Source organism: Carassius auratus, chromosome 30, assembly GCF_003368295.1.
Source record: "Carassius auratus strain Wakin chromosome 30, ASM336829v1, whole genome shotgun sequence".
Classification (NCBI taxonomy): domain Eukaryota; kingdom Metazoa; phylum Chordata; class Actinopteri; order Cypriniformes; family Cyprinidae; genus Carassius; species Carassius auratus.
The window spans coordinates 5,792,465-5,864,553 of record NC_039272.1 but is presented as its reverse complement, the minus strand read 5'-3'; the positions used below and the strand labels follow the sequence as shown (position 1 = coordinate 5,864,553).

The following is a 72,089-nucleotide window of genomic DNA, read 5'->3' as shown; positions in this document are numbered from 1 at the left end:
GTCATAGAGGAAATGACGGTTGGTTTAGGCATCCCGAACTCAAAATAGGAACAAAATAAAATTGCATTGGTAGCGTGATTGTTTTTCATTTATCCAACCTTTAATCAGTGATCTGAAATTGATTTTCTGCCAGAAAGCTGTAAAGTAAACACAGCCATGTGCGGTTTCGTGGGGCATTTACAGGCGATTACTGGTCACAAATGATCTTTGATGTATGATTGTTCATGCATCTGTGTTACTCTATCTCTTTAAATGCTTTTGTTTATCTTGCAGGTGTTTTATAGGTCATGTTCAACTAGCACTACCACTGTTCTAGGTCAGTGAAATCATTGGTACCACTTTACAATAAAGTCTAGTTATCATGAACTAAAAATTTAACAGAATATATTTAACTAGATTAATGTTATTTTATGAATGTAATATAATTTATTAATTTGTATTTGTTAATTACATTTTTTTAACTTAAAATACTAAAAATGTATTGCTATTGTGGAAACTGCTACATCATTTCTAGAATAATTTGATGACAAAACAGCATTTTTTTACAATTGAAATCTTTTGTAACATCATAAAAGTCTTGTGAACTTTAAGGTCCTCGCTTAATGAAAACAATTTATTAAAAAAAAAAAAAAAAAACGTTTAAAAGGGCAGTGTATGTAGTATTTTTAAGTTTTATTTGTATTAATACATGCTGTAAAACTATTGTTTATTGTTATCTTATAGCTATTGCATTGACTAATATTAACATGTAGAACCGTATTGAAAATTAATCACTACCCGAAATGAAAACAAATGAGAAAACTTAACTACTTAGTATACTGTATGAATATTGTAGGATTGGTGTGAATAGCTGCAAAAATAGCTTGATATATTTTAATGTTGACTGTGTGTGAACATGAATTTCTTTCAGACATATGTTCATGCTCCTGACCTCATCACTTGACTCTTAAAAAATACTTTGACACCTGCTCTCCAACCGTCCTCTCATCTTCATGCCTCTCCAGTCTTTAGAGAAGAGTCACAACCTTTGGGCTCTCCCCAGCGACGGCTGTCACGACGCATGGAAGTAATGAGCCCGAGTTACAACTCCCACCTTGATCAGCTAGTGACAGTAATGAAGAGATTCTCTGTCTTTCTCATTTTCGTTCCTTCTCTCGTCTCCCTTTCTGACTTTTTCCTCTCTTCCCTCCATCTCTTTATCTTAGTGAGCACTTTATCATTTCAGCCTTGCTGTCAGGGTTATATTGCTACCCGTCTCTGTGGGTTCTCTCTCACTCCATCTCTCCCGATCCAGGATTTGTATCCTTCTGTTTTAATGGTGCCAGCGAGCCAACCGCAAACAATAATGAGGTAAATGCGAAATTTGTCTGGATCGGGTGCTTGGCTTTGGCCCTCGGGATTTTACACCAGCTAGGGAGAAGTACCCCAGATTAGACCGCAGGACATTTACCTTGAGCTTTGGGTAAATCCCATCTCAATCTAGGTGGTTTGCAAGGCTGAAGGCGACACATGGTGTGAGTCTGAAAGCTCTAGCAGGATCTCTTGTTATATATAAGCATTATTATGTTTCCATCATGCATTAAGTGGGAAGGTGTGGAGCACTGTCCATTACGATTTCATTTACACTACCACTAAATAATTATTTCATACCAGCAACTCTCATAAACTGCTCTGTTTCTTGAACGATTGAATACTGCATTACATTTTGATGCATACTGTCGCTGTATTAGTCAAATCTGTTCATTCAGCTATTCTGGGCTGCTCTGACCAATTACTCGACTTGATTTAAACGGCACCTATTTTGTCCCTTTTTACAAGATGTAATATTGGTCTTGGGTCTCCCCAGAATGTGAAGTTTTAGCCCAAAATACCCAACAGATCATTTATTATATAGACATATTTAGGGTGTGTCTAAAAAAGAGTTTTGGGGTGTGTGTATTTAAATGTAAATGAGCTTATATGAGTATTGACCCAGTCTCCAGAAGAGGGCGCTGCGTATACTTCTCTCTGCATTGTACGTATATAAATGTTGCCAAGTACGTGGTTTTCCATTGGAATTGGGCTACTTTATCACTGTTTCTGCAGGTTGTTTTTCATGTCCATGGATTTTAACCGACCAGAAGAATGTGATATTAAGCCCATAAAATGTTAATTTTAGCAGGGGAACATGCTTGCGAGACATTGTTGACCTTACAGCTGCTTGAGCTCGGAGAAAATGGAGGACAGCGTACAACCTCTGAGAGCGGAAACTATAGCAAAGCAGAGCTGTCAATCAACCCCGTGGCCCCGCCCTATACAATGTGACATCACACTGCGTGAGAATCAAAACGGCAGGCTTAGTGAGACTGACTTGGTTTAAAGGGGGATTAAAAAATGAGTGGGTGGATTTTTAGCATTGGAGGGTGGTTGTGTTCACACACTGCCAACACACATTTATGTCCAAACATAATTATGCAAAAGTGGATTTTGCATAAAAGGTGCCCTTTAATGTAATATTTAGGAGTAGGCAATAGATGTGCACCAAAAGTGATTTGATTGGATAGCTAGTTTACTTAAGATTCAATGTAATAAGCATACTGCTGCATCAAATTATATAGACCCACCTGTAGCATACGCTATAATAACAGTAATAAAATCAATCATTTTTCACATTTTTATGTACCAAAATTGCCTTTAAATACACCTTTTCTTTAGTGAAATTAAGAAAGTAAACAAGACGTAATACAATAGATGTAAAAAAAAAAAAAAAAAAAAAAGATTCAAATGCTGTTAAACAAGAGTAAATGTACATTTGGTTTACTTTACTTTTTTCTCCCCCTAATTTATCACTGTCACAATTAAGTGAACAATGTTGAAATGGCATGTAATTTAATGTAATGAAATGCAACTTGAGCAAATGTGAACCAGCTTCTTAAATGAACTTCTTAAACTAGCAGTTTGTCAATAACTGTGTTTCATGTGTTGCTGTTTCTTCACCCCTGGGAAATATTGTTTTAATTGGAAATCAGTTCATAGTTTTCTTCCTGTGTCTTCAACATATTTTTCTATTGTGTCTTTTATAATATCTCTACATAGTAGCAAAAGCCAGGTCCTTAATGACATCATCATCTAAGTACTGACGTCTCACCCGTTTCTATTTTTATAGAGTTCCTTTAATAGAAAATACAAGACGAGCATGTTTATTTTTAAGCTGTCATGGAGGTCAGAAGGAATGAATAGAATGACCCAGCATACAGAGTCACATGGCCTGTGATTATACAAGAGGAAGAATATAAACCTGAAAATAAGATCTCTTAATATATATATATATATCTTTATTTCTGATATGGCATTTTCAATATTCAGATTTGATTTCCTTTGTATTGTTTCCGAAATTCTTCTCTTCCCAGAAGCTGCTTGTTGTCTGTTTCGTTTTTCTCTATTGACCTATATCTCTGCTGCTAATTGGAAGGCAGGAGTGTGAAGTGATGATTCTTTGCATGAAGATGCACAGCAGTGAGTAATGCGCTTCTCTCTCCATCCAATGGAAATGCTCGCCTGTTTAGGTCAATACTCCAGAGAGACAGAGAGAGGAGAAAGAGAGAACAAGGGAGAACCGCAGAGAACCAAAGACCCCAAGTTCAAAAGTCTCATTCTTCATTCTCTCTGTGAGTGCTGTTCATTTTTTTTTTTTTTGTTTCTCTGACTTTCACACTGTTTCAGGTGTGTTTGTGGTGATTTAACATGACCTTTCTAGAACATGACACGGTGAATTCGGACAACTGCTCTTTAGTGAGGCATCAGTAGCTTCAATAGTGCAAAAATAAAAAAAAGATGACATTTTTTATATTTATATATATTTAATTTTTCAGCCTGAAAATATTACAAGACTTATTTAGGACTTAAACTAAATGTATTTAAAGGTTACATTTTATAGATTTTATTTTTCTTTTGTTGTGACAATCAGCAGATGCCTTCTTTTCAATTAGGTGTGCCCTTCATTTTTTCTTGAGATCCGAGTGTAAATGCACTTTGGTATATAGGTCACAGTTTGACACAAACTGAAGAAACTGACCCTCACAGCTAATATACAATATAGAAAAATTAGACATCATTCTGAAATGTAGAAGGTGATATTGAGTCCATTACATAGTAACTGTGTGGATAAAAAATACAAACTGGGAATAAAAGTGTGGTGAATGTCTGAATTGCACTGGTCTGGTCTTGATTGATACAAGTGCAGTTAACTGTTTCCTTGAGTTTTGAGAAAAAGACTCAATTGTATTCTGGAGATGCCGCACTTTTAGCGGCTGATGCAGAGCAAGGCCTGTCCATTTGTCTCTGCCGGAGAGAGAGTGGGACTTTGACAGTTTGAAGAGCGGCACAAGTCCCCAGGAGAGGAATTGTATGACTGTGCAACTGACTCGAGGATTTTGACTTGCAGTCTCTTGGGATTTCACTGCAGAGATGTCTGAGAGTGCTTATTTTCTTTCTGATCTGATACTAAATACTATCAAGGTCAATACAAATATAATTAAGAATAAGAATTTGAACATTTCATTGCCTAAACTGAAAATTCTTTACTATTTTCTTCATTTATCAATGGCAGTTACAGAATCTGATCAATAACATTTACAGCAATTTAAATAACCTTTGTTTAAACAAAAACAAAATTAAACCTTTTACAAAATAAAAAGCACATTTAGCATATTATTTAAGTTGTGATACTTGTGATACATTTGTTAAATAATAGAATACATTTTAAACATTTAGGATCGATATTTTTATGCATGGATTTTAAGTAACCTCTATCGACTAGTAAGGTGGAAAGCCAAACACTGCTTTATGCAATACAGACTGAATTTACCTAGAGAGGAGGAGGGAAATTATTATATTCTCAGTAAAAAGATCTTTTCTGAAAACATCCACTAGTTTGTGTGACTTAGGGTCATGGGAGCTGTGATCTGATGCTCATATTTAAAAGGCGTATTTTTTGTCAATGTACTACTAGGGTTGCCTTCAGCTACATTTGACATAATAAAACAGCTACAGCGACCCCACCAGTGCTGTCCATGCATTATGACTCACTGTCTATCACCTCCTGACTGCCTGCGTTTCATAATTCATGCTGTGTCTAATAGAAAACCTGCCTCTGGTCCTGTAAGACATCCAGAGAGATGGAAGCGAGGAGAGGGCATAGTCTTTAACAAATAACCCTGTGTAAAAGATAAAAGATGGGCCGCAAACTCTAACCAAGGCCACTCCATCTCCATAAAGGAGTGGGACAGAAGCAGATTTATTTGCTCATCTACCAGTGAGAAGGATGCCCAACCAATCACATGGGACAGGGAGTTGTCACATACAGGATACAGAGTAAGAAACGAATCCTGGGGACGAGTGTTGTTTAAGAGCACAGTTAAATGTGTTTTAAAGGGAAAGGATAACACATAAATCCACATACTGTAACTGAATGTTGAAACATCAGTAATGGTTAGGTTTCCAATACCAAATATCCCAGAATTTCTTTTTTTTCTTCCAGTTAATGTGGTCAAATGTTGTTTCATGACACAATGTTGGGTGAACTCTTTCAGATCACATGCCGTGGCAAAAACTTTTCTCTTTATCCTAGTAACCTTAATTAACAGACACTTTCACTCATGGATCAAGTCTTGCACATTTATGCAAATACATTGTTAGCTGCATGTTATTGAATAATGCTTATTCTACACCACTGGGCTTTAGTACAAACCCACAAACAAAAAAGTAACTGAGTACATTTTGGCCCTGTCCCAAATCGCACCGTAAACCTCACCATAAGGATCCTCTCCCTTCTGAATGCTAAAATGATGAATACGGTCTCATGGAATTAACGTACACATGCACTGGCGGCCATTGAAAGTCCGTAAGACCGCAAGTGCACATGTTTTCCATATATATATATATATATATATATATATATATATATATATATATATATGTATAGACGCTATATAAAAAGTTTGACACACACTTGGTGAGGTCTTCAGGCTAAATACAGGAAATGCATCATAAAAATTGTCAAGTGGTCAAGTGCAAAGGTTTTATGTGGGTATTTGGATAAAGCATTAGTCTCCTCTTTGCTTGATTGCTCTTTTTTTTTTTTTTTTTTTGGTACATTTAATTTTTTTGTATCGCAATAACACTAGCTGTAATTGATAACTGTGATGAATGAAAATCTTCATAGTATTTTTAAACCAAGTCTTGTGGTTGCCTTGACAGGATTCAGCAAAAAAAATACTTTTATGACTCATAACCTTCATAGAGATTTTTTTTTTTTACCATTTATTTAGTCACCTCTTTAATCAGCTCTTACTTGTTGAATAATTTGTTTCATTTGTCTGTCTTTTTAGTTTAAATCAGCTTGGATTATTGTAGATAAATGTTAATTATTCGGCTGAGATTATGTTTATCATTGTGGTATAAAAGAGTGAAAATTTTCAAAGCTCCGATATCTTCAGCAGAGCTGTAGACCTACTCTACGTAATTACTGTGAAATTTGATTGATGAGGAACCTAATTAGGTGACTAAATAGCAATTAGCTAATCATCAGACATAGTGAGAAAGATAATGTCACTGAGAATGAGCAGATTTTACCCAGCACAGGTTTTATCATCAATCTGTCAGTATTATGTAATCAATTATTTTAGAGTGTCTTCATCAGGGTGCGGTACATTTTTTTTTAATCCGTTTTTGTAAATCTGCACAAAAGTCTGTCTGTAAAGACATACATATTGAGCTGGTTATGTGATGCAGACATCAAGATGCATTATTTTACAGATACCTTGTGTTTGTGGTGTCTCAGTATAGCTCTTAGGTTGAGAAAATATTTAAAATAAATGTATTTGATTCACTTGTGAGTCTTATATTCACAATAATGAATTACTAAGATGTTCTTTTCTAATTAAATTTATATGCATGTTTGCTATTATTATTGAAGTATTACATTACTGTAAGCCTTGATTGATCCGTTATAACTTTCACAATAATTTTTTAATATTTTTTTTATGTTATGATGCTGAACTAATACTAAATGCACAGCAGCTAGTTTTGTGGTGATGAGCGTTTGCAGATGATTAACACTTTGTCTGATATCCTGTTCATCTGGAACACAGACTTCTGACAAGCTTTACAGATAATGCCGAGCTGAGATCATTAATTTAAATTCATATCATTAAAATGAAGTAACTGATTTAGGGTATTAACTGAACTCACCAACCTATTACAATATTAATGAGTTCTACAGAAGCAACCGGAGTGTAAAATGGAGAGATCTTTGAAAATAATGGACCATGTTCAAGCACACATTTCATAATTTTCTCCGAAAGGTAGCATCTCAAAGGAAGTGACACTAAATGAACTAGATGAGGTACTGTTTGCACTGTCAGCCATGATGGCATATATTTGACCAAAGTAGGCACTCATTTTAGTGGTATTTTCCATAGAATAGGAGCAAAGTTTGCTCTGGCCTGCTGCTAAGGACATAGGCTGTTCTAAGGGTGCTTGACTTTACAAATGATTCACAAATTTTCAATATTACCGACAAACAACAGACTACTCATTTGTTCTAGCATCGTGTGCTGTGGCTCAAAATAATGGCTCTTGGTTGTTGCCTACGGTTTTTGTTGCTTTGGTTAATAAGACATCTTTCCAAAGGCTTTATCTCGAGCTGATGGATTTCAGTTTTCGCTCTTCTCATGTCTTAAGTACATCACTTGCTGCACGGTGCAACACTTTTCCCACGCATTTCCATTTGATAAAGCATTTGTTTCAAGGTTACATTGTTGCCTTAGAGAACTTACTTACGAACGATACATTAAATATAGACAGCTAAAGCAGCATTCAGTTGACCTCATTTTAAAGGGCATGCATTCCTCAAGAAAGTCCCACAGGGATCAGAAGCAGTGCTGCTGGAGGATCATTGTTTATTCTTTGCATGAGTTTAATAGGCGTCTGCATATTCATAAACAAGCTTTGACAATGATGTTTTATTTTACCCCCCAAAAAAACAGGCACTGTCTCCTTGAACTTTTTAATTCTTTATTGACGGTCATTTGAAGCAACAGTAGACTTAATTGTGGGCACTTAAACCATGTTAAGATGCATGCATGTCATTTTAATGAAATATCAAATCAATTCACAGTGTTCTTTAAAAGCATGCTCAACTAGCAAAATATTTCATGAAAATAGGTCAGTAGTAGGATCATTTTATTTTAACATTAAGAGGGAACAAATTTTTTTAACACTTTCTGGTTGTAAAACATTAGTGGATCGTGTACATAGATAATGTAAGGAAGAACATTTGTGGCCATTCTTGTAAGACACCTGTGTAAACTTGAGGAGAACTGATTTCATACAGCCATTGAAAATTATTATCATAAAGTTTGGTTAGACACTATAAAAATAAATCAATCTTTCAAATCTTTTAGAAAATTTGTGTACAAATGCCACTTGGTTTTATATTTCATAACTAACGCTGTGAAAATCCTTCTGTAAGTCTGGCTTAACTGGCCATTTTTTTTTTTTTTTTTTTTTTTGGGTGCATTCAAATAACAGAATCTGCTTTCTCGTTAAAAGCTAGCCTTCAATTGGTGGCATCTGCAATGCATGGAGAACTCATTAAATGGCTGTCTGTAAGAAGGACGACTTGTCAGTAAAATCCATCAAATGTTGAAAGTCATGTCTATAGATACTATAATGTAAGACTGGCAACTCTTTGAGAGCTTAAGGACTTACAATCACGCTGGCTGTGCTAAACCATTAGCATAAGCGCACATGAAATGTCAGAGATTCCAAATCCTTCTTAGATTCAGCTGAGACAGCACATTAGAAAGAGAGAGCAGAGGAGTAAGTCCTTCAGACATGTCCGTACAGTACACTGCAGTCAGACTTTCCTCCTCCAAGTTAAAATTACTCACAAATATACATGTATTTTGTACTAAAGCCCTATTTGGTTTTTCAAGAATTTACAGGCAGTAGCTGGTGATTGTATTGTAGCCAAATTGTAAATGCGTGTTTTGCTCCAACCACCCAGAGAGAAGTTGAAAACAAACCTTTTTTATTTTCTTTCATTTTTCCCCTCTGGGATCCTTTTGTAATATAATCTTCATTCCATTCATTAATGGGTTTCCATTGGCCTAATTTTTTTTTTTTTGAAAATACTGTTTGACCACTGCTGAGTTTAACCATTTATTCAACTATTCTTCTCCCCGAGTTAACGTCTTCCACCTTTTCAGAGAGTCCCACGACGCAGACGCATGCTTTCCTCAAAACGTAATCAACAAAATCAACGTTGTTTACGGTTAGGAGAAAGTGTGCACATGCTGAATGTAAACAACGCTGATTATGTTGATTAAGTTCTGAGGAAAGCATGCACATACATCTTTTTTCTTTTTCTTATTAAAAATGGTCTTAATTATTCACTAATTGCTTTAGTGAAAGATCAGTGGAAAAAACATATCATTCTGAGATGGGAGGATCAATAGGAGATTCGAGAAAAATCATATTTCACTCACAAAATGAGAAACTTTGCATACACTTGTAGAACCATTTATCATCAGTTTTGCATTCACTTTGGAAAAGTTTTCAAATTGAATGCAAAGTTTCTCTGGGAAATGCAAAACTTTTGTGTGGGGATGCAAGGTTTCTTGGGGGAGTGCACAACTTTTGCAACTTACCACAAAACTGGTGATGGAAATAATATAAAGTGGGGAAAAAAAACAGATTTCAGTGCTTTTTCAAGTGAATGCAAAGCTTCTCTAGTAAATGCAAAAATAATTTTTGTTTCTTTTTTTGCGAACATCTTTTCCTACCGTCTATTTTTTTCTTATTAGTCTTTTAGGGCCTCCATAATAATCTCAAATCATCACATTTGCAGGAAACAAAAAAGTTTTTCAGGAAAAAGCTACTTTTATTGTGAGAATGTAAAATGTTTGCAAGGGAATGCAAAGTTTCTCTAGGAATTGAAGGGTTTTGCGAAAAACTTTCCCTCCATCTATTTTTTTTTTTCCATATCATGTCCTGTAATTTAGTCTCCATTCCTTGTAATAGCATGAATACAAGCTTCCGGCAAAGTCAAACTTTGGAGCATTTCGTGTTTTAGAAAAAAAATATTTACACAAAAGAATGGACATCATAAAGATTTTGAGAGCATTCTCATTTTTGGGCAAACCATTCCTTTAACACTACTGTAACCGGAAACATCACTCAAAAAATGAAAAACATGCTATGATGGGGAGGGGGTTTGAAAGTAATGAAATAGATAGAAAAAAAAATCCACCCTAGATACTCTGTAAGATCAAATGGCCCTGTGGCGTAGCCTCCTCTGACAGGTGAGTAAACAGAAGGAGCTCATTATAATGCGTACCTGCTCGGATCTCACACTGAGAGACGCAGGGGATGAGAGCGTGAGTTACATAAGCACGCGACACATTAGCAATGCAGGTTCACTGTGTTTTTTACGCCAAATCAGTCAGCACTGCCACTTAAAGAACGCAGGATTGTTAATCTCTGTTTAACGTCCGTGTTCAGCAGCGTGAGCCCTTCGACCCTCATTCCTCACACACACAAATGTGTTTCTAACCATCCATCTCGTGTTTGTCAATCTCACCTCGCTTTGATGTAGTTTATGAAAATTGACTTTACAAGGGTCGTGTTTTATGTTCTTCCTTTATTGGCTAGTCTAGCATCCGCCGGTGTGCCGTTGTGTGTGTGTGTGTGTGTGTCAGATAGACAAGTATGTGATTAATAGCTCTCTTGGTCTCTGGCTGGCTCATTTTTCAGCACTGTTGTTTAAGACCTGTGGCTCTTCTCTTTGGTGAGATGTAGATGCGTTTCCCCTTGCTGTTTATTGATATTCTGTTTCCCTAAATACAGACCTATTTGTCTCCGCTGTCTCCCCCCGCCCCAGCCGTACACCGGACCTGAGCGGATGGGCGGATCGGGAGGAGGCGGAGAGGGGCAGGAAGGGAAAACTATCCGTGATTGATAGGCAATCTCAATGCCTGTGGCGTCTGGAGAATCACCAAGGTGATGGTGAGTGGTTTTCCTTTGCTTCCTCTCTTTCCTGGTTGCACAGAGCGTGTTGTCGTTCTGGAGTGTGTGTGTGAGAATGTGTGCTTCTGACTGTTTGAGAGAAAGAGAGTTTATCTGTGATGCTCTGAATCTAATGTAGAAGCCAATGAAGAGCACAGAGCTTGTGGTGGCCCTATCTCCAGTGTAAAGTACATCTGAACTGCTAATTCTGTTCATTAAATCATTATAAGATTTCGGAGATGTCTTCCATTCTGTAACCCAAAAGAAAATCCCCAGATAAAGATTTCTCCATGAATTTGGATTTCTCTCATCTCATCTAGTATAATGCAGTTTCCATAACCTCTAGGCCTTGCAGCCAAATGTTACATGCAACCAAACTATTAATTTATTGTAATGATTTCATTTAATAAATGTATTTATAGTATCTTTTTACAAAGCAAATTTATATAGCATGTCTAGCGAAATCATGAGTTGGAAAGTGATGAGTGTGCCTCCTCCAAAATAACAAATTCCAGCTCTGCACGTACAGCACTACTTCCCCATTCTTTACTACCTTCCAAGATTAAAAAAGCCAAAGGACAGAAGAAATACACTGACTCAGAATCAGGCAATGAGCATCTGTGTTTTAGCTGTTATCTTTCAGTGTTACTAGAGGCAGTTCTAGACTATTTTAGCCTTTGGGGGCTCAACCCTTATCAAGCTATGTTGTGTTCTAGTCTAGAATAATGTTTTATGAACAACAGGTTGCAGTTGTTCCTTTGAGAATGAGAATTGCCTGAGCAAATAACCATTTACTCATCCTCATGCCATTCCAAACACAAATAACTTTATTTTTGTCAAGTTTTGAAAAAAAAAAATAATTACTGGTCTTTTCCAAGCAATTACACTGTACAAAATGACAATATGAGTTTTTACATTAACTCAACAAAATAAATTAAGCAATTTTCAACTTTTTTTTATGTTTTGAAAGGTCTGTTTTATAAAGATCAAATTTTGTAAGCCTGCTTAATGAAATTTAAATGGATACTGTACCCCAAATTTTGTCATTAATCATGTCGTTCCAAACTAGTAAAAGCTTTGTTCTTCTTCGGAACACAATTGAAGATATTTTGGCTTGGCTTGTGATTGTTTTGAAGACAAAACAAAGCTTTTGCGGGTTTAGAACGACATGGGGGTAAGTGATTAATGACAATATTTTTATTTTGGTGTGAAGAAACCCTTTAAGTTGAAATGCCTTAAACCGCTAAGTTGATTGTACTTAAAACTTTAAGGCAGCAGCTTATTTTTTACAGTTTACAATGAATGGCTTTCAAACTTCAAAAGGGAATCGATGGCATCATTTAAAAAAGCATCATAAAATTGCTCAATTTGACTTGAGCGTCAATGATGTGATGTTTGTCAGTTTTGTGATAACCTGATCAGTCCAATTCAGACCAATGTAAACTAAACTCGTTGATTCATTAGCATACACTATATGGACAAAAGCATTGGGACACCCCCTCTAATTAACACCTCTGGTATGCTTTTTAATGCCCTTGAGCCAAAAACTCATTACCAAACACCAATGACTTACATATGGGTATAGTTATTTTAGACACTTTGGACATGGACATAACATTTTTAAATATTAAATTAATATTAATAATGTTAATTATGTTCCCATCTTCGTTGACACAGATTTGGAAGTTCCTAAAGTGTTCTAAAGAAGGGGTTGTCCCAATAGTTTTGTCCATATAGTGTATGTACCAGTTATTGGTGTTTGGTGATGAGTTTTTGGCTCAAGGTCTGCACCAGAAGTCACACCAGAAGTGTTCAGCTGGGAATTGGACTTGGGTTTCTGCAGACAAGTTCTTCCACACTGACTCAGTCAATCATTTATTTTTAAACCTTGCCTCATTATATGCTTAAACATTAAGATTTACAATCATGGAAATTACTAAAGTAGTCAGACCTGTTCATTAGAAGGGGGTGTCCCAATAATTTTTTTCCATATGGTGTTCACTCTAAAAAATGCTGGGTTGTTTTAACCCAACTTTGAGTCAAATATGGACTAACCCAGCTGTTGGGGTAATTGTTTTTAATCAAATGTTTAACCCAAAATATTTAAGCCAAATATTCATATTTGACTCCAAAGTATGGTGAAACAACCCAGCATTTTTTGAAAGTGTATCTGAATTGAAATAAATATTTGTTCATGTTTTGGACAGTTATTTCTCTCATGAATGCCCCAAAGAGTGAATGAGAATTTAAAGTCTTCAAACACATGGCGTTGGAACAACATAAGGGTAAGTAAATGATTTATTTGGGTTTTACAGACTTGGACTCACAACACAATGTAACCATGTGATCAGAAGAGGTCCGATAGTAGTTTTTCGTGTTTATTTTGTTGGCTTTTTTATGAGCACTCAAAACGCCTGAACACAGAAAGTTAAGAAAAAGCCTCCAGCACAAACCACAAACTTTGTGATTGCTTAGCCGTAAGCAAGAAGAGATTCCAACCCAGCATCTCTGATCACACAAACAGACACTTCTCCTGTGAGCTTTTACACAAATCAGAGCAGTTTCTTCTGATGAAAGGTGCAAAAACAGTGATAGATATGCATTTTAGCCTTTCATGATGATGAATGATATCGTACTGCATTACTTTAGACTTCACAGCATGATGCTAATGATCTCTAACCCCTCTTAAAGCTCAGCGAAGCAGTGTAGTGCAGCTTAGCAGTGAACTAATAAAACCTTATCCCATGACAAACAAATGCATCCCTTGCCACAAAGAGATACTGTGGCAAGGGATGAAAAACAGGATGAACTTTGGTGGAACATGTTCTTACAGACTCTGCACAGGCCTGAGTCCTTGAAACTCAAAGATTGGTTTGGTACCTGAACATAGTCCAGAATTACAGACGAAAGAGATGGAGACCCACAGCATACCCAAGTGTCTTCATTACAGGTTTTCTCGAGCCGCCAGTGGTCGAATGGAACAGTATCTACAGTCACTTCTCAAACTGGTAAGCAGTATTTTACAAACAATGCTGCTTGTTCCAAATACTAGTACAATGGTGAATTTCATGATTGCTCCTCCTGGGAGCTCTCACAGACAGGATAAAGACAACTGAATGAATTTCAGACAATGAGCAACGGCAGAAGGTTCCAATCAATGAGTATTCAAAGAAAACGTATGCTCGCTGTTTACCAACTCGCTCAGTACGAAAGGATGTCCAGGGAAAATGCATTTAAAAGTAAAAGGCAGAGGAGAAACACTCTTGTTGTTCTTCGTATTTCACTGTATTGATTACATTCCAATTTACCGTTACCTGAACACAGAACAGGCTTTTAAATTACAGGGCAAAATTACATTTGTCATACATAGCCATTACAAAAGTGAATAGAAGAGTCGATCAGCCTTACTTAAAGTCCCTGAATAAACTTTCCAGTGTTACGTCAAGCGGCATTTCTATTTGTATTGATGCACAATAAATGCCTTATTTAAAAAATGTGTGTTGTAATGATGGATAAATTAAATGATATGCCATTTGTCGAAGTGGCGAGCTGTGGTCTTCTTCTGACATCAAAGAGAAAAATATAATAAACGTGGTATAGATAAACTTGGTTGGCATACACATATAAATTCTGACATATGCTTCTAGTTTCAGAGGAATTTGTTAAAGTTTCATAGACTCAATATGGTGTGACTTTTGGAGGGTTTGAGGATGTCTGACCCTAATTAGGACTTGAACTCCTGATGTGAAAACAAATGAAAAGAATGGTCTTTAAACATCCATATGTTTAAAAATCTTCCAATATACAAAAGTTACACAGACACTCACAAACAGAAGTTGTATAAACCTGATGTAACCAAATAATACACTTTTACATATTTCTTGTATTTGCTTATGTTTTAAGTCATTCATTCATTTATTTACACTCCTATTATTGCATGATTTATATTTCATCTATGCCATTTTTAAGCCTCCATAGATGCCTGGCTAATAAATCTAGTCAATACCAGACAATTTGGATGCTGTGAGATAAACCTTAAAAGTAAAAATATACTTTCACTGTAAGTATAATTCGTACACTATTCTCAAAGACAATGTTTATTTCTCTATGTGAGATGGCATTCGATTTTATTTAGTAGATGCTTTTATCCAAAGTGACTTACAAATGAGAAAGCACATGCACTTTCTCAAAAAGCAACATTACCGGTGATGCATTGCTGAATTTCAATATTAAACTGAGGAAACAAGACTCTGTTTTCTCTATATTATACTTGTGAGTTATATAGTGCCCTGTATAAAAAATTAAATCTGAGAATATTGAGTGTTTTTTTGTCGAGTGTCTAACATGGCAGACAACCAATCAGCATTCTTGGCTAGAACTCTGCAGCCAATCAGCAAACAAGGCCACAACACTGAAATGACAAGCGTTTCCCTCCACATCAAATGCAAAGCAAGTGAGTCAGAGTGTCAGAGCTCTGGGGGCCTTTCTCCAAATGACAAACTGTGACAGAACGAGAAAGACATGCTTATTAATGTAATCCATGTAAAAGGGGACAGCAACATCCACAGGGTTTAAAGAAGGAGTCATTCTAAATCAGTCTAAAATTAGATTAAGAAAATTAGATTACACTATCAAGAGACTCAACTGTTGTTTCCCCTCAGCAAATACAATAACTAAAAAAAAAAAGGAAATTATTTCATTGGTTTGTATCCAACCATTTGAATAACTGCAACAACAACAATTCCTAATTATTTGTCACATTAATAGAGTTCACCCCAGAAGAGGTTTTTATATTTTATTTACTTTGACAGATTCTGAAGCTATATAAAGTATCCACCACGTGGAAGAAAAGCAGGCCTATATCCACAGATACTGTAATATAGGATCAGTCAGTCAGAACAGGTCTCAGCACGGCTTCATAGACATTAATTTGGCTGGAATAGGATACACCTCACTTGGCTCTCAATAAAGGATGATCCAGAGCTCTTGACCGAGGCTTTGTAAATGTAAAGAAGATGAGACAAGACTTGTATACGAATGACTTTGTAAAGCTGACATGCTCGTCCATGTCCCTCAAAATGAAAAAAAAGAGAGACCCAGACATCTTTCTCCTCTCCTCTCACACAAAGTTACTCCTTATCTCAAGAGTCGTCCTTTGTGCGCTATTACGAATTTTATTATTGCTTTGTTGGCTGGTAATTCAATTAAACCGATGGCATCTTTGCAATTAAGCATTTCCATTATTTCGGTGCACTGAATGGTGATGAGTTGGTCTGAATATTCAGCTGAAATGGAGTTCTGACGTGAAAGAGATAAGACCCGTCGTCCAAAGTTACGCACTTGGTATTGTTCTGCGTCTGAAGAACAAGAAATGACTCTATGCATATACGAAGAGGGGGGGGAAAACCCACTTGAGGGTTTGCAGCTGCTTTTCAAAATCCAGCACTTTAACATGTTCATTTCCAAGCAGCTGAGAGAGATTTGAAGTCAACAGAAAGTTTCCCGAGTGTGTAAAGCACTTAGAGAAGCATGTGGAAACAGTCAGCTTTCAGCCTGATGGGAGATGTTTAGAAATATTATTCATTTATGAAGAAAACATGGCCGGACTTGGTTTGAGAGATCAGCATAATCATTCTGTTTTGAACATATTTCCTGATTCATTATATGCAGTGGTTTATATTCTAATATAAAATATATTTTTGACTTAACCCTATAAAGCCAAATGTACTGGCTTTTGAAGGCATTTGATCAATACTTTCCTGAAAAGCCCACGTGTGGATCATTTATATTTTTCAGGAAGTAAAAGGTATTTTTGCTAGGACACCTTTGCTGATTTGTATAAAGTCACGGCAAGAATAATTTATATATTGTTACTTTGTGAATTAATAAGATCTTGATATTTCATACATTATTTATAGGAAAACAGTTTTTAAACTGCGTTACAAATACCAGGCATACAGCATGCACATCAGTTTATTTTGATGATGACCGTTTTTTTTTTGTTTGTTTTTTTTTTTTACTTGGCTTTTTTTTTTTACTTTATATATATTTTACAGAATTTTCTTGATCCATTTGAAATCTTTTTCTAGATGGTCTTGGATGTCTTTCTCTCTAATGGCAATGCAACGTTTAATCTCTTTTCATGTTGTTGCAAAAATGAGCTTCCTTTTCAAGGAACACGAGACCTTTTAATTCAGGCTCATTGGCCCTGGAGATAATTCACCTAAACAGGCATTTGACTAGTCAAGCATTGAAAGTTTTTCCTCACCATTGAATGACACCAATATGTAAATGGAGCATTAAACCTTTGCCCAATTATTATCGTCCCATAATTATTGTGGAAGAGCTACATGGAGCAATGTAATTAAGTCATCCAGCTGGGCACATGGTTTCCAAGCACATTAACTATTAAATAAAAAACAATTAAGCATACGTCTGAATTCTAAAACGAGGACTGAAAGCTTGGCAGGTCGAGAGGAAAGTCACTTTACTTTCGGACATTAGATGGAGTCTGTTCTGGATTGGAATGTGGGAACTGAGATGAAGGGAAGAGGAATATATGCAGAGGTGCAATGCCTGGCTTAGATGCCAAGATAAAGAGTTTTTCCCTTTTTCTGATGATTTTTTTTTTTTTTTTTTTGGAAAGCAGCCACATGTCAGTAATGTCAATTAACAGCAAAGACCCGATTAATTAATCTTCCATTAAATTCTTGCTGAACCGGCACTTCACTACAAACGCAACTCTCAGTCTAACTCTTTGTCTCGCTACAAAAATGAATGTTTTAAACTCAAAGAATCCATCTCATTGGCTGTTGGAGTGTGTCCCAAAAAAATTCTTAAATTATAGTCTACACTACGGTGATTAACAACTGGTGAATTGTGACCTTAATATGAGTCACAGATTGGTTCACTGGTTCAACACACACACACACACAAACACACACACACACACACAATGTTTTGAATGTAAATAATAAAAGGAGGGAAAAACTGGCGTTCATTTCAATTAATGTGTTCAACAGGCCGTTTCTAATGATTAAAACAATTAACTAAGTCCCTGTGTGGCACTTTCATATATCAAGATATATTTACTGTATTTAATTACTGGAAACAAATTTCCACCACCTTCAAACTTCAGCTACTTTCTTAAATTCAGTATCATAAAATTTGTTACACAAATTAGTAAAATTATTTTGATGAGATAAAATAATGGAAAAACATGTTGCCAAAGTGTATTTACAGTTCATATATTAATAATATGTTTACTGTGTTTAGTTATATTCATGCATGTCATTGAAAATGTTTATACTTTTTGTTATTTAGTGCACATCTATGAACAAATGATGTTCATAATTTTGCATACTGTTGGGCCTTTGCAGTTCATGGTAATGGTATAATGGTCATGCTTTTGATCATTTAATAATTTATTATGGAATGATATTGCGGACATTATTCAAAAGTAATCACAAATTGTATTTGCAATTGCGTTTTCAATTTGTGGATGCATAAAATGTGACATAATCCAATCGCAAATGCAAATTGCGCATTACTGTTTGCATTTTCATTTAAGGGAACGCACAGTGTCTACCAAATTTAAAATGGAAATGCAAAGTCCATTTGCAATTGTGTTTCCCATATCTTACGAACTGTGAGCCTGTCATATTTAAATAGCAATATTAATTACCACATTTGCCTTCTCACTCTTTCATGTAAACTGCATGTAAACTGCCAAAACTCAAATGGAATCGCAATTCCTTTTGCATTTGAATTTCCAACCTCTACACGGAAACCTGTCAATCAAGTGACAGGGGTGGGGCCATTTTATTGGGCGTGTTTGCATTGGGAAGTGACGTCACTCGATTGACAGGATAAGATATGTAAGATATGGGAAACACAATTGCAAACGGACTTTGCATTTCCATTTAAAATTTGGCAGACACTGTGCGTTCCCTTAAACGATAATGCGCGATTTGCATTTGTGTTTGGATTATGTCACATTTTATGCGTCCACAAATTGAAAACGCAATTGCAAATACAATTTGAAATTCCTTTTTAATAAAGTCCGGACTATAATTCCATAATTTAGGTTCTGACTTGAGTTGCTACTTCATGACCAATGTGAAGTCCTGAAGCAAAATGAGTTGGTCTTCGTCAGCATCACATGTACCATGCTAATAAAGACAAATAAGCACACAGATTTTACACAGATCTTATTGAAATTAGACAGATTCAACACTCTCTCACCTTCCTATGAGAAAGTTAGTCAATCTGCTAACACAGCAAATGCATCGTTAAGAACAAAACAGCCAGTTTAATGAAGGAGCTGGAGTTCAGAGAAAAGTGTTATCATCACCTGACCAACACCTTCTGATTGTCTTAATATATCCAGACCGGAAGACCTCACACCTGATCACTCGTAAATCCACCTCATACATTTTTATGGCATGAACAGATTCCTCTCTCTCTCTCAGCAGCCCTAGTAATGGGCTACATCAATCCTTTCTTGCCCTCGAATAGAAATGTAAATTTCTGTCTGCCTATTAATTTCTGTTAACCCAGGAGGCGTTGAGCTCATTAATCGTGACCAGGGGCAGGGCTCCTCGATAGCTGCGAGTGATGAAACGTGCAGTGTGAGGGAAGATGGGGGGTCCAGATAACTGAGGACTACATATGTACAGATGACATGCCGCTTCAGCACAGAGGACCAGTGACAACGGCTGGAGCAGCAGGAAGCACTACACAGGTTTTAAAGGTTCAAGCACCACAGAGAACAAGGGTGATATGTTGTTTAAATTTAGTTATGAGGTTTACCTGCACAGCACCTACTCGCTGGCCTCCGTTACACTTAGACATAAATAACTATTATTTGTGGGTTTAGATATATATTTAAACATTTTCAGAAAACCTTTTGTAAAGGTTTAGATTTTTTTTTTAATTCTTTGTAAAATAAAAAATTTATGTTGATTTGAAGCGTCAGTTTTGAATTATCATTACTACAGTCAAACCTGAACACAGAGAAAGCATTTTGTTACACGAAACATTAAAATTCTATAAAATGTAACAAAAATGAACAGGAATGTGTTATCAGATTTTACATGGTTATAGCCTAAGTCATTAAAGTGTGTGTTTTCTGACTCGTTTTGGCCATATAGCCAAGTGCGTGTGTGTGTGTGTGTGTGTGTCTGTGTGTGTGTGTGAGAGAGAGAGAGAGAGAGAGAGAGAAAGAGAAAGAGAAAGAGAAAGAGAAAGGATGTGTCTGTTTTGCACTCGTGATGTTTTAAAGTGTAACCCTTTCCTTAATGTCCACTTTTTTACTGCATTGTAGTTGAATTATTGCTTTTATTTACATATTTACTGTGTTACCGTCACACCAGATCATAGGTGTGTGTGTGTGTTGGTTTTGCACTCTTGATGTTTAAAGTTTCACCAAGTCAATGCTGTGTACTTTTTTTCCTCGACTGTGGCAGATTTGTAGATAGTATGTGTTTTTGTCGATTTCCCATTCATTTGCTACGGTTGGTCATTTCTGACCGAAGACCACAAGTGTGACTTTTATTTCATTTTGTAGAACCACTTAACCTGCTTGAATCATGCCCTCAATTTTTTGTGTTCACATTCCAAATCCCATAAAAGTCACCAAGTTTCGTACCATTTCGATGAAGCTGTGATAAAAAAAAAAAAATTCAAAAGATAATTTTTTTTTCAGCCAGAAGAGCACCAGAGGGTTAAATATGACTTTTTAGGGTTCGTTTTAGTTTTAGTTGTAGTTTAATTATATTTTTTATTTATTTCAATTCCAGTTAGTAATTTTCTACTAAATCAAAATTCGAAATGTAATCATTAAATCATTTAATCATTGTATTTTAGCTAACAATTTTTTAAAAATAGTTTGTTAATGATAATAACCCTCATATTCTGAAAAGTCTTGGTCACTGTTTACACCTGTATTTAGTGTTGCCTCGTAATCGGTCTCGAGATTGTTAATGCCAGTTGTAAATGGCCCAAACACTCATTTTTATAACAAGCATTCATCAAGCACATTCTCGAATGCTCCTTAAACAAACGATTAGTATCAAGCACTCGGTTACAACATGTAATGGGAAACGTTTAGCCTTTTTCAAGCAGTGCAGCGACAACAGCAGGGGGCTAATAGATCCAAAGCCTTTATGACTGCATTTGGTATAATCTTGCTTGTGAAATCACATGATGAAAAGCAGAATTTTAATGTTGTGGATAAAGTAACAAACCACTGAAGAGCCTGTCTTTCCATTTTTAACTTGATGGTCCACCAGCAAATTCGTAAACCCAACAGCACAATTCAGAGACTAAATCAGAACCAGGCAGAAGCCCAATTCACTTCCAGAACATTTTCCCACACAATTACCGAAACCCAAGAAGTGATGACTGCTAAAGTAGCTCATATTTCCGAGAGCCTCTTTTTCTCCCTCTATGAGATCTGGCTGGGAGAGAGAATCTGAATTGAGTTTTGATATTTGTGCCAGAGAACTGATCCGCAGATGACACCCACAGAACACAAGAGTCTTTCCAGCTTAACAAAGACAGACCCACGGCTCTCCTCGTCTAGCTCTGTCCGACAGAAGACAGCATGCCATATACACCGCTACTCACCACACTCGGCCAGCGCAGATTCAAGCAGATGAGCAATATGATCTGCAGAGTTTGGGCTTCATTTGCAAGGTGATTTGTGAAGGCGTTTTTAACTTTAAACCATCACTTCTGGACAAAATATGAGTCCATAATAATGCATCATCCAGTTGGAAAAAAAAAAAGTCAATTCCCTGTTGTCCTCTAACGTCTATTTGTTGAGAACTGTACACTTATGTCTGATCTGTGCATATTCTTCTCTTGATTCAGACAAGATGACTTTTTCACCAGAGAAAACAACAGCATGGATTGATGAGCAAGTAATATTAAGTAATGCTACATTTCTCCAAATCTGTTCCGATAAAGAGCCAAACTCATCTACATATTGGATGGCCCTATGGATGAGTACCTTTTTTGCACATTTTCATTTTGGGTTGAACTATTCCATTAAAGAAATCTCAAAAAAGTCAGAATCTCAAAGTTATGCGATCATCTTGAATGCCTCGTCCTCTGTACACGAGCTCGAACATTGACGCTTGTGTATGTGGGCAATGCTATTCAGTTGAGTGTCAGTATACAGTGCTGTTAGGCTTTGGAACTTTTACATATGTATAGGATGTAAATAGATGCATTTAAATAGACACATTTGACCAATGGATACATTTAAATCAATTTATATATACATGAATTCTTCAAAAATTTTACAATTCAGAAATGCTGTTTGTTTAGAAATACATAGTTTAGAGGATGATTTATAAAAATAAAAATTATGATGCACAGTTCATTTTTTTTTGTTGTTGCCATGAATAGAGTTTATAGACAAGAAAAGTGTTTCTAGGAGGCAATAACATGGAGGAAAAAAATACAGAAAATAATGTTGATGGTAAAATGAAATCAGAAAAATCAAGCTCGGGAATCTGAATTATCACAGAGGACGTTTCTGATGTTTTATCAAGTCTAATCAGGTTGTGATCCCCTTATATGAGGTATTGTTTTTCAGCTGGAGCAGCCCAGTTGGGGGGGGGGGTCTCACTGTCAGCCTTTTGATTGATTGAATGGAGTTTGTTTTAGCAGAACATATAAAAGTGACAGAAATCACTTTTAAAAGCCTCTGACTGTGTAAACTTATTTATGTGCACAAACTTTCCTATATAAAGCCTTCCTGTGTACAGCCCTGAGTAAATTTATTTTAAATTTTTTCTGCTGTGCATTCTGTGGCTTTCTTGCTCCCTCTTGTGGCCCAGTTCAATCCAGACTTCTCAAAGAGAGTTAGATTTTTACAGCCACCTCGTTTTGTAGACACAATTGTGTTTCCGTTGTATTTTTTCCTGAAAGGCCATTCTCATTGGATTCTAATGTTTGGCTCCGGCTGATTTATTTATTTTTGCAGGCACCTAACATTTAATCACAGGATTATTGGAAAGAGCCATGTTCAAACAGTCATACACCAGTGGAAAGCAGCAAACACAGATGCACACCAGTGAAGCGTGTCCGATGTCACCCTAATCTCCTCCTCATCTTTGCTCATTCTCTTCTACGACCTTTCATGCCTGGCTTTATTATGACACACACACTTTTGATGCAAAACAAACACACATCTATCACCAAAACAGAACTAAATACTCATTGATTGGATCCTTTCACCGAATCATTCCTTTGGCACTAAAACAGATCATCTCTCACCTAATACCTTCTTGTTTCCACAATGCAGACAGCACAGAATGAGAATGAGGCAGCAGAGGAGGACCTTAATGTGTCCCCGCGGGTCACAGGTGACTGATTCTGTCAAGCAGGACACGCTCTTGGATTCACCTCAGGTAGTCCCTACCAATATTTCTTGCGGTTACGTTTGTGACTGAATGTAATAATGTCCCATGTTTTCATCTGTAAAATTAAATTATTTCCCTTCGTAAATAAAATTGACAGTTACCGGTGACATTTACTCACAGCTGCGCTTGATATAAGACTTGCTTGTAGTGCTTGTTGTCAATTTGGAAGCTAATTCACCTTCAGAAATCATACTATTATTACAAAAGAATGTGTGTACATTGAAAATAATATTTTCTACTATACTATAAAATAATATTTTATAAATGTGTATATAGAGTTAGATTTTTACAGCCACCTCGTTTTGTAGACACAATTGTGTTTCCGTTGTATTTTTTCCTGAAAGGCCATTCTCACTGGATTCTAATGTTTGGCTCCGCCTTGAAACCTTTTTTTTGGTGAAAATATATAGTTTTGGTTTATATATTTATCATTTTTAATTTTAGTTTTCTTTATATTATATTATATTATATTTTGTGCTGTCAAACAATTAATCATGATTAAATTTGTGTACATAATATATGTATGTGTACTGTATATATTTATTATGTATATATAAATAACCACTCATACAGTATATATTATGAAAGTATTTACCTGTATTTACATGTATAATTTCTATTATATATAAATAAATTTACCATACAAATATAACATATTTTTCTGGAATATATACATGCATGCCTGTGTCTTTATATATACATAATAAATATTATATTTCGGATGCAATTAATTGCAATGAATCGTTTGACAGCACTAATTATATTATATTATATTACATTATTACATATATAAATAAATAATAAAATTAACATTTTAGAGCTCATGCTTTCAAGTGTCATGCACAGAAAGTTCTGCAGAATCTTTAGATTACACAACGATTATTGATTTTTTTTTTTTTATGTCGAGAGCCTCAAGATTTTGCATTTCAAATCTTGTTATGAAATGAAATTGTATATTCGTGTTTTATAAACAAGTTGTACAAGCCCATTGCATCTTATATTAAAATGTTGTAACTGTTATTAAAACTACAGTTATGCCCTTGATCTTGTTGTTGGAGGAAGAGCAATACTGTAGACGTTAATTCAGGAGAAGACATTTGGAGCACTGTGGATGCCAATACACTACATAAAACATTTGCTAGAATTCTTCCTTGTTTATCTGCAGTCTCCGCTGACAATCTGACCTGTTCAAATCTAGTTACAGACGGTGAGCCGACTCAGATCGAGCTGGCCAATCACACGGGGGTCAGATTCTGACCTTTCCTTCCCCTGCCCTTGTTGGCTTTGTGTCTCAAATTGACACCTAAATGGTTTTGTATAACGGCACTTACATTGATTACAGCCATATTTCCTCTAGAGCTTCTCAGCCTGAGGAGAATCTCACATTCAATTACAGAAAACTTGTTTCATTGATTTTTCGTTTGGTGCTCACAGCTGCGAGTTAGAGTGCAACGCGTATGTTAGTGAATGTCCGCTGGAGCGTCCCTTGCTGTCCTTGAGACCCGAGAAACTTCTATTCTGTCATTAACAAACAGTGGATCTCGGGTTCACCTGTGAAGTGCGCTCTGGGTAATTTACTCAATGAGTATTGAGCGGCTGAAGATATGGACACTGCAGGTATTCCCCGTTCATCAGTTCATCTCTCCGCAGTGCTCAGTCAAGTAGTAGATATTACACAGCCGTGACTCAATGTGTTCATTCAGACAATGTAGTCTGACTCTTTCAGTGCACGGTGAGGAAGTCTTGCTGCACTTCTTTTTTTGTCCATATCTGTCTGTGAAGTAAATTATGATGATCATTTGTTTTTTGTCATTATAAACATTTGCTGTGTTATAATTGTTTTATTTAAAAACCTTTTGGTGAATATGAGTCTTCAGCTACACGCTGAAAATCCATTCAGTGCTTCAGAATCAGACGATCTTCCAGCAAGCAAATTATTACATAGATAAAGAATCTCAAATCTTTCTAACTGGCTGAATTTCTAGACATGTGAAGGATAACCTGTTTGAGAGTATGTTGGTGGTCTGTGTAGTTGGGGTTGAGGTGGCATTGAATGGATTTTCACATTTATATTTTACAATTTTAATAAAATGCGAGAATTACGAACCATATTCTCTAACACAAAGAGGCATTTCAGCATTAATAACCATTCAATTCTAAACAGAGGTGTATCCAATTGTATAAGTAGTCCAATCACTCCCATTGGTTGGTGACATGTTGTCATTTGCATATACACTTAACCTCTGCTTAACCATGTTGCATCATTCGCCAGAACCGCTCAAATCGCCTATATTGAAAATGAATGATTTCCGGTCACTTTGTTGCTGCAAATCACCTTTTAAAGGGGGGGTGAAATGCTCGTTTTCACTCAATATCCTGTTAATCTTGAGTACCTATAGAGTAGTACTGCATCCTTCATAACTCCAAAAAGTCTTTAGTTTTATTATATTTATAAGAGAAAGATAGTCTGTACCGATTTTTCCTGGAAAAACACGAGCCGCTGGAGGCGTGACATGTGGGCGGAGCTAAAGAATCACGAGTGCGATTAGGCTTTTGCGTATAGAGCGTTTGGAAGCTGTGACATTAACGTGAGGGAAAAACCATCATCCAAAACAAACCATAGCTTACAGTCAGATTCAGCCGTTTATTTATGATCCAGAATCAGATCCAGAGGCTGAAATTTAGTTCCACTTTATGTCGTCTTTTTTTTTTTTTTTTTAAGCTGTACATGTGGAAAGTGCAGTTTGATGACAACAACACATGTTGTTTACTTGATGTGCTTACACGCCGATAGCTAAGTTAACAACACAGAGATATTTGAAGCAGTTTTACTCACCGCCTGTGGTTCCAACACACGATCGTGACCCTTTTTCGTTGGGACTGCATTATCCTTAAGAAATAAACTATATGCAAATCCGGCGTCAAACTGGACCTTGTTTGTAAAACAAGCATTTTCGAAATGCAGGGAACAAACAAAAACACTTGCACAACTCTGTTGATGCTCTGTAAAAATAAACTCCATCCACTGGTCCCTTAATGCTGTTTCTCTTTTGGTAATCTGTGCAGGGTTGTCTTGCCCTGGCAACCAAAAACACACTTCTTTTGTGACATTTCACGACGCTCTCGCTCTGATCAGTGAAGTCTGTTGTGCTCTCAGTGCTCTGCTATACGGGAGCTCGTGCTCTTCCGGCAGAAGTGCCTCAGGACCCATATAAGGAAATTCCGCTCCATCTAACGTCACACAGAGCCATACTCGAAAAAACTTTCCGAAACTTGCGACATACCGGAAGGAGTATTTTTGGAACAAAAATACTCCTTCAAACGTACAACTTAATTTTTGAAACTTTGTCCATGTTTAGCATGGGAATCCAACTCTTTAACAGTGTAAAAAACTCAGTATGCATGAAATAGCATTTCACCCCCACTTTAAGAGTTACATACGTCTTTCAAATGAGTGCAATTTTTTGACCGTTGCCATCACCATGTGGAGATCCATGAATGAAAGAATATCCTGGCCTCATTCTTTTCCACACTGAAATGGTTCTGATTTCTCTGGCATGAGATAAAGACATTTAAATAATGATACAATATTATTGTATATCACGCAGACTGATGACTATCAACATCTTTCCATAGAATTCTCAGCAACAGATTCAAAATCTGCTTCGGGCATGTCGTATTAGCATACAAATACAGGAAAACCTTGCATGGCGGTGAAATATAATCTCAAAGAAATGTATTCCCTTGCTATAGTTCGACAGCGGAACGCTAACGTGGTTTTGATTGAATTTTTGACTTACAGCATAGGTCTACACTGGTAAACAACAGCCTCTATTCATCCAAAGAGAAATCAGTGAAGTTACATGGCTCAGGAAGTAAAGCGCTGGAGCAATCAGCAAAGGTAATCGGAAAGTGCTCTGTGGCTGTATGGTTTTAAAACATTGCTATTAGTCTTCAGGTCAGACCCGTGCTGAAATACCGCAGGGTGAGTTTGAGCCCAGATGCAGTCGGAATGATTTACCTCCCGTCGCTTGTGTTTCACCAGAGGTTACAGCTACTCTGCGGAGCATGAACAACGCTCAAGCCAAGTGAAGGGAAAGGATGACAGAGATGGATAAAGAAGGGGCAAAAAAAGAGCGAGACTTCTCCCCACACCTGGTCTCCCCATTTGTCCCTCGGGATACGGACAGATATCCATTCAAGCATGGATATAACAAAGAAGTGATAAACAAATACTGAAAAATGGCACATGCTAAATCCAGCGTGTCTCGAGAGCTCAAGAGTTTGAGGGCATATTAAGTGACAAGTTGCCAAGAAGTTCAAACTGAAGTTTGCAGGGGTGAAGTTAAAAGTTTATGTAGGAGGACAATGGAAGACGAACTGGCTTTGGCGGATAGCATGAACTGGCTTCTGCATTCTTGATTCTGTTTACATGTTTGATTCCAATCAAAACCTCTATTTGTTTCATGCCATTGTTAGCTGCTCTCTTATGGCTTTGAGGGCTTTGATGGTGTTGTTGCGTTGAGTGAACACTCTTTCGTACAATCCAAGTCCTCTTTGGCCTTCATCACTGCTAACTGATCACAGTGCTTTCTGAAGAGTGCGATTACCATATGTTTATTGTTTAATATATTGAATCTGTTCCAGTCCGTTACATGTTTTGGGCTACTTTTTTGTATTTTTATGAGTTTATGGCAGGCGAATTGAGTGCCTTTCAATTTAAATAAAATAGTTTCTATTTAATTTGAGTAAAAATATTAATATACACTTATAAATATATCAAGTACACACATATATATTATGTAAACATACTTTTATTTTGTATATATATATATATATATATATATATATATATATATATATATATATATATATATATATATATATATGTATATATATGTATATATATATAGTGTACCTGGGTGTGAACATTGCATTTACAAGAATTTGATTCAAATTCCAACTCATTCATTGAAAACTTTCCAATTCTTTAAGTTTTTTCTCAACCCTGGTACTTTTTATGGTTTAATTTTGGGAGCTTTATATGGTATCCCTGCATTCACGCATTTATTGTACATATATAAAAACACATCAACATATCTGTATCAAAAAAGAAAGCTTGTTTGAACTAAATAAGTGTAGTTTCGGTGTAGTTCTCAGTCGTGGTTGTAATTCTACATATATACTGATAGAATGGCTCAAAAAGAGTTTTCCTCAGCTTTGATTCATGGTTTGACTGTGAAAAGGATCACGACTTAAATAGGGAAACTGAGATTTTAATTCTTGTAGCCATCTCAGGTTAAAGAGATCTCAGGTTTGGCTTCTCTTGATAAGGAGCATGAGCAGAGAGAGAGATAAATGATCCATCAGACAGAGAGGTCACACTGGCCACACTGTCAATCAATCGATCTTCTATACTAGCACCGCCCTTCCCCGCCCCCTCATGCATTATTCATGATGTGACAATGGATTTGAAACAAGCCACTAATTATTTATACAAGGCAGACACTGCAGTTTAACAACTCATCAGGATGAGATAAATGATCCTGTTCCCTCACTAACATATGCTCTTACCCTCATCTTTTGGCCAAAACTGCTTGTGCCACACTTACTCAACTTTGGCCATTTTATTATAACATATGGCCCGAGCTATTCTGGTATACAGATTCATCATCTAAAATAAATAAATTTTAATATTGCTGTTGCATAAAGTGTTCAGACTGTCAATCGCAGCTGCTCATGGCAGATAATGCTAAAACAACACACATGTGCATAAAAGTACTGTGTCTGTACATAGTAAACTACTACAACTTTTCAATTAACGATTCATGTTTTCGAGTGCTCTAACTTAAGGTGTAGATTAGTCTCATGGTTTAAAGGGAAATATTGTATTTAATACAAATCAGCTTTAACATATAGAAAACATTCCTCGAGGGCATTAAGAGAGAGAAACCTGGATTCAGATCATCAGTCTGACACACTGTAGCGTGGACTCATTAATGTGGCAAAGACAGGGCGTTTTGATTGCAAAGTGTGCGAGTGAGGACTGAATATCTTCTGTGGGGATTGTGTAATGAGAGAGGAGTCGTACGGAGAAGAAACCCCCTCGCTCATATTAGCAAGCTAACAGCCTGATTATTCAGCACGTCTGCTGACTGACTCGGGTCACCTCGTCTCCCTACCTGAGAGAAAGAGAAGGAAATAGAAGACAAAGTCTCTTTAATTTGTACTTGTGTCCTATCATGGATTGTAAAAAGAATAGTTGGCATGCTGGTTGCTGAATGCTTACATTTCATTTGTAATTTTAGATTGTAATATATATTAAAATTTGTATTATGTAATTTTTATAAACAATTATATACCAAAGGAAAAATATGCATTCAGTTTGTCAGGTATTGGTAAGGGAGGAACTCAGGTGCAGACAGGGATTCTCAAACAAAGGGTTTATTACAAAAAGGGGAAAACAAAACCCACGAGGGGGAAAACACGGAGCAAGGTAAAGACTAAATAACTAAAACAGGACTGGACTGACAAGATAAACAAGGACTCTAAATACTAACTATAAACACTCACGGTAATACAAGGACTTCAGCGGGTACAGCACAATCTCACACACAATCACAATTGTAGAACACAGTTGAGGTACAATGACAATGAACCGACGCAAGACAGAGCACACTAGGAGATCTAAATAGGGGTACTAATCAAGACACGACAGGTGTTACAGATAGGACAATCAAGACACGACTAGGTTAACAAGGGGGGCGGGGCAAGGGAACGAGACAACACAAGCACATGGCCCAAAGACAAGGCCATGCGCTTGTACACAAAACATGGGTCTGTCATGATCCTGCCTCAAGACTAGGAAAAATCAAGGACACGAGGGCAGAATCATGACAGAACCCCTCCCTTAAGGAGCGGCTTCCAGACGCTCCTCAAGGGAACATCAAACACGGGACACGACTGACATGACAGACTGGGACACAGACACAAACCAACAGGACATGACAAATAACAACAAAGGCAAACATGAGTACACAACGGCAGGGTTGGGGTGACAAATCAAAAAAAACAAACAGGGAAGGGGAGGGGGCGGGACCGGGACCACAAAGTTCATGGGGGACAGACCAGGGCGGGTGGGAGGGGTAGGAATCCTAGGAGGACAGGACGAAGGCTGACGACGGGGGGTACGGGCAGGTCTGGGTGGTGAGGGGTCTCGGGACAACTGACAGGGGACATGACAGGACCAGACAAGGGACGCGGGACAACACTTACGGGACGCGGGGAGACGACATCTACTGGACACGGGGGGACCACAGGACAAGGGGCCACATCAACAGGACACGGGGCGACAACGGCTGGACACGGGGAGACAACGGCTGGACACGGGGAGACAACGGCTGGACACTTGGGACTTCTGGGGACAGGGTCAGGGGACAAGACAGGACTGACGGGGATTTCTAAAATTTGCACAAGACGGGACAAATAATCAGAAAAGGCTTTAGCAGCAAGGATAATAGGCATCTCCTTATGAGATGAGACCGACTGTACAAGAGTCTGTGCTGCAGAGTCGGCCGCGGCTCTCTCCTCCGCTCTCACGACTGCAGACTTGCATACAGCACTCCTTGCCGGCTCGGGCACGCCAGCGCTCACCGCTGCTGGCTCGGGCACGTTCACCGCTGCTGGCTCGGGCACGCCAGCGCTCTCCGCTGCTGGCTCGGGCACGCTCTCCGCTGCTGGCTCGGGCACGCTCTCCGCTGCTGGCTCGGGCACGCTCTCCGCTGCTGGCTCGGGCACGCTCTCCGCTGCTGGCTCGGGCACGCTCTCCGCTGCTGGCTCGGGCACGCTCTCCGCTGCTGGCTCGGGCACGCTCACCGCTGCTGGCTCGGGCACGCTCACCGCTGCTGGCTCGGGCACGCTCACCGCTGCTGGCTCGGGCACGCTCACCGCTGCTGGCTCGGGCACGCTCACCGCTGCTGGCTCGGGCACGCTCACCGCTGCTGGCTCGGGCACGCTCACCGCTGCTGGCTCGGGCACGCTCACCGCTGCTGGCTCGGGCACGCTCACCGCTGCTGGCTCGGGCACGCTCACCGCTGCTGGCTCGGGCACGCTCACCGCTGCTGGCTCGGGCACGCTCACCGCTGCTGGCTCGGGCACGCCAGTTCTCTCCGCTGCTGGCACGGACACGCCAGCTCTCACCGCTGCTGGCACGGGAGGAGACAGGGTCACAGGACCGGCAGGCCCCTTCTTCCTCCTCTTCCTCCTCGGGCGCGGTGCAGAGGCTACAGCTGGGTCAGAGGCGGGTTGGGGGAGTTTGGTCTCGGGCAGGACAGCCTCGGACGCCGAAGACTCTGAAGCCGACTCCCATGAAAACCGTCTCCCTCGCTTGTTGGGGAGACTGAAGGTAGTGGGGGGTGCCTCAGGACTCTGGGGGGGACTTGCCTGATCCCCCAGGGTTGCCACGGCCAGGACACGACCCTCTGGGACCGTGGGCAGCTGGGTAGGTGGGGACCTCTGGGGCTCCTCTCGCCCGCTCGCTCCGGAACGACCTCCCCTGGTCCCCCGGAACACCACAAGGCGAGAGCCCTCAAAACAATCTCGCTGGCTGGCTGATGCCATCCAGCATTGCCTCCTGTCTGCTGAGTTCCTTGGTGGTCGGTTCATTCTGTCAGGTATTGGTAAGGGAGGAACTCAGGTGCAGACAGGGATTCTCAAACAAAGGGTTTATTACAAAAAGGGGAAAACAAAACCCACGAGGGGGAAAACACGGAGCAAGGTAAAGACTAAATAACTAAAACAGGACTGGACTGACAAGATAAACAAGGACTCTAAATACTAACTATAAACACTCACGGTAATACAAGGACTTCAGCGGGTACAGCACAATCTCACACACAATCACAATTGTAGAACACAGTTGAGGTACAATGACAATGAACCGACGCAAGACAGAGCACACTAGGAGATCTAAATAGGGGTACTAATCAAGACACGACAGGTGTTACAGATAGGACAATCAAGACACGACTAGGTTAACAAGGGGGGCGGGGCAAGGGAACGAGACAACACAAGCACATGGCCCAAAGACAAGGCCATGCGCTTGTACACAAAACATGGGTCTGTCATGATCCTGCCTCAAGACTAGTGTCTCAAGACTAGAGTGTCCATACCTATTTTTTTATTAGTAATATGGATTGATAAGAACTCATTTGGACAGCTTTAAAGGTGATTTTCTCAATATTTAGATTTATTTATTCATTTTGCACCCTCAGATTCCAGATTTTCAAATAGTTGTATCTCAGCCAAATATCGTCAGATCATAATAAACCATATATCAATGGAAAGCTTATTTCATATGATGTCTAGAACTCAGTTTCGAAAAATTGACTGGTTTTGTGGTCCAGGGTCACACACACACACACACTATTATATAAATATATATATATAGTAGTGTGTGTGTGTGTTCATTTATAATTTTATGTTATTTAAATTTACATTAGTTATGATGTAAGGAATCTGAGGGGCAAACAACACACTTTAGCTGTGGATAGAGTATCGCTTTGCCTCTTGTGTCTTATTGCTCTGATAATAAAGAGGTGAGTGAGACCGCAGTGTTCAAACTCTACTCCATCACATCAATCTTCAGCAGGTGCTTCTGTGGTCATGGCTGTACATAAATACATTCCTTGAGAAGGAATCAAACACAGCTGTTTTCAAATTCCTGAGAGCTGTGGTTCATCGGGCCATCTGTATGTGATGTATAATAGCACTGATTCAGTCTGACTGCTGTCAGATTACGGCCCTGCAGCCAATGTTTTTAACAGACAAGACAATGCAGAATGAACAGGGTGTACAACATGGCATTTCCTTCACACTTTGATTGCTTATGTGTGTGTGTGTGTGTGTGTGTGTGTGTGTGTGTTTGGGTCTGTTTGTTTGTTGTGGGCTGCAGAGTCTGAGTGTTCATCAGAAATCCGCAACAACCCAGCAGAGGGTATAATTTACAATGATTGCATTTGAATACTCTCTGACACATGCTCCGTGACAATTCCCATTCCTTTCTTTCACCCACCGGCAGATGGGCCATGAACACTTTTTTAATATGTTCTACAGTTCATATTTCATATTCGACATTAAAAATACATTTAAAAAACACACAGAAAAACATACCTAATGCAGAAAAGTCGCCTCTTTTTCCATATTGCATAGATGACCAGTTTTCTGTCACTATCTCTTCTCTTCTGATAGTTTTCAATAAAATCGTTCTCTATGTCGTTCTTCTTTCCCTATCTTTAAATAATGCAAACAAAAGAGAAAACTAAAATAATAACTTAAAAATGGTTCTCGACTGATGGTGGTCATTGTTAAAAACTGTTAACTAATGTTAAAACTTAAATGAAAGCTAAATTTGTTTGTGGGATGCAGTTAGGTGCTCATGAATAGATAAGTCTCTTGTGCATAGCGTAACTGATTTAAAATGGTGCATATAAACACTGTTTGGTTTTTTAACCGCTTGTTATGGCCAGTTTTCTGTTTTCCCTGCTCGAAGTCTTTCTTTATCAAACAAAACAAATAGAATGTTTCCGAGCACAAGAAGCAGACTGTTTGTTTGTCTGTAGCTCTGTCTTGACACTCACTTAACATTCAGCAAAGCAGAGACTGATGGATTTAATTATGATTCTGTCCATGTGAGTGTGTGAATGATTTCTCAACATTCCAGAATGCAAATAGCAGGAGAGGAGGGAATTGTGTATGATGGGAATCAGGCAGGGAAAAGAACGAGTGTGGGGGAATTGCATGTCTGATTAGTTAGAAAGCGGTTTAAAAAAGATAGTTTAACTGGTTTGAGGTATGAGAGCATAAAAATGACGAGCACAGGATGCATGACTCATGATGTGGGTGAGATGGAAACATCGTTCTCCTTTCTAAAGAATATTATAGAAGTGCAACTGTCAGATTACCTGGCACTGTATGAAAAAGCACAAAACATGACAAATAGTCAACGAAAGAAAGTGCTTAGAAAATCCAACTAAATATATTGAGTTGTTTCTCAGCGACTCGAACAACAGAATTGACAACTGCAATCATTGCAACTATACAGTATGTATAAAACTGAAACTATTTAACAAATAACTGTACAACACTGTGTTGTATAAAAAAATAACCTAAAAGTGCACACCTAAAAGTGTTTGTAGTTTGTGTAATTGTTTATCTAAAATAACAATTATTCGTAAATAAATGAATTAATGATTAATTAATGTTACATAATTTTAAATATTATATTTTTCATAAAATATTTTCTAAGAAACAAATTCATAATCTAATAAATTAATTCATGATAAATAAAAGTGATTTTTGCTACAAATTTGCTATTGTGTAACTAAATAATACAAGTATTTATTAATTAACAATAACAACTATGAATCTCTATACAAGTTGGCTAATTTTATATCATATTTGTATTGGGTTTTATTCAAATAACAGGTAAGATTTGATTTTATAAAAATTATTGCACTGTTTTTTTTCTGTATTTATTGATTTGTAGTTTTTTTTTTTTTTTTTTGCTTATAGACTCCAGATGGAGCATTTGTTGCGAGTCTCATATGTGGGTTGTTTTTTCTAAAGCTATATATTTAAATAATGAAACCCCAAGTTTGATTGACTTGTCTGGAGAACTCCATTTGTGTTTGTATGTTTGCATGAGAGCAGTCTGGCTCTTCTAACAGCCAGATGACTGTGTTTTTGATGAATTGTCCAACAATCATTTGATTGACTGCTTCTTGTTTTGTGGCAGTGTCACCATGTCAGTATTCTCAAAATACAAGCGCCGGTCCTGTCCTGATGGATCTGCAGAGAGGAAACCGTGTCAGAAAGATGCCAGGCAGACAAACAGGTGCTCGGCACAAACGTCAGTCCTCACAGACTTCCCCGCTGTTGTGTATTTATATACAGTTGACTCGATAACCGCGTCCGCCCACCTTCCCCCTGTCTGTCTCTCAGATCCAAGATCTTATCAGCTGTTTGAAACTGAAGTGTTAGACGGCTGCCCGCACAGACTTTAAGTCCAGATAAGAGATATAGACATTTCAGATTAGTGCTGACAGAGCTTCTACCCAACAGGACACCAGGGCAAGTCTGTGAAGATGTGCTCCTGACAAAAAAGCTTGTAAATTGCGGTCAAACTGGCTATAGTCCTTTTCAATGAAAGTTTCAGAAGTACTTGTTTTGCACCTTTCTGGTCTGATCTGAATCATGTAGCTGATGAGATACATCATATAAGAAATTAGAGGATAAGATTAACTGATGGACTGTTTCTTACAAAAACACTTTGTTTTGCAGATGTTAATGGATGGACTGCGGTGATGTTTTTATCAGCTGTTTGGACTCTCATTCTGACGGCACCCATTCACTGCAGAGGATTCATCGGTGGTGAGCAAGTGATGGAATGGTAAGTTTCTCCAAATCTCTTTTGATGAAAAAACAAACAAACAATTTTAAATGGCCTGAGTCTGAGTCTTTGTTTTATTTTTTTATTTTTTTTAAGCTGATAGAAGTCGTGTTTTATCTGAACAGAAATAACAACAACAAAACAAAACAGTTCATCTCCATCAAAGCAACAAACAAACCACTTCAGGTTTTTCCGTTAAGTTTATTTTGCACAAGAATAAAATAAATACAATACAAACAAACTACAGCTTAGTATTTTAACTGTTTGCCAAGCAGTGTAATAGAATTATAACCCATATAATGCATTTAGTTATATTGCTATTTAACTAAACAATTACAATATGATAGTTAAGGATCATATAAAATGTGAAAAGCTGAAGTATTAATGTTCATAGTCCTCCTCCCTGTAGGAAGCTGCAGCTCTCATCAGTAAGTCAAGGAGGACAGCGGGGCCAGAGGCCAGTCTGAGGGACGCTGGTAATATATTTTACTCTAAGCCTTTTCAACACCAGGATTTATATTGTATTAAAACCAGTCCTGACACACTGAGGTTGCTTCTCTCCCAGCTTCAACCTTGAGAGCAATGGCATTGTCCCTCTCCCACGGCTCTCTCGAGAGACAGAAAAAAGAGGACGTATTAAGAGGAGTGAGATGTGTAGATGGACTGCCATCATGTGGCCCTGCTTCTGCAGAGAGAGGAGAAACTGACCCACAGACGCTCACCATATTATACATTTACACTGAATCATTTAGCCGACGCTTTAATCCCAAGAGACTTACTAATGTGGACATTAGAAGCAATCTAAAGGTCAAGACAAGTCACCTTTATTTATACTGCGCTTTATACAATACAGATTGTGTCAAAGCATCTTTACAGTATTAAACAGGAAAATAGTGTGTTGAAAAAGTAAACACTTTCTAGTTATAGTCAGTTTAAACTTTAGTCAAAGTTTAGTCAAAGACATGTCACTCGTATAGTTTTGAATAGGGAAAAATGCAACGCTCAATATGGCCGCTCAATCGCAGGAAGCTCCGCCTTCCGAATGAAAGAGCCAATCGCTAATCATAAGCTTATTTTTTATTTTTTTATTTAATAGAATATTTTAATTGTCCTTTATTCTGATTGGCTGAGCCATGTTCAAATCACCTTTGTTTATTATTGTGTGATGCTTGGCAACCACTTTGTTGCAACCACAACAGATTCTGAGGAACTACTTAATGGGTTTAATAATACTGTTTTTATTAATAATCATTACATTTGAATGCATCATTACACTCTGTTTTATTTTTTGAAACCTTACAATGTGAACCTATATGTTAAACTATAAAGCTACTGAGCCACCATTATTACTGCTTCCAGGTTCTTTTTTTTTTTTTTTTTTTTTTTTTAAAGGTAAAAAAAAAAAAAAAAAAACTGTTTTCTGTTCCTCACTTCAAGATAAACAAGTTTTGCAGTTGGAGTCTAAATGATGAAGAATGAGAGTGGAATTCATAACTTCAAAACTCATTTTCCTGAATGCTCAAATAGATTTAAGCACAAAACTGTTCAGCTTTGTTACAGTGTGCTGCTGTGATATCCATCAAATCTGTCGACAGGTTGAGATGGTAAAAGACTCGGGCCTCGACAGCCTCGACAGCCTCTCTGTGGTGAGATCTCCCGTGAGGTTTCCTCTCTGACAGATGGACCACTCATTGACCTCCACTGTCTGTTTCTGCTAAAGGCAGCGTGGCCCAAATATCACCTGTCCATTTATAATTCATACAACCCAAATAAGCAAACATCACATTTTCACTTAAATTGAATGGGCTTTTGTCACAAAGTAAGCAGTCTTTCAAAGTGTTGAGTGTTCTTGTCATGATAATTTATGTTTGACAATTTGTTAAGAACTTATTTGAGAACTACTGTCATATATTGTCATCTCATGTCACATAGATGAGCAACACATTTTTAGGTATCAGGTTTGAATTTGTGCGAATAAAAATGTCAATATCAGCTTGTTAACACAAAGCTGTAGTATAAGTTCAAAAGATGTGGAAAGTATGGCCAAGAGTCACACAAACTACATTTATGGTGTTTTTCTTTTCATTATTTTTAGAGGTCAGCAGCTCCAGTCCCCATACACTCCTAGTGGACAGAAAAAACAGCTTGAACATTGTGAATCAGTGAGTAAATCACTTTCCAGTTAACTTTTTAAAAAATAATAAAAAATGAACAACTAATACATGTTTCAGCCACTGAAGCTCGGTTGTGGGTTTGTTTGGTATGTACTTCAATCCACACTCGACATTCTTGCATTGCTTTTTTTATCGAATCCAAACAATTAGTTGATTAAACATCGATTGAAAATTTGTACAGAACAAAATCCAGTTTTAATGGAAAGGCTTTTATACAACAAACTTAATGCCAACAATTCCCCGCCTCTTGTGACATCTCAAACTAATTCACATGCCTCACTTACACGATCAAGGTAGATTCAATTAAACCAAAGTTTAAACAAGCAATAAAAAAATCGAAGCACATATGTGAAATGAAATAAGCTTTCTTTAATGTCTCCACACAGAGTCAGCCGGAGTCGAGAGCTATTAGTCTTCACACTGGTCTGAGAGGTGAAAGTTTGAGAGTGTGTAAATCATGAAATGTGCTGTGTGTGAGGTTTCAGGCTGTGGTTTTTTGAGGGGACGGCTTCTAAATTGTGTTTAGCTCAGAGTCAGACCTTGTGAGATGTAGGCAGCACATGTGTCACTTCCACTCATCCTCCTGTCTGTCTCTCCTCTCCTGTTTTCTGTCCTGTCTCTCTCAATCTAAGCCACATAGCCTTTATATATTCTCACTCTATACTGTTAAGATGTTGGCTTTCAGATCTGGACTGCTATGTTTTTAGATTTCATATTCTCAAACTAAGGTTTTCTTTCTTATTTTTCTGATCAGCTGCTGCTTTTATTGACATTTCATTGCTGTTTGGCATTGTTAAGGGTGCTTTGCATTTTTGGGGGGCCCACAGTGCATTAGCCTTTAAATGTTTGGGTTTCATAAATGTGTGTGTGTGTGTGTGTGTGTGTGTGTGTGTGTGTGTATGTGTGTGTGTGTACATTTCATTGCTGTTTGGCATTTTTAAGGGTGCTTTGCATTTTTGGGGGGCCCACAGTGCATTAGCCTTTAAATGTTTGGGTTTCATAAATGTGTGTGTGTGTGTGTGTGTGTGTGACCCTGGACCACAAAACTTAAGTCTTATGTTGCTGGGGTATATTTGAAGCAATTACTACAAGATAGTAAAAATACATTGTATGTGTCAAAATTATGGATTTTTCTTAGATACTCTGTAAATGTCATAATGTAATAAGTATATTAAAACCTTTTTTTTTTTTCACCCTCAGATTCCAGATTTTCAAATAGTGGTATTTCAGCCAAATATTGTCAGATCCTAATATACCATACATCAATGGAAAGTTTATTTCATATAATGTCTAGAACTCAGTTTGGAAAAATTGACCCTTATGACTGGTTTTGTGGTCCAGGGTCACACACACTATTTATATATATTTTTTATATATTTTTTTTTTACACATAAATCTCTTATGCTGACTAAGTCTGCATTCTTTGATCTAACATATATCATGAGTAATATTGTGAAATGTAATTACCATTTAAAATAGCAGTTTTATTATTTAAAAATATTTACAAATATAATTTATTCCTGTGACGCAAAGCTGAATTTTCATCAGCCATTACTTTAGTCTTCAATGTCACATAATCCTTCAGAAAAAAAAAAAATGAATATGCTGATTTGGTGGTCAAGGAAGATTAATATTATTATCAATGCTGGAAACAGTTTAATATTTTTGTAGAAACCATTTTTTTCATGAATAAAATGTTCAGAAGAACAGTGCTTATTTGAGATGGAAATCTCTTGTAGCATTATGTCACTTTTGATCAATTGGATGCATGCTTGCCAGATATATAAATAAATAAATATATAAATATATAAATATATATATATATAATACCAACCCCAAGCTTTTGAAATTTTGTGTGTGAACTACTTTTCCCTTTAGAATCTGTAAGTAAACAACAAAAAGGTTGTACAACATACTAAAATGGCATTTTGGCATTTTCTAACATTTACTGAACTGATTGCAGCTGTGTTTCTTTCAGAAAAATGGCATCACTCTGAACTACGGCACCAAAAACAAGCATTTGAGCCCCAGAGAGCTGACACTTTCAAGCCCTCCGGCAAAGCCTCTGGACTGATATGGTGAGCTGAGAAATGAGAATTAGAAATGAATGCGTTTGAACACTGACACTTCTGACTTCTATAAGAGGCATATTGTCCATGCTAGAGGTCCCTTTATGAATTAGTTTGTGTGTGTGTTAATGTGCGGATCTCAGGTGTTTATCCTCTAGTTAAAATGCAGCTGTTCCTGGTTTTAAAATAGGTTTCCATCATTCACACAGTGACATTAAACTGAAGCCATGCAGTAGGGTCATAACTCTTGCCACTTGAAAAGAAAGTTGTTCCTGTTTGACAAGTTTTACATGTGTGTATTTGTATTAATGTGAATATTCTGGATGTGAATACTGTGGCATTTATGAAGGTCAAAAGCTTTTTCAGTTGTGTGGGGTTTGCCAGTTGACATCAGTTAACGTTCATCATTCTAGTTTAAAAGAGATCTGAAATTCAATAATATTTGATGTCCATATGCAAAGATGCTGCAGTATTCCATTAGCCAGAATAATCAGATAGCTTCATAATCATTTTAATGAACAGTATAAATTAGGCTAGTCATTGGGCTGAGATTAAACTGTAGTAGGATAATAGATCCAGCGACTATGCATTCACCAAGATGATTTGTACACTACTGTTCAAAAGTTTGAGGACAGTATGATTTCATTTTTATAAACCAGTACTTTCAATCAGCAAGGATGCATTGAATACATCAGCTTGACAGTAAAGACTTTTACATTACAAAAATGTTATTTAATAAAAAACATTGTTCTATTAAAGGATCTTGTGGGAAAAAATGTTAGTCAAGTTTCCACAAAAATATTAACCTGAACAATCATTTTTCAACAGGTTATTAATATTGATTAATGTTCCTTGAGCATCAAATTAGTATATTAGAATTTCTGAGATCTTACATACAAAACGGTAAATGTACATTTTAATGGTGTACTTTTTTTGGCTCAAAAAAGTGCAATCACTGCTCACACTTATCAGGATTCAGGTTATATTTCTTCCAATTTGCTGCAGTTCCAAGAAAAAGTTTACAAACAATGCTTTTCCTTTCTTTTTTCTCGTTAGAGAGTGGTCCCTGTCAAAACAGTCAGATCTCTGCTACCACCACCAGCACAAAACAAGGCAGTACTGCACACGACCGATTAAAATGCCCTGATCTTAGTAAGTCTGTAGCACCAGCAGCAAATAATAACCAAAAGTACACATGAGAAAGAAAGAAGCAACAGATATTGGTCAATTGATTATTCCTTTTTTTAATTGAAGGTTTACCATTTTCTTCATTTTATAGAAAACGGAGAAAAAAGAAATTGCCTTTTACAAACATTTACAAATAAATGACATGTGGCTGTACAAATAAGATTTGAAAGAGAAAGACTAGAGAAAAAAGGAGGGTGAGTTGGATCACCATTTACAGCTATTTTTAGTTGTAGAAGTACAAATGTCCAGTTTTAAGCAAACTTTGAGCTTAATCAACATGTGAGTTAACCCATACCTTCCTCTTTCCACAAAGTTTACAAACATAATTCATATATGTATAAAAAAAAAAAAAAGCATTGTTATTTTTGTCCATTTTTATTAGTGTCCATTTCTGCTTTAAAGATGAAGCTGTCAGTGAACCTATGGCAAACCGTTGTAGAGGCCAGGAAAGGGTCAGGGGTCAAGGTGAAGTGCTATTTCAAACGCAGCAATTCGAGCTGATCCTGGTACTCTGTGAAGAGTCTCTGGAAGCGCAAGTTCTGACCAATCACAGGCAACACCTCTGTCAACAGATCCCTCTTTCTCAGTCCCTGAAATAGACAGAGAAGACAAAGCAAGCTTTATTTACCAACAATTCAGTACAGACATCTGTAATGAGGTTCCAAAAATCATACCAGGACTGTGGGCTCCCAGGAGCTGCTGCTGGATCTGTGAACAGGTCCTAGTAAGTCCTGACAGAGTTCCCTTATCCTCAGCTCATAGCCTGCACGGATACACACAGAGCTCTTGTTAATCTGCTCCCATTAAGAAACAAACTCATCTTCTGAGTTTTAGGACCCTTTTGACTCTTGTTGCCAGCTGAGCAGCTTCTCACTCACCCTCATTTACGAGGAAGCGTGTGTAGATGAGAATCCAGTGCCTGTACTCGCTCGCTGAGAGGAGGATGAGGGCCGAGGAGAGCTGCTTCTCCAGGAAGGCCAGAGTTATTCCCTGCTGCAAGAGGTGAGGAGTCGAAGACAAGCCAGATGCCAACCGCCCCGCACTGACACAGACAGAAGAGAGACGGTTAAGGTCTGTTCACCTCCAATTACAATAAAGAGAACTATATGTGACCCTGGACCACAAAAATAGTCTTAAAGGAACACTCCACTTTTGTTTGAAAACAGGCTTCTTTTCAACTTCCCTATAGTTAAACAAGTATTCATTTTCCGTCTGTCTTGGTACACTGTGTAACTACAGAAGAGTCAAGTTTTACATGGGAAAAACCTGTAGAAACTCTTTGGTCATTTTTGAGCAAGATGCTAACTGTCTAATTAGACTTTGTGTGTCAGTTTTGAAAAAGCTTATAATTGATGTATGGTTTGTTAGGATAGAAGAACAATATTTGGCTGAGAGGCAACTATTTGAAAATCTGGAATATGAGGGTGCAAAAAAAATATTTAAAAGGCCTTTAAAGTTGTCCAAATTAAGTTCTTAGCAATGCATATTACTAATCAAAAATTTAGTTTTGATAGATTTACTGTAGGACATTTATAAATTATCTTCATGGAACATGATATTTACTTAATATCATAACGATTTTTGGCATAAAATAAAAATCTATCATTTTGACCCATACAATGTATTTTTGGCTAATGCAATACACTAATGCAACACAATAGAAGATACTTAGGAAAATAACGGAAAAGTAGCTTGAAGCCATTAAATTTCATAGTATGGAAAACAATACTGTGGAAGTCAATGGCTACCAGCAACAGTCTGGTTATTAGGGCTGGGAGATATATAAAAAAAAATGATATCTCGATATTGTCAAAATTTTTACGATATTCGATATATATCTCGATATGTTTGCATTTAAATAATTAAAAAAACATGATTTTCTTTTGCCCATTAAAAAAACCCCCCAAAAAACAAAAAAGTATGCTTGAATTTGAAATATTCGATATTCCCGATATATTCAAATTTTACATCGTCGTCAAAATTATTCCGATATTATCGCTAATATTCGATATATATCGCCCAGCCCTACTGGTTATCTTTCAAAATATCTTTCATGCTCAGCAGAAAAAAAAAAAGATGTTCATAATGCTTTGGAACAACATGATAGATGACAAAATATGTAGGTGGACTATCCCTTTAAATTGATAATTCCAACAATACTGTTCTACTATGTTATCATCATAGTTTTAGTGTGGACTTCCCTATTCTCATAAAATGAGTATGAAAGTTACTTCTAGTGAATCAGAAAGCAGTATTAGCCAAGTACTAAAATGGCTGTTACCTCAGATTACGGCCCTGTGTTAGAGCCAGTGGCCCCGTGGAGCCCAGAGCATCCTGAGAGGACACACAACTGCGGAAGTCTGCGCACTGTACAAGAGAGTCCTGCTTATCTGCGATCAAATTCCTGTTAGAGATGAAGAAAAGAGACAATCATAGCGGCCCTGGAAATCTTCGGAGAGGTTCTGGTTGTTCAAACTTTAACACATGGTTTGTGTATCACTCACCAGGACTCCAGCGATGAGTTAAAGCAGTATGCTTTTCCATTTGACAGCGACACTACAGCAACACCTTGCCGAGTCAAAAACGACTGACTCACTGTGGCGTCTGTGCCTGGAGTGAGAGAGAGAGAGAAATATGAGGTATTATTAGTATACTTCAACTGATTTATGATGTAATTCAGCAGTTTTGTGTAACGTACTGTAAGATTTGAAGCTCTTATTCTCACCAGTTTGATTGATTTAATCAAACACACAAACTGAAATATTGTGAAATACTACTACAATTTAAAATACGTTTCCTATTTGAATTGTAATTCATTCCTGCGATGCAAAGCTGAATTTTCAGCACTCAATACTCTTTCAGCAGTCTCATGATATACTCATTTTCTGTTCAAAGAAGATTTATTGTGATCCGTGTTGAGAACAGTTGTTGTGGAAGTGCTTGTGGTGATACGCCTTTTCTATTTCCTGGATTCTTTGATGAATAGAAAGTTTAAAATAACAGCATTTATTTGAAATGGATATCTTTTGTAGCATTATAAATGTCTTCACTGTCACTAATGTGCTACTGTAATAGCTTTTCCTCTTATTCAGTCTCTCTCTTTTTTTAAAAAATCATGTTACTGTTAACAAATGGCAGTCAAAAAGACTCATATACAGTAATATTTCCGAACAGCAGAAATCAAGGGGGTGGAGTTTAGTGAAGAGTCGATTAATAAAGTCAATAAAGATATAATGAGGAAAATCCCACCTGATAAGACTGGATCCAGAGATTCGTTTTTGACCAAAGCCGTCTGTTTCTGAACATCCCTGGCAATAAAGAAAAAAAAAGACAATACCAGCCATGTAATGTCAGATCTTACAGAATTGATGTAGATAATCACTAGGCTGACTCCTGTTACAAATACGGCCATGTTTTTAGCATCAGTCAACAAATGAGTTGTCTGTACTTTTGCATTGAGTAACGGAGAGGAAGGGTCAGTACCAGACAGACAGCGCGGCTGATGCGGTCAGCGCCATGACAAAGTGTCCCGAGCAGTGAAGTGCTGACATGGGGGCGGACAGCATGATGGATGGAATCAGTCTCCGTCCACACGCCGTGAAGACCGAGAGGGTGCGGTCCTCGCAAGCTACAGCAACAACATCGCTATAAAAAAAAATCAAATAAAAAAGCTAAATACTTTTCCTCAAGATATTAAAATCAGGCAATAACCAGCGTGTTGTGTGCTCACCTGCTGCCGGCTGCGATGATGATGCGACTGGGCAACAGCGTGTCCCACTCTCGCCCCTCTCTGCTCCATTTGAGCTGACTGAGACGAGATCCAGACACCACAGAGACCTCGTTCTCCACCTCCAGATATGTGACGCCATCGGTGCTCACCTTAACCACAGGTTTCGTAGATTTCAGCCCTTGTTTTTATCGTTAGCTGAGTCTATATCTGAATTGCATCTAACACTCTTACAGACGTAGTACTTGAGCTTCCTGATAAAATGTTATGATCTGCCGAGAGCATTAATAGCATAGACAGGACTGGTGTATTAGGTGTAGAGAGTTTTTTTTTTGTTGCCATACCTGAGTGCTGAATGATTTCTGGATGGATGGGGTAGGAAGTTTTAACAGAGCTACAGGTGCTGTTAATCGAGACGGCTCCTTCTCCAAAGAGACTGGAGTCTACAAGAGAAAAGACCAATCAGTCACATGGTTTCCTTCAGGGTCTCATATGTGCCTTGGTCATGAAGATAACGGAATAAAAGTTCTAGGGATTAAAGTACAGAAGCCTTAGTCAACTAATGTTCATTTTTTGCCTTATATTTTTGATATGTATTAAAATAAGTTTACATTTATACACTACTGTTCACACGTTTAGAGTCAGCATGTTTTCTGTTTAAAGAAATTAATAGAATTATTCAGCAGGGTTGCATTGAATTGTGTAACAATAAGGATGTTTATATTTCAAATGAATGCAGTTCTAGTGAACTTTCGACTCCTGAAAAACAAAACTTCCACAAAGATATTAAGCAGAAATAAATTAGTTCTTAAAATAGAAAACTATTAAATTCTTCTACTGTATTTCTGATAAATAAATGCTGCCTTGGTAAGCATGAGACACTTCTTTAAAAAAGAAGAAATGTCACCTGTGGGAAGGGCTGTGATATGGGCATCATTTTGGCATCTTTCCTCGGCCTTCCCTTCTTCCTCTTCTCTACCACCTCTGCTCCCTCCATCTCTCCCTTCCTCTTGGCCATAGATTTCACCACGATCTTGTCCTCACTGTCGCTGCTGGTCTCCTCTTTTCCTTTCGGCTCCTTCACAGAGCTGCCATCTTTTACCCTGAGACAGAACCACAAAGCAACTTCAGTCTGTTTTTAGGTTTGGTTTAGAAGAACACACCGGTCGGTTATCAAGCAGACTTTATCACCTGTCAAGTGGGGTGATGCCTATAGTGAGGTGTACACTAGTGACCCCAGGCGTGGCCTTTGACCTTTCGGTAAACCGCGAATCCAGCGCTTTCATGGGCTCGAACTTGGAGGCTGATGTCAACAGCAGATTCGATTTCATCCCGATCGAGTTCACAGCTGCAGTTCCACTACAAGAGAGACCAGAGAAAGAAAAAGAAAAGTATTGGTTGAGAGAGAGAAAGGGGGAAATGGGACTTTGCATGCATGTACACTTACCTGTCCTTGTTGTCTTCCGCAGGTTTGTTGGGAGAGGTGCTAGTGGGGTCATGTGAGGGGCGCAAGCCAAGCGAGTTGGAATCCGAGGAGATCTGAGGGATGAGCTGGGTCGACGCAGATGACCCCGGCAAGATCGGGACGCTGTTGAACAACGCTGGTGAGAAGTCCCTGGGTAAAAGAAAGAGACATTCAGACACTGAAGTATTCCTGAATGATCATTTTAGACGTGTTCTTGTGTGCGTTCATTACGCCGTGTCGAGCTGAGCGATGCAGAGAGGTGTGATTCTTCTCCTCCCATCTGCGGTTCTGGTCTCCACCTGCTTCTTTAAGAGGTTCTGCACAATCCCCAAAAAATAAAGCCAATTGTTAACAACTGCAGTCCTGCAAACATGAGGTGTTCGGAGAAATCTTCAGGCTCTCTAAACTACAATGCAACGACCATCACCCTATTAAATGATACATAAATATACAGATTCATACACAGACAGAGAGACAGGCAGATGTGCATGCAAATTATTTAATATCACACACTCATACATTTGCTTGTAATATGCATGTAAACTATTTTGTTGTTGTTGTAAGCATTCATTACAAGTATTAGGGACAGGGAGTAAGATTCTGCTATTTCATTTAGTCCCAGAAATGTCATATATTCAGAAACCTCAAACCAAATTTGACTAGACGTGGTTTGGATTTTAAATATTTGACAGAGCAGAAAACTATATTTTTGTAAACTTGTAAGCCAGCAATGGATGGAGGTGGAAATGCTAGTAACCAGTCATTACTTACCACATCATCATTCAGCATATTCACTTGAATCATTTTAAAATAACAGCTGTGTGTACTGGTTACGTATTCTTTCTCCTGACCTTTCTGATGTCCTCCAGGGACTCTCCGTTGAGCACATTGGTGAGTTTGTGAGTCTGGTTTTCAGGAGCGCTTCCCTGGGCTTCTCCGTTGGGGTTCTGGTTCCTCTGCCTCTCCTGCTGATACTTCAGCATTTCTGGGTTCTCAATGACGGTGCTGGTCAGATGGGACCCCGTCGTGATGGCCAGACTCTTTCCATAGATGTTCTGATGAATAGTATTCTGCAGAAAGATAAAGAGGAATCTTATTTCGGAGACTCGAGTTAGTTTGTGTGTGCTAAATAACTAACCAAAAGCAACAAAGCTATTAAGGCGTTTAAATTCTTCAGAAGCATGACAGTAGCTCAGCTGTTTTTGAAACAGTTTGGCTTTTCCTGTAATAAGCGTTTTTTTTTTTTAATGCTGCATGGCTGTTTCTGTCACACTGCATTAAACAGGCAAAGACAATTAGCAAAAACTCTCTTATAATGTCTTGTGCATCTCTTTGAGTATGCATCTCTTTCTCATGTCAACAAATGGTTCAAAGAAACAATTAATTTAAGTGAGATTCCAGTTTTTCAGTTATTGTTGCCTTAAATACTTCAATAACGTTGAAACTGGTGTGTGCACATCTTCTCCACCTTTTCCTCTTCATTCAAGGGATCTCCCAGTTCATCCTGCGAGAAGTCCAAGAGAGCCACAGTGCCATCCATGGAGCAAACCAGGAGTCCCAGCCCATTGAGTGTCCTGAGAGATACGATCCGTTCACAATACGTTCACGAGGACAATTTTTACCCCACCGGATTGTCTATGATGCTTTCCAAAACTTGGAAAAATAGAAAAGCTGTTTTCTTACCATGTAATATCCATAATGGATTTATCGAAAAGGTCATGGATGACCACCAGTGGGCGCTTGAGTGAGGTGAGCTATAAAACAAGAACAGGATAATTGATTAAAGGTTAAGAAATCGAAAATAATAATAATAATTTATCGCTTCATCCTGTCAGTTTTCGGTTTTATAGTGAACATTAAACAATATTGTTTAAACAGAGCATCACCACAAAATAGTTTCTACCCCTATTCAAACATTTGAGGTCAGTAAGATTGTTTTGAATGAAAATAATACTCTTAAAGCCCGTTCACACCCAGCACGATAACTCTAAAGATAACGATAAAGATATAGTTCTAAAAATCATTCTCAATATTAAAGAATAGCGGAGTCCACAGCACAACTATACCGATAAAGGCACAGAGAAACGATATTGTTGGAATCACTTTCAGAACAATTTTTTTTTTCTGATGAATGATAAAAACATTGGCAACCGATCAGAATCAATCCTGCTGTAATGAGCTCGAGAATTTAAAGCCGCAGACGCGTGTCCGCTTAGAATACACAAACAAAATCGTTCGCTGGTGTGGACGCTAATATCGTTATCTTTATAGTTATCGTTCTTGGTGTGAACGGGCCTTTAATCTAACTGATCAAAAGTGACAGTTAAGACTGTTACATTGTTACAAAAATTAGTTTCAAATAAATACAGTTTCCCTGAAAGTTCTATTTCATTAAAATGTATCCATAGTTTCCATAAAAACTGTTTTCAACACTGATATTAAAGTAATGATTTCTGAAGAAACACCGAAGACGAAAGTTATGGTTGCTTAAAATTCTGCTTAGCCGTTTTTTTAAACAGTAAATTAAGATTTTATTAGTGTCTCTTGATTTTGCATAAATGTATAATTTAATTTTTATCAATTTTTTTTTTTTTTTTTTTTTTTTTAGCGGTACCAAACCAATTTGCAAAAACAAGGGGTGATGTGATATTGGGAAGTCTCATACCCATACAGAGAGTGAGCGGTCCTTACTGCCCACCGCGCAGCAGCAGTACGGACAGCTGGGTTTGGGGGTACTACCGTTCTTCTGTTTCTTCTTAAAGATCTTAGGATTAAACTTCTGCAAAGAGATGTAAAAGAATTAACAAACCACTCGATGTGAAACACAAATCAAATTCTAGAGCTTCGCCCATTTAAAAAAATATATAATCAAATCACGATTTCATCAAAACACTGCAGTCCAAACTATGACGCAGATTTCAAAAGCATGCTTTTCTGTGAAATATTAGAGAATTGAAACAACACTAACCACCACAGTAACAGCTTTTCGATGACCCACAAAGTCCATGTTGGTCTTCCAGCCGTCGCGTTCGATGATCTGAGCTGTGGGCCCAGAATTATTCATGGCATGAGCTGAAACCAGGTACTGACCATCTGGAGACCAGCTCAGCCGCAGGACGTGTGTGGTGCCGCCACACTGAATCAAAGCAAGAGAGAAGAGGGGGAAAAAAAGAGAAGACACAGGGTAAATCGCATGTAAACAACTAGCCAACAGTTTAACTCTGAAGTCTTACTTCACTGAAGGGTTTGGTGATGTTCGTCTCCAACTTCCAGTCCATGGTCCTCCAGACCTTCAGGCTGTGATCATCCGCCTGGGAAGCGATGTACTTTCCAACAGGGTCCCACGTCAGGCCTTTCACCAGCCCTGTGTGTCCCTTTAAAGTCATCACGATCTCTGTGGCATACACAGACAAAAAGCAGCATCTGAAGCTTTGATTCAGAAGCCAAACCTTTATAAAATTCCCTGATGAAACTTTCCTAGATACTACGGTGGCCTTTAAAGTATTTGGACACTTGAGCCACACTTAATGACATTGCATTACAGATATTATGGATGTAGAAAAAGATTGACTGATACACAATACAGCATTTCTTTGGTTACTGCTCTAAACAAAGCAACACTGAGCATATGAACACTACTATAATATGTATAACACAGAGGCAAGATGGAAAGATAATTAACATCATCAAACTTTTCTAAAGACTTTTCATATAAACCTCAAACCCTATCGTGATTTGATTAACATCTAACTTGGACGGTCACATAATTGTATTTATTTTCAACCAGCGTTACATCCCTACTAAGCAGCATCTGCAAAGAAATAATCGTTGGACTTATTTCCTCAAACCAAAATGGACTTTTCACCTGGAAATTTCCGAGCGTTCCATATAACGATGGTGTTATCCACACTGCAGGATGCGAGCCAGACATCATGAGGCGACCAGGCGACATCCATTACATCTGAATCAGATTTATAGAGAATACCACATGTGCTTCACACAATGCCAAAACTACAGACAATAGATCCAGCGTCTCCATTAGCAGCGTTTCCCCTCTCACCTCCCGTGTGATTCCTCAGAATCATGACGCACCTCCACTGCTCCACATTAGCCAGTTTACTGCTGGACCCAAACACTGTGCTCGGACCGATGAAACTGCACGAAAAAAGAAATACCATATAATCGGATGCATGTGTGGCATCGGTTTGTGTCTTATAAACAATAAAGACAACAATCTGCACAGGGGAAAAAAGTACGGTAATATGCAATGCATTTCCACAAGCGGCATCTAGATGTAAAAATCGATTTTTAGCATCACATCCTTATTTTTAAACTTTAATATTCAAATGTATGAAAATATTGTAACTGTAGCATCTTCAAAGCACTATGTTTGAAAAATACATTTTAAATTGTTGGACAAAGCTAAATGTTCTTTTTGACATATTCGTGTACATCATTTGTGTGCATGAAGAGATAAATTAAGAGATAGAAAAGACTATGGGTCAGTTTTACTCACGCAGCTCTTTTCCACACCATCACCAGTTTATCGTCTCCTCCTGATGCCAGATATAAGCCATTATTTGACCAGCGCACGCAATTCACACATGCTGAAATGCACAAAGTTACATAAAACATTTCATTAGATACTGAATAGTCATCTGTGTCACACATTCTGTTAGTGCAGTTCACATCCAAAGGAGTTTAAAATACATTTTTAAGTTAAAAAACAAATCTAGAGACATCTTGGAATTATTCTTTGGATTGTTGGGAGCAAAATGCATGGTACAAATGCAACAAAATTAAGCATTAAGAGGACAATAACCAACAACATTCATATACTTTACATTTTTAACATAGAGATAAAAAAATGTATCACGTAATACCCAAGTGATTGTCCATCTGACAAAGCAATTTGGGAACATTCTCGTTCTTCTCATCCTCCTCTCGAAGAACGGGAGCCATATTCCAAATGACCACTTTCCCAGAGTCCTCACCTGTCAATCCACATCAAAAATATCAGCTCCCGGTCTCTAAATCTAATCTAAATTCTACACACTAAGTTTATCTGAAAGCTATGCTATAGTCAGGAAAAGAATGACAGATGTTTTTCACCTTGGCCACCTGTAGCAAACTTAGATCCATCAGGATGGATGTCAACGGAGAATATTGGTTTACCTGAGTAAAAAAAAAAAAAAAAAACACATGTACAGGATGCATAAAATGTACATTCCAAAGCAGGTTTAATTCAATAAAGCCACATTAGCATGTAACATATATAAACAAAGTCGCATTTAACGTGTTATTTACAACCCGATCATTTCTTGAAACACACAGTTGACTCTTAACTTTATCTATGCTATAACACAGGCAGCTCCAGCTTCATCAGCTATCGTGTTAGTGGTCTGCCTGCCTTTTGGCAACTTGCAAAATGGGTGGTGTGCACATCATATATTAATGGGGCACTTCTTAAAAACCAAGCTCTAAAAAGCCGGTTACTATGATTCTCACTGCGCTGAAACGAGCAGAGCAGTATCTGATCGTAAGAACAGCCCTGCAGAAGAGACCCGATCAGGCTCTCTACATAACAAATGCCCAAGTTGAAGCCCCGGATTCCAGCACACACACACACAAACACACACACACACACACACGCACGCACACACACACACACACACACACACACACGCACACACACACTCAGAGAGAGACAGAGACAGTCGGGCTGCTGATCTCACCATTGTGACTGACCCAACTCGGCTTCAAGAGCTTCATCTTCACGCTGATCAATTATAAAACCGCCGCGATCTCCCTCTTTGATCCCGAGGAGAATCCTTCCCAGCGCCGTTTGAAGTGCCGTGGCTCATCCGTTACTTTGTTGCTCCGTTGAACTCCAATGTCATCTCTCTCTCTCTCTCTGTCTCTCTCTCTTCCTCTCTCCCTCTATCCCTCTCTCGCTTCCCCTCTCCCTCTCTCTCTCACTCTCTTCTCTCTCTCCCTATCCCTCTCTCCCTCTCAGCGTGAAGCTGCAGCAACTGAAGTCACGCCGGAAGTTCGCCGTCTTCTTCCAAGTTCCCTTGGAAACAAAGAATCAACTTCTGTGTTCCTTGTTTACATTGTATCATTTAGCTGAAGCGTTATCCAAAGTGATTCCCGAATGAGGAATTCACAACACACAAGCGACTAAATGAGATAATAATGTTAATAATGCAGTGCTACACTACGTAGTTTCAGATTGAGGTCAGTAACAATAAAGGATCACGATATTACCATGTTTTGGATAAGTAGCGTTGTAATTGTGTAGGTGTGAGATTTAATGCGTGAAATGATTTTACTTTACAAAATACTGTAACTAGACTTCTATCTATCTATCTATCTATCTATCTATCTATCTATCTATCTATCTATCTATCTATCTATCTATCTATCTATCTGTCTGTCTGTCTGTCTGTCTATCTATCTATCTGTCATCAGTCTATCTATCTATCTGCATTCACAGTTCATGATTTAGCATATTTTATTCGAATTAACTTAAAACATAAACATAACTCAAAGATGTTTATAGACAAAAAACTTTAAGAAAGTTATAAACAAGGACAGATTTTTTTTGTTTTTATTTAAGCTGGAATTCATTGTCATGTCACAGGTTTTTACAGAAACATCCAACCCTTACGAAAATTAACCATGGTTTTACTACAAATAAAACCAAAAAACCATGGTTACTGTAGTTAAACCATGGTAACCACAAATTAACCATGGTTTTGCTATATTTACCATAGTTTAACCATGGTATTTGTAGTAAATCTGTGGTTTTACAAATGGCAGTCAATACGCCAAAAAACCATGGGTTACTACAGTTTTACTATAATAAAACCATGGTTATTTTTCGTAAGGAAATATCTGATTATTTTGGGAAAATTATACAGCTAAAAAAAGGTAATATAAAACTATTTTACAGTCTTCCACTGGATGGCGAGCGCACATCTTTTCATAACGCCCGAGCTAAATCTATGAAATACAGAAATAGAAATATATAAAGGAAAAGCAAAACCTGAGAATAACCGAAGTGGGCGGAGCTTCATGTGTCGTGAAGAATGATTGGACCCCACAGCGCCCCCTTACGTGCTTACATGAGTTTACCAGCATCTGTAACATTAGTTTCCATTCTAGCTAAGCCGCAGAAGAAGAGCTCCACTCGGTTTGTTTACATCAGCAGAAGGTGACAGAACAGAGGCAGTTTTGACAACCTTTAGTCTATGATTAGTGTGGTTTATCCCATCGACTGAGCAGGAGCCATGGGAGAGTTGGCATGTGTTTCTGTGCTGTGCTGGCTGTGGCTTTACCCGCTGGTGTCCAGCGAACAGGTGGCTTTTGTAGAGGTGTTTCTGGAGGACCATCAGCATGTTTTGCAGGGTGAGGTGCTCCAGGGGAGTCTGGACAACGACCCAATTGAAAACCACAGCAAAAAGAAACATGACCTCAATGGAGACCTCATATTAGTGAGTAACAAATGCATGCAAACAGATACTTGACATAGCAAGTTTCGTGTAAATAAAACATGCATTATTTACTATATTTTCATTTTAATACTTTTCTTGTATGTCGTCTGTGCCAGCAGTGATGCACAAATTATGTCAAATATTCAAATATATTGTAAATTCTGACAGTATAGCTCTAACTTACAGCATGTATAAATTAATTGACAAAATAGACGCATAGCTGCTTTTGTTTCACTAAATTGCTATATATATATATATATATTTGCATTTATTCCTTTCACTTGTGCAATTGGACACATTAAATATAAAAAATCATACATTTTTCTGTATTGATATTATAAAAATATGACAAATATTGACAAAATAGCATTTACTTATATTAATAATTTAATTGAGAAAATAGGTGAAAATTATAAAACAGTGTATGTATAAACTATTTTGATTTGTAAAATCAAGTTGAGAGCAAATGAAATGAAACGCAAGGACATTTTTTTTGATAATTTTTTATTAGAGATTGATTTTATGCAAAATTGTGGGACATATTGTGTCATAAGCACCAGTGTTTCTCTCTGCAGATAAAAGACAAAGCTATTAAAACCAACAGTGATAGCAGTGATGGAAAGGATCCGAACCCCTGGATTGGGGTGGTACCTGTCCAGATAAAGGAAGGCACAGTTTCCAGTAACAGCAACCAAGAGTCATTCGCTGCCTCTGTGGTCAATAAGGTATTCAAAATAATGATTAAACATGCTAACTAGGTAGTATTGATCAAACTGACAGATCTTTCCTCCATAGATGAAGCGTGCTCTTGTTCTGGGTGCATCTGCTTTAATCATCCTGGCTTTAAACCAGAATACTGTCCGTGAGGTGAGAGCTTTGCTCTTCTGATCCATAAACCTTCAGTTGATCTCATAATAGTTTTCAGAAGAATAAAACTGTTCTTCTTCTGTAGATGGATCTCTCTCAGGTCCTCTCAAAGCCAGTCATTATTATTCAGACGTCAGAAAATGTCACTAAGCTCATTGGGGCACTGCTCAGGTAACCCTCTGTCATTAAATTATCGATTTATTCTTCTGAATGAACAATATACTGAATTTTGGAATACCTTTATTCAATCAGGGGCCTTCATGCAACAGCAAAGATCACTTACAAATCTTTTCTACAGGACACTCTGGTAAGGTTTTACTCAGACGTATCCTAGTTTCATGCATCTATTGGTTCATTAGTGTGATGTTTTTAAATGTTGTGGTAAAGGGGGCTACTTTGACCCTGTGGTCCAGCTGTGGCCGTTCGAGAGGAGGGTTGTACGGGGAATGGCAAGGGGTCATCTGCACCGGGGAGACCAACTCTCAGGTCCAGGTAAAGACATCTCTTATCATCCTGGGTTACAGCTTAATATATGTCAGCACTGTCATGCAATCATCTTGTTTCTAAAAGACACAGCTCACCCAAAAATGACAAATCTGTCATCATTTATGGGTTTGGAAGGGCATGGGCAGAATTTAAATTTCTGAGTAACTATCCTTTAATGCGCCATGTCATTTGATTTGTAAAAATGTTAAAGCAGTTTTATTAGTCAGCAAAGAGAATTTCTCTTCTTTTTAATTTCCTTTTTTGTCCATCCGTCCAGAAATATCTCCAGCAGCTGTGGAACAGTGTCGTTCTGGTGGCCCTGGTCCTGTCCACGGGGGTCATAGTTCATGCACGCTGGCAGCTCCAGGACAACCAGCTTAATGAGGATTTACAGGTGAACGCTGTTTTTGTGACAGATTCGGTATGAAGTAAGAAACAAAAGTTCATGACACCCATGTCACTAATTATGAAGGAAAGAAGCAAGTGGACACTGGAAGGAAATCTTTTCAAAAACATATGTGACCCTGGACCACAAAACCAGTCATAAATAAGCTTTTCTTTAATGCATGGTTTGTTAGGATCAGCAATATTTGGCTGAAATACAACTATTTGAAAATCTGGAAACTGAGGGTGAAAAAAAAATCTAAATATTGAGAAAATCTCCTTTAAAGTTGTCCAAATGAATTCTTAGCAATGCATATTACTAATCAAAGATTAAGTTTTGATATATTTATGGTAGGAAATTTACAAAATATCTTCATGGAACATGATCTTTACTTAATATCCTAATGATTTTTGTCATAAAAGAAAAATCAATAATTTTGACCCATACAATGTATTTTTGGCTGTGGCTACAAATAAACCCCAGAGACTGAAGACTGCTTTTGTGCTCCAGGCTCACATATATCACAGTTCAAAATGTTTTAAGACTTTTTAGACGTTGTATTCAGTAAGAATGCACTAAATTGATCAAAATTGACATTAAAGACATTTATAATGTTACAAAAAAAAAAAATACCTGGAATTTTAATTTCTGTTCATCAAAGAATCCTGAAAAAATTGAACAGCTGTTTCCATAAATATATAAAAACATTTTTCATACTTTTATTAATAATAAGTGTTTCTTGGTCACCAAATCAGCATATTAGTATGATTTCTGAAGGATTGTGTGGCACTGAAAACTGGATGCTAAAAATCAGCTTTGCATCACATTGAATGAATTACATTTAAAATATATATCTATTAAAACTGTTACTGTTTTTACTGCTTTTTTGATCAAATAAATGTAGTCTTGGTGAGCCTAAGAGGCATGATCTTACTGACCCCATACACTGAACGTAGTTCATAATATAAATAAAATTAGAAATAAACTGTGTCTCACAGTCAGACCTAAAGCAAGACATTTTAAAGAGATTATCAGCACTGAAGACGAGGACATACCGGCAACCCAAAGTGAGAAGATGTGACCCAACACAAACTCAGCCGCTGGAGATGGACAGCTGTGCAGTGTGTCTGGAGCAATACAACAACAACCAGGTGACGGATCCTATGCTTTTGCTCAGCAGATATATATTAATCTTCCATAAAGAGAGGATTAATCACTGCTCTTTTTGCATGTGTTTTAGTGTTTGAGGGTGTTACCGTGCCTCCATGAATTCCACAGAGATTGTGTGGATCCCTGGCTCCTCCTTCAGCAGACCTGTCCTCTCTGCAAACGTAGCGTGCTTGGTGAGAAAGACAGATATATTGTCATTTTTTACATCGTTTCTACATACCGTATTTTTTTGACTATAAGTCGCATCAGTCCAAAAATACGTCATGATGAGGAAAAAAAACATATATAAGTCACACTGGACTATAAGTCACATTTATTTAGAACTAAGAGAAAACATTACCGTCTCCAGCCACGAGAGGGCGCTCTATGTCTTCAGTGTAGACTACAGGAGCGCCCTCTGGCGGCTGGAGACGGTAATGTTTTCTCTTGGTTCATGTCTCTTAGTTCATTTCTCTTGGTTCATGTCAAATTAATTTTGATATATAAGTCGCACCTGACTATAAGTCGCAGGACCAGCCAAACTATGAAAAAAGTGCGACTTATAGTCCGGAAAATACGGTAGTTTTGCTCCATTCACACTGTCAGTCAATAGTTGGTGGGCATAAGTTGAAGTGAACTCTTCCCGCTCTTGTCCTGTTTTCATCCTGTTTCTCCCAGGTCATTTTTACTGAGCTGAACCAGGAAGGACTCCGGACTCTGAATTTGTATGATTTGGTGCGACTCTTCCGATTCAGACTTTTCATGTCAACTAAACCCCTTCACAGTACTGTAAGGTCAGCAGATCTCCACTTGACCACTTCAAAGACTATAAACCTTGAGTTCTCTTACAAGAGACCACAGGAGTCAGGACTAGATCCTGATCTTTGGTCAAACCACTTGAGAAGTTTCTTGAAGCTAGGTCCTTGTACATGGGATCAGTTCTTTTGCGCACATTTCTTGAACCGGCTCAACAATTTACAGCTACACGGATCGAGCACAGAAAAAAAAAGTCATATTTCAGATCTCTTCAAATTAAGGAAGAATCATACACCCTGAAGTCTCAAATCTTTGTTTAAAGAACGGCTGGTATAAAGTTTGGATAAAATCCTTGAAAAAAAGAAATGGTATCTGTTAGTACAATATCACTCAACCTTTTCCTCTGATACGAGACCAGCGCTGGTGCCTAACCTGGCCCTTTTCTACCCTTTTTCACCAAATGCAAAGATGCATTGACCGTGAAGTTGTGATATTGACATCTTTTGAGAATTTACAGGGACTGTGAGTATATTTAACATGCATTCAAGTTCAGTTTAGTTTTAAAATGTCATGTAAATGCTTCTTTCCAGTCAGGGTTTTGCGTAGTTGGAAAGTTTCAAAAGTTTGGGGTCAGTTTAATTAGAAATTAATACTTGTATCCAGCAAAGATGCAGTATCTTGATCGAAAACATAAAACCTATCATAAAAAGAATTCTCAAAATTCAACTATTCAAAAGAATTCTAAAAGAATTCTAAAAATATCTATCACAGTTTACATTTAAGTAGCACAACTGTTTCAAAAGTTGATTTCTAAAGAACCATGAAGAATAAAGTAACGTCTACTAAAAAAATGCAGCTTCGCCATCACATGAAAAAATATTAAGAAAATTATTATTTTTACATTTCGTAATACTTCTTTTAAGAATATAATTTTTTTTATTTTTATAAATGATAGTAGCTCAGCTATAGTTGGCCCTAAAAGGTGTGTTCCTAATCCTGTAATTTTCAGTTTCACATGTGTCATGAACACTTGAACAGAGAGATGAAGACTCCAGCTCGTCTATGCAAAAACCTGCTGGAGCTTCATTACAACTGCACATGTAAATGTACTTAATGATAGAATATAGAAATCTCAAGACAGCCAATCAGAGCATCTCATTAAATATAATCTCGATCTGTGCTTATTTCAAATTTCCCCTCATTTCTCAAGCTTCAGTCATGATACATGACCTCGACTCCTGCCAGATAAGAAGACAACCATTAAACACTCGCACAAAGAGGAACAATATAGAAACACATCCTTTAGAACAGTATTTATTCTTGTTTTATCTTCCAAAGCTTTCTTAAATATGCTTTCTATTACAAAATGCTTTGAATTTATCCTAGTAAGTAGAAATATGTTACATGGCAAGAGAACATTGCCTTTTCTAGGTATATATGAGGAAAAATGATGATGATGAATGATGCATGCTCAGTCTTTGGCACGAACCTTAAATGGGGTTTCTTAAAAGACTGCTCTGAGGTCAAGTCTTAATCGCTTTTTAAATCTTTAAAGAACTGGAACAGGATCTTATGAGCTGTGTTTCTGCTTTGATAGTGTAACGAACCACATCTTTTAAGTTCATTCTCAAATTTATTTTAGATGTTACTTTCTCAAACCTGATGTTCCTTGATTTATTTATTAAACTTTCTTTAACAGTGCAATATCTGTTCAATAAACTTGTGTGTTACAGAGCAAAAGACATGACTCCTCTACCTTACAAAACTGTTTTCTTCTTATACATTATGTAATGTAAAAATGTACAAATACAATAAAAATAGATGATTATCTTGATCCCTTATAGACAAAAATCCTGGTGCGTTTTACAAAGCACTTCAAACTGTTGATTCATACTTCAGAATATAAACTCATTTTTATTTCTAAAGAAAGACAGGTTTATGTAATAGACCAGAGTGTCGTATCGATCTTTTGTAAACGAGGCGCTACATTTAACCTCAGGTACTGTTTTTGCTTTTAGCTCTCCAAGAACTCTGCAATGCGCTGTTGTACAAGTAAAAGTCTTAGGAAGGGATCATGCCCTTGTTCCTCTTCCTGTCAGCCATCGTTCTGCGATTGTGATTGGCTCCTCTGCTCTTATTCGCTTCTTTTCTGCGGCGGTCCAAAACGGTGTCCTGCGTCTGGCCCCGTCCCCTCGGTCCACCTTCCACGTGACTCGCTGGTGGTGGTCTGTAGCTGTCAGGAAGAGCCAAGTAAAATCAATAAATGACTGACTGATCCATGTTTGAGATTAATTAGAGGATATCTTATTAAACGTACCCTTTCCTGCTTTGCATGGCAGCTCTCCTGGCCTCAGCTCTCTCTCGGAGGACTGCTGGGTCCTGGACGAACTGATCCTTCTTCACAGTCTCATTCTGATCAGAATAACCCAAGAAAAGACCATCGGAAATACATGCAAATGTGAGAAGCGAAACTGTAACTTATTTCAAATCAGTGTCATTTCTGTTTACAGGGGGAAAAAAAAGAAAGAAGGCTGATATTGAAATGTGATCTATGGCCAAAATCTATTTCATATAAAAAAGAAACCTCGTCCTCTTCCTCCTCCTCGTCTGCTACATCCTCCCGCGCCTGTTTGCCTCTTCTGAGAACTTGTGGGATAGTAAACGGCCTAAAGGAAAAACGTTTTAATGTATTTGACTGCAGTAATAATCATAAATATCATGAGAGTAAAAATACACATTCTTCATCTTCAGACATTAAAATATCAAGCTTTTATCTTGAAGGAAAGGCAATTTTGGTTTGTACAGTACTAATATACCGTATTTTTCGGACTACAAGTCGTATCTGAGGATAAGTCGCATCAGTCCAAAAATACGTCATGATGAGGAAAAAAACATTTAAGTCGCACTGGACTATTAGTTGCATTTATTTAGAACCTAGAACCAAGAGAAAACATTACCGTCTCCAGCCACGAGAGGGCGCTCTGATGTCACTGATGTCTTCAGTGTAGACTACAGGAGCAATGAGCAGCATAGAGCGCCCTCTTGTGGCTGTAGACGGTAATATTTTCTCTTGGTTTATTTCTCTCTGTTCATGTCAAATTAATTTTGATAAATAAGTCGCACCTGACTATAAAGTCACAGGACCAGCCAAACTATGAAAAAAGTGCGACTTATAGTCCGGAAAATACGGTAAATCCACTATTTGCAATGCATTTCTCATTTCAAAAATGAGAGAGAGATGCAAGTTTATGTACACCAGTCACAACACAAACCTGCGGTTCAATAGTTCATCCTCCTCATCCAGATCATTGGCTCCTATTTGGTTGACATCATACGTGTCGTCATATTCGTCATCATAATCATACGTGCCAAAAGCATCATCACGGTCTCTGAGAGGGTCATTTTCTACGGGAATCTCATCCACCACTGTCTGGTAGGCTTGATATCTGGCTCTCTGCTCTTCTATGTGCTGCTTGTCTTCTAGCGTGGCTCGCACACTCTCCCTCTCTCTGAAAAATGCAGAGATATTCATTTCTAGTTGACACAAAGCATCTTTCACAGCTTGAGCTGAATATTTCATAAGCCTACTTTCATGTGATGTCAGTTTATGGTGTACTCGTCAATTTCTCTTGACCATGTGGATGCATTAAATATCACAGAACTCACCTCCGGCCTTTCCAAATGCGACTCATGTCCAGTCGCTCACGGTTGAACACGTCGAACTCGTCATCGTCAAACGCGTTGGATCTGGTGCTCAAAACTGAGGGAAGCTCTTTCTTTGCCGGTCTACAGGGACACATCACAGGGCCAGTATGCAACAATGAAGCGGACTTGAGTTAAAGCATAAATCCTAGACATTTCAGTTGGACTTTACCTTGCCATTGCCCTGTCCAGTTTGTCAATAGAAGGAGGCAGTTTATCTTCCAGGACATTGTTAATGACAAGTTCAGAATTGTAGCCATACTCCTCCAAACATGCCAGTATGAATCCCTCTCCCAGGTCGGGAAGCAGATCTCGGATATGTGTCAGCAGAGACTCCAGTTCTCCAGCACTCACTGTGCACACTGCCCCCTACAGGACCACAAAATATATATTATTATATAAGACAACATACTGTTCTAGATGTATGAGCAGCTAATGAACTCACGTTGTCACCCTTACGGGGAACATCAGTCATAGCTTCCGCTCCTCTCAACTCATCTCTGTCTCCCAGCACTCCTGCTCCTTCATTCTGGGAAGCTGCTAAATCTCTCCCAGTCATGCTTTTGGCTCCTGCGCTGTGATTGGCTGATGAGGGGAAGCTCCTCTGTTTCCCCACACACTCCCAAGCAGACTCTACGCCCTGCAAAAGGTAAGACGTCCTGGTGTCGTCTCTGAGGGCACAGATCAAGGAGAACCGCAGAAAATCAGCAGAGAGTAGCTTAAAAATGTTAGAAACCAGACATCATTCTGATTCTCTGTGACGAGGCAAGATTTTGAAAATGTGTTTTTAAATTGACAGCATAAACATTGTGGCAATAACCCAACTGGCATTGCAACCTTAATTAAATGAATCCTGTGCATACATGATATCTGATATTGGTATTACAGAAAATTGCACCATCAGTGCACCATTAATTATGAAGCATGTATGAAAACAATATTTGTGGAAATCATTGAGTGCATCTTCTCTAGTAGAAGCCTGAAAGATGACAGAATGCTTCCTCTTTTATTTCATTGGAAGTCAGCACACTGTGTTCCTCTGGACTACTGTGAAGGATACAAATGAGGGAAGGCCTGCTGAAGGAGACTGATGTCGTCTGCTATAGAGAACTGTTCATCATAATCTGCCAGGAATCTGAGCGATAGAGAGAGGAAACATTGGCTGTGATAGATTACATACACAAACAAGACCTCGCTCAGAAATCCGGGCTTAATTTACCTTTTCTCTGGAAGGAAAGCGGTGAAGTTCTGTAGAAGATCATCTACACAGGAAGCCATGCTTTCAGTGCTGTGAAAATGAATGAAATATGTTATATCAAGGATATCTGGTATTCATTGCTCATCTAATGTGGTTTAAAGCATGTGTTTGTCCTCACCCCTCCAGTATGGGCTGTAAACACGTGTGCTGGAGCAGCAGGTGAGCGATCTCTACCATTTTCTTTCTCGAATGGGATATTCGTCTCCACATGTCCTCCTGGAAACTGAGACAGATTGCATCTAGTTTAACCAATCTGTATAAATTCACCAAAGCGTGCGAGTCTGACACGCATTCGAACCTTTTATCGAAATTTCTCTTCTTCACTGCTTTCTCCAGGTCTGGAACTGCCATCTCGTAGAAAGACGATAGTCTACATTGAAAGCATTATTTTGGTATCAGTGATAACAGGTATGTGTGAATTATAGTTTGGATGGTGTGGATGTTTTTGTGACCTGTTAAGAAAGTTGTGTTCTTTGAAGGTAGTGCAAGCTTCAGGGAAGATGTCCAGGAAAGAGTGGATAGTAGTGCAAGTATCACACATGTACAGCACTAAATCTGCAAGCTCCTACAAGAAATATAATCATTGCATTTGCTTCTTTTAAAACACTGAGTGAATTAGAGTCAGTATGTGTCTCTGTGTTTGTTATGAAGTGTAAGAAAGTTTGGTTTTTGGTTACCTCCTCTGGCATGGTCATGGTAGTATGGCGTTTGTTTGCATTGAGTTTGAGGGGTTGACCGGTTCCTGTGTCCTCTGACTGAATACCACACATCTGTAATATTGTATCAAACACCTAGAATGTACACACAGAGATTTTCAGGAAGTTCAGCTGAAGCTGATTTAGAAATGTCTCATGATCACATGAACTACCTGGATGATTGAAGGTATCGTCTCATTTAGGTCTCCATAATAACTGGGCTGTTGAGTAAAAATGTTCTCTGGAAAAAAAAGAGTACAGAATTACATTTTTGTTTTAAATATGGAAACTATTGTGAATGATAAAAAAAAAAAAAAACAGGTGTGTACCAATCATTTTATGTAGCAGTTGGGAATTCCCTTTCCCAAACAGCACACACACATCCAGAATTTTGGGAATGTCAAATAGGTAGTTGTTGTAGATGATCTCTGCAAACACTTCAGGGGTTATAAAGTGCTCCTAAAAAACAAAAACAACGAAAGGTTTGAACCCCACTGAATAACAAATATATTGCAATGATATTAATTTAAAGTCATTTAATACAAAACCACCAGCATACATTTACACTATTGATCAAAAGTTATGTTCTTTTTGGAAATAATTAATGCTTTTATTCAGCAAGAATGCATTAAATCAAACAAAAGTAACAGTACAGATGTTTTATTGTCTCAGAAGATTCGGTTTTAAATAAAGGCTGTCTTTAATCATTTATTCATCCAAAAAATCCCCAAAATATTAACCAGCACAATTTCTAATAGTAAATGTTACTTGAGCATTAAATCAGCATTTTAAGATTAGATTCCTGAAAGATTTGTGTGATACTGAAGACTAGATTAATGGCTGCTGGAAATTAAGCTTTGCCATCACAGGAATAAGTGAAATTTTAAAATATATTTATATAGTTCAAGTCTTGGCGAGTATAGAGGACGAAAACAATAAAACATCTTATTAACCCCACACATTTCCTACTGTACGACTTATTATTAGCCACACCGTGCAAGGATTATGAATCTTAAACAAATAATATAGTTACACAATATAACTTATGTAAGTTCAGGAGTTTGTTTACCTTGGACTCTTTGTGCGTAGCCATCCTGAGGAAGACCATGAACACGGAGCGATGAATGTTCCTCTGCATGTCGGCCACAGCTGGACTAGACGAGAGACCGGATGGGTCCAAACCACGTGGAGCGTGTCTCAAATAAGAGTCCAAACACCTCTGCAGTGACTCGTCAAATACCACCTTAAATGGAGAAAGAATTAAAAGAAGAAACAATATGACATCTGCCTGGAGACATACATGTAAGGATCCAAAAACAGCAGTATTATTATTTTGCTGTACTGTATCTTCATTATTAACAGTTTTTTTTCTTTTCAAGAGATGTATAACTTCACTTAACCTGTAAACGGTCACTGGCCCACCGGTGGGCTCACTTGATATTACATATTTTTAAACAGTAATATCTTAGTCTGAACCTAAAGTAATCTTGACAAACTATATATCATTGGAAAGCTTAAAAATTGTAGTTTTGATATCTGGTGACTGATTTTCTTAATATTTTACAGAGCAGCTGTAATTTATTAATATGCAAGAAGAGTATAATCAGAGTCAGAGAGTGCGTTCTGACATTTACTTTGAAATAGTGATGAATCATGAAAAATCTGTAAAAAAATCTTTATTCATTTTCATGAAGTGTGTTCAACAGATAACATCCATTGTGTTTTTTGAGAAAAAAAAAAGTGTCTAAAAGTATTCTGAATATGTAGAAGAAACAATAGATTGTCCTTTTTTGATGCATTGTGAACTATAACGCAAGTCCAGGGTTCTCGTAGCATGTCTTTTAAGTATTTATTGAGGTTTAATTGAAATCAAATACTGCCATACTGACTCTTAATACATCTGATTGTGATGTCTACTTCATAAATATCAAGGGAAGTATGGAAAAACATGTTTCAGTTCACTCAAACCATTTATGGAAATGAAGGCGCCCTTAAATGGTTACTAATGGGGTTTGATGGTCAAGAATCTCACTGAAAGCTCATTTTGTGAGATATCAACCTCAAATTTGGAACATAACTTGTTCAGAATTTTGGTTTTCTAGCAGTTTTAGAGTAAAACATGTTTTGTAAAATATTTATTTTATATAAAATATAAATATTTAAATTATTATATTTTATATTTTCATATAAAGTTAAATCAAATCAACATGAACAACTCTTGTATTTTAGAGAGTCAAACCTGACACCAGAATTTGTCATGAGGTAAAGCCAGCAGCCAGTCCAGATCCTCGGAGATGAACTGAGCATGCTCCAGAAACTCCTCCGTCAGCGCCGGTGTGCTGTCCTCAGGTGGAGGTTTATAGCTTAAGAAACATCTCTCTTCTTTACGGTCAGGGTGCTGATGGGAGGCAGCATCATCATTCACACAACTCATAGACGTACATAGTGATGGTTCAGCACAACTCTAGTTAATTATGCAGTAAAGTCTTCACTCACTAGTGCTGGTAGGGTGCGTTCTTGGCCTTGTGCTCCGATGGGCTCAGTCACATGCAGTTCATCTAAAGGCACTTTTGCACATGCCATCTCACCTGCCCAGGTACAGACCTGCCGTGAGGAATATGGCCAATGGAAATACCTCCTGATAAAAGACATATTCAATCATTTTATTTGTCTGGACTGTGGGTAAATCAGAATTAAATGGCATTTAAAGATGGTATTAGGTCTAGTTTATGTTTTACAGTAGGTCTTAAACAGCAGGCCCAGGTATGTTGAGCTGTTGATTGACAGATCTGACATGCTAACGTGATCGAGATCCACAAGCAGTGAGAAGGTTGAAAACACCAAGAATATAGTTTATCATTGTAGAGATTGTCTACACAACAGTTCAATTTAATTTGAGTTTCAGCAAAAGGCAGGCGTTAATAAAAACAGCACGATTGTGTAGACTGTTACTGACGATGAGTCGGAGAACCGCAACGAGCTGGGAACTAAGAAAAAAAGTGAGCTTTCTTGCGTTTAAATAACAAATGACCATGTTCGTTTCAACAACACAGAATAAAAATACATAGAAATAACGTTTAGTAAAACCCAAGTGATAGAAATGTCACCTCTCAAGTGAATCTTTCAACAGATGTTCACCAGCTCCGACTCAAGGCATCACATCACATCCGGTGATCTCACGCTGGCGGCATTTCAAAATAAAAGTATTTTATAAAACTTACACAATTTAAAGATAAACCTACGTAAGTAAATAAAAAAAAAATAACGTAAATGTTACCAAGAAAATAACGGTTTATTCTGTCCATGGTCAGCCATAAACATTTTTTTTTTGTTTATGGCTGAATAACTGATGTATAAAATTAAGTTGAATCTTTGTTTGTCAGTGAAGTCAATTTTTTTTTTCTCTTTCTGTCTCAAAATTTTCCAGTTTAGTTATTTTTTAACTGCACGAAATATCACTGTACATTTGCAACGCAAAATAATAATAATAATACAAATAAAGTTATTGAAGCCATAACAATAAAGACACAAATTCCAGTTTTTATTAGTTATAAGCTAATGCTGTGGTTTGTGAAGTCACTCATAATTACTACAAGAAGTGCATGACTGTAAACCTTGTAACAAATAGCTGTTTGTCTATGATAGAAATTCCTTAAGTTACATTAACTTATTTATTTTCATTAGTTAATGTGAACGTTGTTAGTCCAGTTTATTCCTTGCATAATGATTAAATAAAAGCGTAATATAAAGCACCATCAATAAACTAATAAAAATAATTAGGAAGGAGAAATTACAAATGAAAAAAAAAATAAAACAAGAAGAGAAACAGTAATAGTGCACAATAACGATCATTCTTCTGGTAACATTGTGCTCACGTGACTGATTACGCGACACGTGCAAAAAAAAAAAAATGTACAATGTTCTTTTAGGCAGTACTGTAAACTACAAAGATAAACAGACCTGCATTTATTTTATATTTTTTTATTTTAACGGCTAAATTTCAAACCCATAAATGTACATTTTCAGTAAAAAAACAAGAAAACAAAACAAAATTAAAATGTTTCATAGCATTAAAAAATTCTGTGAAATAATATATTGATTTTTTTTTTACACTTTTTAATGTATTCCTATAATTTTGTTTACATCTCCCCCTAGCATTTTATTTTTGTATTGTTATTGTTGCTGGATTGTGTAATGATGAGCAATAATAATACTAATAATACTAATAATACTAATAATAATAATAATAATAATAATAATAATAATAATAATAATAGGCTAATAATAATAATAATAATAATAATAATAATAATAAAAGATCTGCATGTGTCAACGAGATAATTCTCCAAATCTGCCACCAGAAGGCACAAGATACCAAAATCACAAACAACAAACCCACAAAACACATTGAAACATTTTTTTTTTCTTCTTCTTCTTCATTGGGAACCACTCACCAAACCCAGTCTTCCAAACCTCAACGAACTGAGTTGTCTGTTTTGATATTTGATTAATATGATTTTGAAGGTTTTCAGATGCGCCATGCTGGTTCATTCATGATTTCACTCTGAGTAAGACGAAGTGAGCGTGCATGTGTGTGTGTGTGTGTGTGTGTGTGTGTGTGTTTCAACTCCATCATAGCTGAAGCTCAAGTCTCTGCTCCGCTTCAAAGCTCAACACAACGCCAAGGCCCCTATGATGGAGCGCGCGCGCGCGTGCCGCCTCCTCTATTTGCGTAGCGAAGGCTCCACCTTTCAAGCGTTGCAGTGACCTCAGCAGCAGTGGGCTGAATTGAGCTGGGTGGGATTTTCAGTCTCGTATTCACGATCTCGTATCCAAGGATCACGATTTAACGGTGTATGTGACGGAGCGAATACGCATTTAGCCGGCTGGCTCTGAACGGTGCAGGGTTTGTGTTCGTGTTTGCGTGCATCTAACGATAGGGATCAAATAAACGAGGAATGTGGGATTTACAGAATGCCCAACAGCGTTGGAAAAAGATTTAAACCCACCAAATACATCCCGGTGTCCACTGCCGCCTCTCTTCTGGTGGGATCCACTACTTTATTCTTCGTCTTCACGTAAGTTTGCGGCGATTTCATTCACTCGCTATTCCGGGAAACGCTGGGAGAGATTGTAACTGTTCACTGGAGTAAGTTTTATGACAGTTAAATGACCACAAGGCCTGCGGTTTGACTAAACATATTGAGCTCTTTCTCTGATTTCTTCATTTTAAACGTTTAGTAAGTTGATGTGTATTAAGTTTGCATTCTGAGGGGTCTTAATGGTAAATGATATTGGTGTTTTCTGATGAGATTTCTTGAAATTAGTTCAGCTGGTTTTCCTGAAATAATTGTGCTATAACATATAAAGTGACCATAAAGTGATTTTGTAAATTGTATCGATGGCCAGGTAGTTGCATTCATCAAGCATTGAGTGTGATAGAGCAGCTTTGATTTACTCCAGCAGTTTGAAGAGTCAACATATGGCTGTTTTGTATCACTTTAACTATTCTCTTTCAGGTTATAGTCCAGAGTACACTGTCTTCCTTTCATCATCTTGCAGGCATAAACCTGCCTGGTCTTTGTGTGTTTTGTAGGAAGAGCATCTTGGAGATTTGTGCTGTCATGATTTTTTTTTATTTTATTATTATTTATCGTGGAATATGTCAGTACATCAGATGACTTTTTTTTGTGTACATTTTTAACACCTTTTTGTTCTTGCTATCTTATTTTGAATAAGTTATGCATTATGACAAATGTTTTTTATTATTATTTAGAAAAAAAAATGCAAATACTGTATATAAAGTGCTGCTGCTGTGATGTCAAAAGCGGGAAGCCTTGGGTCCCCTTGAGTTAAACAAGGTCTGCTGTAAATATAAATTGATGTTATGTTTTGTAAATAACATACACCTATACTGAAAATGTGAATTTTGAAAAAGTTATGTTATTTTTTTATGCACAAATGGCCAAGTACCCTCAAGCTTTGTTTACCTGAAATCTTATTTTACTCATTAATTGAAATATTCCATTATAAAAACCCACAGGAAACTCTCAAGGACATCCAAATTAGTCTCCCAGGTTTTGACGTCACAGGTGGATCGCTCTATAGTCTCATAATTAATACAAGGTCGTTAAGCCTAATGCATGATAATTATAAAAGGTTTTGCAAAATACCGTATGTCAACATGCCAGCAGTTTGGTCGTTCGTTCACATGCAAACGCAGCACCAGGTGACTGAAACCGAACGTTTTTGAAAACTCCTGCCAGGATGAAGATTCCCAACACACTCATGGTGTTATCATGTAGACAGTGAAACTGGAGATTTTGAGCATGCACTTACTGGAAACTCTTTCAGGCTTCTAATTGGCCAACTTGGCTTTACAGTTGAGATTATATCGCCACCTGTTGGTATGGCTTGCTCTTGACAGTGCTTCATAATGCTTTTGCGTTCCCTCTTGAGCTTTCACGAGACATCACAGAGACATTTTATCCAATATGGGAACTCCTTCCCTTCCAACCTTTCTGAAGTCTTATTGGTAAATGTCTGGCGAATTGTTCGATTGCAGGCATTGCTTGTCCAAACTGACCGCCATGTTGCTCATGTCCTGTGTGGGGTAAGGACCACTGTCCTTCTCCTGGTGACGGGAGTATCATTTTGCCGCTCTGCCAACCCCAGTGGTCACCCTGTTCCCCGGTTTCCTTCCTCAAAGACTGCTTCCACCCTCCTTCCGATATCACAGAGTTTGTGTCCTTTGGACTTGAGGAGGGAAATGACTCGATGTCAATCTCAGAGGCCGGTCAACCGGACAGCATGGGGTCACCAGAGCTCAAGGAACAGATCATTAAGGGGTTCTGTCGAAGGCTGTCCAGGAGTTGGAGCTTGACTTCTCCAGAGGAGCCTGCAGGAGTAAGCCTGACTCCTGGTATTTCAGGTCCCTGGTGTACACGAGCAGCTGGTGAAATATGGTCTGCACCCCAATCGGTGCATGTCCACTCTGATACACAGGCCATCTTCTCCCAAGTGGATGGGGCAGAGGCCCAACAGTACGTGTGTTCTCCACCTGTCGAGGAGACCGTCGTTGCGCACCTATGTCCTGCAGCAGACATCACCCTCCCCTCAAAGCCGTGCAGGACCACTGCATACCTTGCTTATAAAGTGTATGCATCTGATGGCAAGGCTGCTTCCACGCTGCACCCAATGGCAGTGCTGCAGGTTTTCCAGGTGTAGCTCCTGCAAGCAGCAGAGGCCATTAAGGATCTGTGCATGTCAAGACGCTGATGGCGACTACATGAGCAGCTTAGGCTGTGGGTAAGGCCATGGGTTTTATGGTCATCCTTCAGAGGCACCTATGGCTAAACCTGGCTGATCTCAAGGATGCTGATCGTAAAGTGCTGCTGAATGCTCCTGTGACTTCCTCTGGCCTCTCTGGTGATGCCGTGGAGTCCATTATTGAAAAATTAGCAGAGGCTCAAAAGTGTGCCAAAGCATGCTGTCCTCGTCGACACCTGGCTCTTCCTAACAGAGGGATAACCCCAGGCCATCGACCGTGGCGGTTACTGCTAGGCCTGTCACGATTAGGAAATTTGACTGATGATTAATTGTCTAAAAATAGTCATGGTTATTGCAATTAATTGTCTGTTTTAGGGCTTTGGTGATTATGAAGATTATCATAATTAATTGTAGGTTTTTTATGTCTTTCATTATATAACTTAATTAAATAATTGTTATCTTTTATTCTTTTTCGAGTTATTATTTTGCAGTGTAAGATTACATAGAATATTCCAAATTCTAAGAATAGGCCAATCTAACACCATTGCTATTTTTTTTCTACACCACTACAGAGTATCAATACTGTGGTTGTGGAACTAATGGCCCTTTGTTAAACACAATCCAGTAAATACTCACTTCCTCATTACAGAGAAAAAACTACATTTGAATAAAAAATATATAAGCTATGAAATTAAACTAGCTGACTGTATAATTTAGCAGCAAAAACAATATCTAAAAGTTGGTTCACATTATACAATTTAAATATGTATTCCATTAACTATTTGTATTTTTACAAAATACATTAATGAAAATAAGACATAAATCATGAGAAAACGAGAGGCTTCAAATAATATTTCTGTGTGTAAAACTTTGATGTGAAACGCTTCAAACAGCGCGGCACAAACATCCAGGGTGAAAAAAAGTAGAAAGATTTCAGCACCCATAATTCACTGGGCTTGATCAGACTACTGTATCTGTGAGCGGTGATATAAAAATGTTGAAGTAGTTTTAATGAAAGCCCTGGAGATTGGATGACAAGTTTTACAAATAATCACGGATATCTTGTTTCTTGGACCAGATAATACAAAAATAATACACTATGTTCATTTACTTATACTACCATTGTTAATGTACAAAGCCAGTTGAAGACTGGTAAACCTATGATTTGAAGGATTATTGTTGTTGTTGTTTTGTGTACTGGTTTGGGAGTGTGAGCCTAGAGCAGATGGATGATCTGTGGATTAAGAGCTCAACCCATTGCTGTTTGATATTCTGGATAAATATATTGTTTTGGAAATAGGGGTTGTTCTTTACATGATAAATTTCCTATGCAAATAATCGGAAACAGAATGGTTTTTCAGTTTCCTCTGCTAGCCATTGAGAAGGTGTATCTTTGTCCAGCCTCTGACCTCCAAAACCTCACTGTTATCTGTATATAAAACCGCACTCTCAGAATGGGGTGCGAATCACCA

General features: G+C 37.9%; 3 protein-coding genes across 5 annotated transcripts; 1 reads left to right on the top strand and 2 right to left on the bottom strand.

Moving 5' to 3' along the window:
• Positions 1-41,402: 41,402 nt before the first annotated feature.
• On the bottom strand, positions 41,403-52,612 carry LOC113048980 (protein HIRA-like). Its single transcript, XM_026210976.1, has 25 exons — positions 52,290-52,612; positions 51,667-51,729; positions 51,438-51,548; positions 51,071-51,161; positions 50,615-50,709; positions 50,420-50,515; positions 49,788-49,948; positions 49,523-49,690; positions 49,220-49,333; positions 48,238-48,308; positions 48,023-48,128; positions 47,406-47,624; positions 46,786-46,871; positions 46,537-46,704; positions 46,281-46,448; positions 45,997-46,192; positions 45,434-45,532; positions 45,093-45,241; positions 44,846-45,007; positions 44,612-44,670; positions 43,867-43,972; positions 43,644-43,766; positions 42,241-42,404; positions 42,037-42,125; positions 41,403-41,952 (listed from the first exon to the last, which is right to left on the bottom strand). The coding sequence occupies exons 1-25, from the start codon at positions 52,324-52,326 to the stop codon at positions 41,836-41,838; spliced, it is 3,018 nt and encodes a 1,005-aa protein (XP_026066761.1). The 5' UTR covers positions 52,327-52,612; the 3' UTR covers positions 41,403-41,835.
• Positions 52,613-53,589: 977 nt separating this feature from the next.
• LOC113048987 (RING finger protein 215-like) lies at positions 53,590-59,285 on the top strand. Its single transcript, XM_026210987.1, has 10 exons — positions 53,590-54,050; positions 54,626-54,775; positions 54,846-54,917; positions 55,003-55,088; positions 55,170-55,224; positions 55,305-55,409; positions 55,681-55,797; positions 56,787-56,939; positions 57,029-57,131; positions 57,616-59,285. Exons 1-10 carry the CDS (start codon positions 53,847-53,849, stop codon positions 57,627-57,629), a joined length of 1,059 nt encoding a protein of 352 aa, XP_026066772.1. The 5' UTR covers positions 53,590-53,846; the 3' UTR covers positions 57,630-59,285.
• A 53-nt stretch (positions 59,286-59,338) lies between these two features.
• On the bottom strand, positions 59,339-66,536 carry LOC113048982 (activating signal cointegrator 1 complex subunit 2-like). 3 transcript variants are annotated; one of them, XM_026210978.1, is made up of 19 exons: positions 66,456-66,536; positions 65,845-65,986; positions 65,588-65,746; positions 64,418-64,591; positions 63,678-63,807; positions 63,522-63,589; positions 63,331-63,444; positions 63,106-63,218; positions 62,952-63,023; positions 62,772-62,876; positions 62,615-62,683; positions 62,456-62,530; positions 61,841-62,066; positions 61,568-61,764; positions 61,360-61,479; positions 60,966-61,202; positions 60,278-60,359; positions 60,011-60,105; positions 59,339-59,926 (listed from the first exon to the last, which is right to left on the bottom strand). In XM_026210978.1, the coding sequence occupies exons 2-19, from the start codon at positions 65,929-65,931 to the stop codon at positions 59,755-59,757; spliced, it is 2,295 nt and encodes a 764-aa protein (XP_026066763.1). In that variant the 5' UTR covers positions 65,932-65,986; positions 66,456-66,536; the 3' UTR covers positions 59,339-59,754. The 3 variants fall into 3 exon arrangements, with proteins under 3 accessions (XP_026066763.1, XP_026066765.1, XP_026066764.1); XM_026210980.1 differs by having other exon boundaries at positions 65,845-65,952; positions 66,456-66,507; XM_026210979.1 differs by lacking the exon at positions 66,456-66,536 and adding an exon at positions 66,087-66,332.
• Positions 66,537-72,089: the final 5,553 nt, after the last annotated feature.

Coding starts and splice junctions, on each gene's coding strand:
- LOC113048982 (XM_026210978.1), bottom strand. CDS start 65,931: ATGGCATGTGCAAAAGTGCCTTTAGATGAACTGCATGTGACTGAGCCC. Junction 60,106..60,277: donor AGGAGGAGGAAGAGGACGAG/GTTTCTTTTTTA, acceptor TATTCTGATCAG/AATGAGACTGTGAAGAAGGA. Junction 59,927..60,010: donor GCCATGCAAAGCAGGAAAGG/GTACGTTTAATA, acceptor TCTTCCTGACAG/CTACAGACCACCACCAGCGA.
- LOC113048980 (XM_026210976.1), bottom strand. CDS start 52,326: ATGAAGCTCTTGAAGCCGAGTTGGGTCAGTCACAATG. Junction 47,625..48,022: donor CCTTGAATGAAGAGGAAAAG/GTGGAGAAGATG, acceptor ATCTTTCTGCAG/AATACTATTCATCAGAACAT. Junction 42,405..43,643: donor ACACAGGGCCGTAATCTGAG/GTAACAGCCATT, acceptor TGTCTGTGTCAG/TGCGGGGCGGTTGGCATCTG.
- LOC113048987 (XM_026210987.1), top strand. CDS start 53,847: ATGGGAGAGTTGGCATGTGTTTCTGTGCTGTGCTGGCTGTGGCTTTAC. Junction 54,918..55,002: donor ACCAGAATACTGTCCGTGAG/GTGAGAGCTTTG, acceptor CTTCTTCTGTAG/ATGGATCTCTCTCAGGTCCT. Junction 56,940..57,028: donor AGCAATACAACAACAACCAG/GTGACGGATCCT, acceptor CATGTGTTTTAG/TGTTTGAGGGTGTTACCGTG.